Below are 62,013 nucleotides of genomic sequence, written 5' to 3'. Positions count from 1 at the left end.
ATGGTGCATTTTGGCCTTATCACCACAGACACATGCACAAGTACCCTGGAGTGAACATCAATAGTGTTCATCTCCTCCAATAGTTTCTTCACCTTCGTGTAATAACCAGGGATATCCAAAGTTCCTTGCACAAGATCATTGATCTCCTTTTGTAACTGATAGAGTTTACAATCATTAGTTTGGTCATATCTCTCTTCTAATTCATCCCAAAGTTCTTTGGCATTGTTAACATACTGTAAACTGTCGCGCAAATCAGGTGAGAGGGAATTGAGGATCCATGAAGTCACCATATCATCGCATCTCTCCCATTGCGCGAAGGAAAAATCTGTAGAAGCTGGGTTAATAACTTTCCCAGTGATGAATCGAAACCAGTCTTACCTTAACAAATAGGGGCCTGAGAATAGCTCGTCTCCATGATTTGTACCCAGTTCCATCAAAAACAGCTGGTAATAGTGTTGAACCTATGTTCTCAGAAGGATGCAAATAGAGTGGACCACTGAAATCTATTTTAGGAGCAACAACTGGTGCATCACCCATGGATGAAAATTGAAGAGCAATTTGGGGACAATTCGAGATTTGCAAAGTGAGAAACAGAAGAGAGAAAACAAGATCTAAGGAAGCGAGAAAGAAATCACGAAATCCCTAAATCACAGGTCGTGAAATCGAATTAAGAATTGAAAGAAGAAGAAAAAAATTGGATTTGCAATACTCACGAAGTAATGCGGATGCGAAAAACAGAAATCATCCATGTGCTCTGATACCATGACAAAAACAGCAGCATAAGCTGGAAAATATTAAGCTTCTTCCATTAATAGAGGTTTAAGCTTCACGAGAGGAGCATTCAGAGAGAGAGAACTGAAAGAATTTCTATTGAGAATAAACTGAAAAATATAATCAATACAGTATTGTGTATATATACACTATTTCAACTAACTAACTTGATCTGACAGAATAACAACTTAACCAACTAACTTTGTGAACTCTAACTAACTTTGTGAATTCTAATGATAACTGTAAAACTAATGCTAATTGTGTGATTAACTAAATTGTAATCTCATCAAAAATGATTAACAACGATTCAAATCTAAAACAACACGTAACAAAGTTATATTAATATAAATATAAACACACACATCAATTATCAATATATAGCTTCTGGAAATAATACAAACACAAATATATTCAATATCATTATGAATTGAAAAATATCGGGTAATTAAATTAATTATTTGAGCTTAGAGCAGTCAATATTTGGAGTAACCTTGACAAAATAATTGACGTTACAAATTGCAGGGAGTTTAATAGCACGGCCAATTCGAGTTGGTGCAGCGTTTGGACCAACAGTATTTTTGAGGCATCTGCAATAGATTTGACGGTCAACAGTGGTACGTGCAGCTCTCTGGAAAGATCTAATCCCACTGCAGCAATCTGATGGGACGCTTAATCCACCACCTAACACGTACCCAAGACGTGGTTCGAGGCTGCTATACACCAAGTTGCAAGTGATAGTTGCATCCTAATCACCAGCTATAGATGCTGCTGTCGCCACCGCTATGCAGAGAAGAAACAATGACATAGTTGCTTGTTTAGCATTGTGAACATGGCTAGTGATGTACGATTTCCTTATCGAACCAAAGGTGTGGTAGTTGATATATTTTTACACAAATGGAGTCAAACATGTGAAGCGCGAAAGTATTAGCTAGAATGTCCTAATTCTAATAGAATGGGTAGGCTTTCTGAGCGGTCATTTAGGAATTAGGGCCCTTGTTACTGACACATCATTAGGAGAGATCATTTTTTTAAGAGAGTGACAAGCATGTGGTAGATTAGGAAAATAAATGTAAAGGCCTTTTGGAGGTCTTAAGGGCTTTGTTAGTGACCCATCATTCTCCCCTAAGCTGTCAGAGTCTAGCTAGTTTCCTAACTAGTCAAACAAAATAGGACACTGGGAATTACTAGTAAATAGTTCAAAATAGACAAATTTACAACATTATTAATTCACAAATCATAATTATTGCGCCCCCTATAAACAATTCAATTCTACTCATAGAGTTCATTCTTATTAGCATACAAATAATATGCATCGAAGAAAAAGGATTCGTAACCTAGTGACGTGGCCAAAGAGACAAAAAGAGATACACTCCTTGTATAGATTGTTTGCACGTATCAGAAATATTGGCTGACAAAATTCACTAATTATACGTTCACTAGTCTGATCAATACTTTAGGGCTTGCGTGAACCTTTCTTATTGGTTGATACCCTATCGTTGTAACCTATAAATAGTTTATTTCCAATGTTTATAAAGACATTCTGAATTCATAGCAATACAACAACAACACTATTATTCTTGAGCTTTAGGTCTTTTCCATTTTCATCCTTTATGCTACTCTTGACTTACAATCATTACCAAAGCTAAGGATTTATACAACAGTGCTCACAACACTTTGAAGCATGAAGCTTTATACTATTCTTTATCTTACTTGTTTTACTAGCTATTTTACTTATTAATCGCGATATCCATCCAGATATAACAAGTTAAGCTAAGACGTGTTTCTTGACCTCATACAAATTTAATTGTACCATTTTTTCAATAAACGCTGCTGAAATGCGTATTACATGTGATTAGTTGAGTTAGTTAGCTTATTGTTGAGTTAGTTAGCTGATTGATGTATTAGTTTACAAAGTAGTTAGTTAGATTATTAATGACGTACAGTGTATAAATAGCACTTCGTGACTAATGAGAAGTCAAGTCGGTCATTTCAGTTCACTGTTCTATTCATTATCTTCTTCCTCTTCTTCCTCTCAAATGCATCTGTTTTATCTCAGCTAAGAGAATAACTTTCAACATGGTATCAGAGCTAGTGACGATGGAGTTCTAGCTGGTGGTTCGAGTTGTTTGCAAAATAGATCTTTTTCGCACACCTGAGATTTGGAAGAACAGTTGAACACACCAACCTCATTTTTTCTTCACTTCGATCAGAGATCTACTTCATTTTTCTTCTTTTTCGATCAGAGATCTGCAATTATGGTGAAAGCAGTCGATTCATAATCAGATCCAGTTCAGATCGAGAAATTCACCGACATTCATCCTCGCAATCCTCTATATCTACATCCGTCTGACACTCCAGGTAGCATTTTAATCCCTCAACAACTTATTGGCATAGAAAATTACACTGGCTGGAGTAATTCAATGAAATTTGCACTGTTAGCAAAAAACAAAATTGATTTTATTGATGGAACTTGTCGTAAAGCTCACTACAGAGGCGATTTAGCTCATGAATGGGAGAGATGCAATGCCTTAGTATTATCAGGGATTTCCAATTCAATTTCGAAGGAACTCGCTAATGGACTAATGTTTTCTTCTGATGCGCATAGTGTTTGGAAGGATTTAAGAGAGAAAATTGATAAGCGAAATCTGACAAGGATCTATCAGATTCATCGTGAAATTAGCACAATGAGTCAGGGAATTTCCACTGTTTCTAAGTACTATTCTAAGTTGAGAAATCTCTGGAATGAGTATGTGTCTTTAGTGCCTTTACCAGCCTGTGATTGTGACAAATACAAGGTGTATGCAGAACATATGGAGCGCAGAACCTTATGCAGTTTTTAATGGGTTTAAATGATAATTTTGCTCAATCGCGAAGTCAAATACTCCTGATTGTTCCTAGTCCCAGTCTCAATCAGGCATACAACATGATTATGCAAGATGAGAGTTAAAGAGTTCAAACTAGTTTGATTTCTAATTGTGTGTTGCATTTACAGAAAATGGATGTTACTGATCCAACAACATTAGCCTCTTCACACACAAATAGGTTCAGTCAGGCTTCAGGATTATATTGTGATCATTGTCACTTACGCAATAACACTAGGGCCAACTGCCACAGATTGATTGGCTACCCTCCAAATTTTAAGTTCACAAAGAAGAAATGTGTTGATTATAAGAAGAGTAAGGGTCAGTCAGCTGGAACTGATAAATCACAACTTTTTGGTAATAGAAGGCCTCAAGCCAATAATATGAATCATGATCCTCGGGATAATATTGAACCACCACTTTTTGCTCCTGGTCAAACAATGCCCTATTTTACTCCTGATCAATACAACAATTTGTTGAAATTGCTTGACAATGATTCTTTTGCTAAGGAGGCTTTTGCTAACATGGCAGGTATTGTTTCTCCTCTTCCTTCCACGTTTAACACCACTCACACTTGTTCTGATGTAGGTAATGAAATAGTTCCCTGGATTGTTAACACTAAGGTCACACATCATATGGTTTCTAGCTTGGATACTCTACATAATCCTCTTCCTGCTCACTCCTCTTTTAATAATGTCTCTTTACCTAATAGCCAAACTACCTCAGTCACTCACACTGGTTCAACTCATTTTCTAGAAAATAATGGCATCCACAATGCCCTTTATGTCCCTCAATTTACATATAACCTCTTATCTGTTTCTAAACTTACTAAAGAGCTCAACTATTGTGTCTCTTTTTATCCTCATTTCTATCTTTTTCAAGACCTTTGCACTAGCAAGGTGAAAGGGATTGGTAAGGAAGAAGCAGGCCTATACATACTTCTTTCCACTACCAAGCATCCACCTTTTGCCAATGCACTTCATCACACTTCCAGTCCAGCTGTTTCATTCAATTCAACCTGTTCAAACCACCATCCTTCCGATCTCACTACTTGGCATCTAAGGCTTGGTCATGCCCTTGTTGCTATCCTTCACAAGATTGAATCCATCAAATCAGCTCTCCAACACCAAGTTTTTCATCCTTGTCATGTATGTCATCTAGCTAGGCAATTTAGATTTCCCTTTCCTACTAGCACTAAGAAGACTGCATTTCCTTTTGAACTTCTTCACATGAATGTTTGGGGACCTTATAAGCAATGCACTTATAATGGTCATAGATTTTTCCTTACTATTGTTGATGACTATTCTAGAATGACATGGGTTTTTCTACTGCGATATAAAAGTGAAGTTGTCAATTTTATTTCAGCTTTTATTAATCTTGTCAAAACTCAATTTTCAGCTACTATCTAAACCATTCGATTAGAGAATGGTCTTGAGTTTTTTAACAATCAATGTCACACCATTTTTTCTTCTCTTGGTATTGTGCACCAAAGCACTTGTTTGCACACTTCACAACAAAATGGCATTGCTAAAAGGAAGCACAAACATCTTCTTGAGATAGCCAAGGCACTTAGATATCAAGCTAATGTGCCCTTGAAATTCTGGGGTGACTGTATTCTTACTGCTACTTTTTTGATAAACAGACTTCCTTCCACTGTTCTAGCAGGCAAGTCTCCTTCTGAAATTTTTCACAAACATCCTCCTAAACTGCATCATCTCAGGGTCTTTGGGTGCTTATGTTATGCCACCACACCTCTTATCACTGACAAATTTTCTCCTAAAGCTCTTCCCTCTGTTTTCATGGGGTACTCAGATACGTAGAAGGGTTATAAGTTTTACAACATTGTTACTGGCATTTTTTTGTTAGTCGAGATGTCATTTTTAAGGAACACATTTTTCCTTTTCAACATCCTAAACACATTTTCTTATCATCTTTACCACTCTCTCATATTTCAACCTTTCATAATTCTCAATTTGCATTTCCCCATCCATCTGATGATTTTTTTCCTCCTACATCTCATTCTCACATTCCACTCAACCTTGACATCTCCTCTTCTGCTCCTGCATCTTCTGTCCTTCCTTCTGATCCACCATTTCTTCCTTCATTACGTAAATCTTCCAGAGTCATCAAGCCTCTCATTTGGCATACTGACTATGTTACATCTTTCACTGTTGCTTATCTTATCTCTAATTCCATTCAATACTCCAACCTACAGGTCTTACCTTTCCACTATTTCTTCAACTATTTCTGAACCTACTTATTTTGAACAAGCTTCCAAGGATAGTAGTTGGATCCTTGCTATGGACCAAGAAATTCAGGTTTTTAGTACCAACAAGACATGGGATATTGTTGACTTACCTCCTGGAAAATTTCCCATAGGCTGTAAGTGGGTCTACAAAATCAAGTTCAAGGCTGATGACAGTGTTGAAAAATACAAAGAACGACTTGTTGCTAAGGGGTTCACACAGCAGGAAAGTATTGACTATCATGACACATTTTCTCTTGTGGTCAAAATGGTCACTGTGAGGTGTGTTATGGCTTTGGCTGCTCAATCAGGGTGGTGCCTTTTCCAAATGGATGTCTACAACGCCTTTCTTCAGGGTGATTTGTTTGAGGAAGTCTACATGTCCTTACCTCCGGGATTTGGCAGCCAGGGGGAGAACAAAGTGTGTAGACTGCTCAAATCCTTATATGGTATGAAGAAGGCCAGCAAACAGTGGAATCAGAAGCTTACCAATGCACTCATACAGTTAGGCTTTACACAAAGCAAGCTGGACTACTCACTATTTACCAAGACAAATAGTGCTGGTGATATTGTAATAATTTTGATATATGTGGATGACCTCTTAATCACTGGCAGTAGTGATAGACTAATTCAAGAAGCAAAGGTACTTTACATCACAACTTCAAGATGAAGGATTTAGGGGAATTGAGGTATTTTCTTGGCATTGAATTTGCAAGATCAAAAGATGGGATATTAATGAATCAAAGAAGGTATGCTTTGGAGTTGGTTTCAGAATGTGGTTTAGCTGGATCAAAGCCAACCAGTACACCACTTGAGCAGAATCAGAAGCTCACAAGTATGGACTATGACAGACAATTCAATATTACTGATGATGATGAGTTGGAGGACATGAGAATTTATCAAAGGTTGATCGGAAGATTATTATATTTAGCCATAACAAGACCAGATATTTCATTTGTTGTGCAACACTTGAGCCAATTCATGCATGCTCCTAAGAAGTCACATTACAATGCAGCAGTTCATGTAGTGAGGTACATTAAGGGACAACCTGGCTTAGGACTATTGATGAGTAGCAAGAAGTCAGGAAGAATTAGTGCATTTTGTGCTGCAGATTGGGCTTCATATACATTATCAAGGAAGTCTGTAACAGGTTTTGGTATAAAGTTTGGTGAGACACTTATTTCATGGAAATCAAAGAAACAAAATACAATATCAAGGAGCTCAGCTGAAACTAAGTATAGAAGCATGGCTACTACTATAGCAGAATTGGTATGGTTACAAGGTTTATTGAAGGAACTTGGCATACAAGTTGAATTACCCATGGAGCTTTATTGTGACAGCAAAGCAGCAACACAGATTGCTTCAAATCCTATGTATCATGAACGAACTAAACACATAGAAATAAACTGCCACTTTATTAGAGAAAGATTGCAAGAAGGGCTGATTAAAACTGCACACATAGCCAGCAAAGAGCAAATGGCAGATGTTTTCACTAAGGCACTGGGAAAGCAACTACACAATGATATGTTATTCAAGTTGGGAATGTAAGACATATTCCAACACCTAACTTAGGGGGAGTGTTGAAATGCATATTGTATTAGTTTACAAAGTAGTTAGTTAGCTTATTAATGACGTACAATGTATAAATAGCACTTGGTGACTAATGAGAAGTCAAGTCGGTCATTTCAGTTCACTATTCTATTCATTCTCTTCTTCCTCTCAAATGCATCTGCTCTATCTCAGCTAAGGGTGGCAAACGGACCGGTTTTTGTCCGATCCGGTTTGGTTCCCGGTCCGGTAAGACCGGTACCGGTTGAACCGGTAAGGAACCGGTCTTATAGGTACCGGAACCGGTACCGAAACGAAACCCGAATTTTTATCTGGTTGATCCGGTCCGGTAAGAACCGGTTCCGGTCCGGTTCAACAGTTAATTTGATTATTTTTTTATTATTTTTTTTTAAAAAAAAATGTGAACGTTAAGGAGTCGTTGGGCCCTTTTAGCCGTTGGGCTGGGGCCCAAAACGGCTCCAAACAGCCCCCCCACCCCTCTCTACCCCTTAACACTATAAATATATCATATTTTTTCATTTAAATTACAAATTCACAAACTATTTCATTAATATCTTATAAAATCTCTTAATTTTCAATCTCTCATAAATTCATAATTATTATTTTGTGATATTGACTTGGAGTTCGAATTTCGGAGATTTATTTGAAGTAAATCGAAAGCTTCAATTGGCATCTCTCAATTCCGGCTTTGGTTATACGTCTACTTTTACGTAGACGTTCGGTACATTCGTTCCAACTTTAATTTTTTATTTGTTTATTAATTAAGTTATTTTATTTTTTTGTTATATTATCTTTGCTTGTTTTTCATAATATTAATTATTTTAAACTTGAACATGAATTTTGAAAAATATAGTGGTAAAAGACCAATGTCGGAAAGAAAAAATAATAGGAAAGGAGGAAGTAGTTCTAATTCTAAAAATTTGCCACCTCCTAGATTTAGAATTAATACTAATGATTATACTCATGTTGATGAAACTTCTTTTACACGAGACTCACGACCTATTGAATTTAATTCCGAAAATCAAGTAGATCATGAAACTTTAAATAGATGTTTTACTAATTTTGAGGAAGAATTAGATGAGGAAGTAGAAATAAATGAGGAAGATGATGAGACCCCTACCCCTACTAGTCCGGCTACCGAATTACCGGAACAAGATGAAGTCTCCTCTTTACCTACTTTTTCAAAGACTGTTGTACGTGTTAAAAGATCTTTAGTATGGAAATTTTTGGTACAAAATGAGGAAAAAACTACTGTTACTTGCACGAAATGTAAATTGATCATGAAACATGTAACTACGGGTACACAAGGGGGAATGGGACGACTAAGAACACATTTGAGAAAATGTAATAAAGAATTTGCTCGCCTAGATGATATAGAAAGGGCTAATAGAAATGGAATACCTCAACCTGAAAATTCTATGGGAGCTGGAGGTTCTAATATGGTTCAAAGTGTATTAAATATGACTAACTCGGCTAGCCGAAGCACACACCGCACATATAGTAAAGAAAAAGATCGTAGAGAATTAGCTAAAATGGTTGCTGTTTGTGGTTTGCCTTTTTCATTTCCTTTACATCCTGGTTTTATTCAGTATATTCGGGAATTGTATAACCCAGATTATGAAGGTATTCCAAGAAGTACAATTAAAAGTGATCTTTTTAAATATCAAAAAGAATATTGTCATTTTCTTCGTTGTTTATTTGTTTATTATGATGGTAGATGATCTATTACTTTTGATATGGGACGTAGTCCTAATGGTAATGATTATTTTACAATTACTGTCCATTGGATTGACCATGAATGGAACATGCAAAAACGAATATTAGGATATAAATATGTTGAAGAAACTAAAACTAGTGCTTATATAGCAACAAAAATAGGTCTTGTTTTACAATTTTATGAAATATGTGATAAAATAATGAGTGTCACTTTAGATAATGCTTCTAATAATTTGAAAGCAATTGATTATTTAAAATGTAGACTTTGTCCAATTGATAATGATTCTTTTCATATTAAGTGTGCCGCACATGTGTATAATTTGATAGTAAAAGATGGTATTTCTCAATTTGGAATTTCTTGTGAAAAAATTAGACTTGCTTGTAATTGAATTTTTAAAGCTAAAATAAAAGCTAGAATTACAGAATTTAAAAATCGTTGTAAAGAATATGGACTTGAATATAGAAAAGTTCCAAAAGAAGTATGCACTAGATGAAATTCTTTATTTGAAATGCTTCAAGTTGCTTATATTTTCAAGAGCCGGTACAATTAGTTTTTAATGTTCATAATGCGGACCCGAATTTGAGAATTGGCTATGAAGATTGGGAAAATACAAAAGAACTTATTGAATTTTTAAATGTTTTTTATAAAGCAACAAATGTTGCTTCTGGTCAATATTATCCAACTATTTCTTCTGTTTTAGTAAATATTTGTGCTATTTCATCTGAATTTGCAAAATATAAAGGAAAAGATCGATTTGAAATTTCCCTTGCTTTTATGATTGAAAAATTCAAAAAATATTTTTTTCCTATTCCTCAAATCTATTTGACTGCTACTACTTTCAACCCAAATTACAAATTAAAAGGTGTTGAAAGAATGGTTGAAAAGATTTATGCAAATTTAGAAATTAGAGATGATGAAACTCCTAGTATTGAAGATTGTAAAAGTAGCATATATATAAAAGCTAGAGAGTTATATAATACATATAAATCTATGGAAAAAAATATTCCAATAGTTGAACCTCCATCTTGTAAACCTAGAAGCGATGATACGGATGATTGGATGGATGATTATCTTGAACTTGAATCATCTACTAATAATGATTTTGATTTATATTTCAATCAGGCACGGGAAAAGATTAGGCATGAAGAAGGACAACTTCAAGCTCCAATATTAGTATGGTAGAAGAATCGTGAAAATCAATTTCCGACCCTTGCTAGGATTGTTCGAGATGTTCTAGCGATTCAAGCATCATCGGTCGCTTCGGAGCAAGCCTTTAGTGCGGCGAGATTTATGATTGGAGATCATCGATATTCATTAGCAAAGGATAGTTTGGAAATATCGGTGTTGTTTCGAGATTGGTCAATGCCGAAAGAAGAAATACCGGACTACCACAATTAAATAGCCAAATAGAAGACGAAATAGATGAAATATTTGGTGATAATAGTGATGATGGTATGGAAGCAATGGAAGAAGAACGACAAATACAAGTTCCAAAAAATGTTTCTTTTGAAATGATACAAAAGTTACGAAAAGATTTTAAAAAGAGTTTCAATTGTTAGTACAATAATTAATATTCAATACCTAGATTATGTACTCTTTGTCTCTTTCTAATATTTGTATTGTACAATTTATTTATTTGAATAAATATACGGCTATTCGCCTTGATTTTCTTTTAAAATAGTCTCTTATATTTAATCCAAGTCATTTTAGAAATTTAATTTTCAACTATTTTAATATTAGTTTAAAGTTTAAACTTTAATATAAAATTGAATTTTAAGATTTAAACTTTAAATTCAATATAAACTTTAAACTTTAAACTTTAAAGTCAATTTTAAACTTTAAATTCAATATAAAGTTATAAACTTTAAAATTTAAAGTCAATTTTAAACTTTAAAGTTTAAAGTTTAAACTTAAATTCAATTGAAACTTTAAAGTAACTTTAAAGTTTAAAGTTTTAAATTGAAGTTTTTTAATAATATAATTTTATTAATTAATAATATAATATTATATAATAATTAAAGTTAATAAATAAAAAAAAAATTACCGGTACAAAATGATCCGGTAAGAACCGGTTCCAGTCCGGTCCAAACCGGTTCCAATCCGGTTCCAATCCGGTAACTAAGGGACCGGATGGAACCTTTGGAAAATTCCGGTAAAACCGGTTCCGGTAAGACCCGGTTCCGGTAACAAAATCCGGTAACGAGGACCGATTCCAATAAAACCGGTCCTGTTGATCCGGTCCTGTCCGTTTGCCAGCCTTAATCTCAACTAGGAGAATATCTTTCAACAAATGCGCTACTATTAATTAAGTGACTCCTATTTATATTCCCCAAGAAGTGAAAATAAAATTAAATGGAAAACTAGTGCTTTATATATAAGATACAATATTGTATATGTCACTGAGAAGAACCTTATGCTTTATTCATCAATGAAGAAATTGGGGATTATCCATCAACCATTACCAACAAATTAAAGTCTATATAACTGTTATATAGCTACTCAACTAGATGGACCATGGCCCATTCGCCCAACATCAAAGGATCGTGATATCTGAGAAAAAGCCAAAAATTGAAATTGAACAATAAAATGCATTCTTCCCCTTTCAAAGTCATATGATGACATCTCAATGAAGAAGTTGATTGTATATATGTGAGAAACCAAAAGCCTTGAGAATTTTTTGAAAATATATGTTTAAATGGCAGTTTTTTTCGATCAAGGGTTAGTTATATTAAAATATCAAGAGTTGTCAGTAGCAATAGGTTCCCCGTCCATTGACATAGAAGGTCCATTATTAATAGTTTGGGTCACATCCCAACCTGAAAAATGCCAAAAGGTTTGTTCCTAATTCTAGCATAGGCCGTTCCTATTACATCTGCTGCATTCACTTGCTGATCAAAAGCTGCATTCTTTACTCCTTCCTTTGAGTCTGTCGGCTACTCTGTTTTGTTCACGGAAAACATGCTCCATCCTCGTGCCTTGCAGCTTTGCCATCAAGTGCCTGCACTCAACAATCAAGTCATCATGTCTCATTAAGAAACATAACGGGTATTGCAAGTTGCATAAAAGGAGTTGATATCGTTAAACCACACCAAAAGCTCAATCATCTCTGCTTGTTCAAGAACCTGTAAGGCCATAATTCACATCAATACAAAATTATTAGATTCTTTCCTATTTTAAATTAGGAGATCAAGTTGTTTGAAAGAGTATAATTCAAAATATCTCATCTTTGCAATGGCTTTTCTTTCCGCTCAAAGTAAATGCAAATGTCCGCATCGGTACTGAAATTAACAAATTGAAATACTTTCTTATAGCAGAAGCTTAGAGTTCTCACAAACATACAACATTGGACCTACAAATTAAGTTGCACAACAGAGGTGCTAATTAATTAACATGCTCAGGTTGTAATTGCAACTTGAGCAAATGAATTTTCTTATGAGCTTCACACAGATCTTACACCTTCAACAATTCATCTTGTTAACGTAATCACGCCTGAAATATTTTCAGTTTTACCACCACAAAAGTCATACAAAAAGATTTGAGGAGGAAATTGTACAAAATTTTAGCTATAAACTTGTTTTACACTTCTTTAAGGCGTATTGTCAAATACGTTAGTTGCGTCAAAAACACTTCTTGTAGGCGTATTTTCAAATACGTTAGTTGCATCAAATTCTTCCCATTTCAATACATTAGTTTTAGATGACTTCAGAAAAGAAAACAATAAAGAAATATTATTCAAGCTCACCGTAAACTGTAGAACGCCAACAGATTAATCAACCCCTCAAGCGAGCTCGAGAGACATCCTGGTAGAGAATATTAATCCATCATTAGAGCTTCAATATTCTGTAAAAGAAGAAGAAGTTGAATACAGAGAAGAAATGAATCCACATAAAAAGGTACTATATCAAGTTGGAGCTCCATGGAATAATAAATCAAGATCAATTGAACATGATAGTACTGTGAAACTCAACTGGAAAAATTAATTAACGACCAATTAATAAAACATATGAGTCAAAAGGCAATGAAACTGATGAAAGCAAGAGTCTAAAGATATATTTGACAAGATGAAATAAAAAGAGAGAAAAAAGAGTTGGAGGTGCCAGTCAAGTGACACATAGTTGCACAAGCAGATCTAAAGCCAAAAAATGACACGTATGTATATTACTACCCTTGTTCATTCCATTCTTGTCATACAACTTTCATTGCATTTGGTACAATTTATGTAGCTATGTTAGTACACCACAAGTCTCATTTCTAAATAAGAAAGAGTAATAAAATGTTCACAAATCAATCAATTTTATTTCCATCCAACATAATATTCATGGTCGATCTTAAAAAGAAAACAAAAGAAAAATGGTGTTACACGTTAGGTATATTGAGAATATAATTAAATAATTAAAGTGTACACACTTTAATATGATATATATCAGAGGTCTTCATATCGAATCTCGCCGTCACCATATCAAATATTTTTTTTCATATACTTAACAATGAAAAAGAATAATCAGGCACAAAACTTGACATATTCATGAGATGAACTCAAATCAAGATTCAACTCATGACTAGAATTCTTATGTTATGAATCATGCATAATTTTTTTTTAATGAAATAGTAAAAAATGACAAATAGAAAAGTCTGTAATTAAGTACTCACTTATGTACTCCTTTAACCCCCAATGCATGTCTCTGAATATGCAACTGAATAAGGTTAGGTCTCTCAAAAGTTGAGTCATGTTATTAGTTAGTGAAAACTTACAAGATAATAAAAATACAAGATTACAATTGAAAATAAAAATGAAGAAATAAATCTCTTCAAGTTGAGGCGCGGATATCTCGCGCGCTCTCTTTAAGGAGATTCAAGTCCACTGCAGCAAATGTTTTCACCGGTCCAGCAGTAGTCCTTCTTGACTTGTCCCCTCCAGGATACAACAGCATAATCACAAAATATAACTCAACAACTCTGGACAAGAGTTGAGTCCAAAGCTCCACAAAAAGAACACCTTCCTTCAACTAATAAGAACTCTCTTTTTGACTAACTCTTTCACTCTATATTTTTCTTATATGTTGTGTGTAACAAACCAAATGAAGACCACCACTATTTATACTACAAGAAGTCTTCCTAGCAATGAATAGGAAGATAATGGGATAGTAAATAGTGAAGATAATGGTCTTAGGAGTTACATAGGTTACAAAGAATAATGGGAAATAAAGTGTGAAATAAAGAGAGTGCATCCAATGGCACTAACGGGCAGAATGTAGAGTTGCACAATGGCACAATAATGTGCACCAAATGAAAATGCAGAAACGGCACAATCAATGTAATTAAGCCTCCTAATACATTATTCCAAGGATAATACAAAAGAGACTAACGTTCTAGAAATGGAATGTGCATCTTAACTATAATTGTATAATATTAAAATGCTCCAAAAACCAACATTAGTTGATAGAAATATTATTACTTGAGGGGCCTATAATAAATTAACTAATGAAAATACTTGGCAGCAAGACTTATGGGAAAATAAAATTTTGAGGTGGACAATTTTTTGTCATTTTTTCTTCTTTCTCGGAAGAAAATTTTGATATCCTCCCATAAGAAAGAGAGAAACATCAAAAGCAGAGGGTTTGGCCAATGAGAGTGACATTTACAGCTAGAAATGCATGTATTTTCCACCGATGAATTTTATGAGAAAACTTGTTCGTCAAAAATTATTTTTGATGTATAATTACACGTTGAATCAATATTTTTTTACTGTCAGGCGACTGAATTTTATTGTACTTAATTATATGTACATTTGGGTTGTATCCCTTTTTTCTCTCTCCCTTTTGCCCTCTTTTTTAATTCTTGTTAGGGTGGGTATAAATATCAAAAAATCAGAACATCAAATCGGATCAAATTTTTTTGATTTTTGCTTTTTGGATTCATTATTGGTTCATATTTTTTGTTACTTTGATTTTTTGGTTTGGTTTTCAGTAACACAATTTTTGTATTTCGATTTTTCGGTTTAACCGAAAAATTTATGCATTACTATTTTAGATATTATTTAATTATTAATATTATATTACTATATATTTTCTTTTCTACCCTTAGCATCCCTCATGTTTTCATTTTTGACTTTGTTGTTTTACTTTTCATTCCAAATTTCAATCTAGTGTCCATCCAGCCGCCGCACCTCCTCTTCCAACTCCAAGTTGTAGGCGCAGCGTCCGTTTCAATTTTTTATTTCTCATTTTAATTTTTTTGTTTTCACTTTTTTCGTTCAAAATCTTAGGCTCCAGCAATTTGCAGTGTTCGTCCGTCGGCTAGTGTTGTCTGCCTATCACAAAACGGCGTCCACCTAACGCAATATAACACAGGCGAACTATAGTACTACATCATTCAAAACTGAATTTAATAAGTCGAATCGAACCGAATCGTATTAGAAAAAATCAAACTGAACCGAATTAATTCGATTTGGTGTTTGATACAACAAACTCAATAACCGAAAATCAAAAAAATTGAAGAAAAAGAAATCGAAACCGAATCGAACTATCGAATGCCCACCCCTAATTCTTGTATTTCCACCTCTCTTTGTATTTTTATATTTTTATGAGGTGTCAGGAGACTCTATTTATTGGATTTATATATGCATTTTTCTCTTTTGTTTTTCCATCTCTGTCTCCCTATATTTTTTAAGGACTGAGGTGTCATATGATTGTATTTGTTATATTCATACTTGCATTTTGCCTATATACTCTGTCACCTCCCTCCTCTATCTCTTTTTCTATTTTGTATTTTTATCTTTCTATGTCAATATTTTTTTGAGGTGTCAGGCGATCGCGGAGTTAAAACAATCTCCTTTTCATAATTTTTTTAAAAAAACAAAGCAAGCAAGAAAGAAGGTATTGAAATGTTGTAAAATAAAAAAAGAAAAACTACATAAATGGGTCATAAAACTCAAAATAATTACATGTTCATACCCAATCCAAAGTAATTCAAAAAATACTCATTCTCTCAAAAAAAAAAATTACAGCTCATACACCACCATTCATTAAGATTGATAATTTTCGCTTAACAGATACTAAATTAGTATCATATACAGTATTGGTATTATTGAAGCTGATAATTTCGCTTTACTGATACTAAATCAGTATATATGTACTGTATTAGTACCATTAAGGTTTCTTGTTCAGAAATTACTCATTAATCAATGATAATACAAGAGTATATATGTATATTGTTGTGGTATCATTAAAGTTTCTTGTTCAGAAATTACTCATTTATCAATGATATTGTAAGAGTAGGGGTGTGCATCAGTCGGTTCGGTTTTATATATTATCGGTTCGGTTTACCGGTTTTCAATTTTTAAACACGCTAAACCAATAATCAAACCAATAAGATATTTTTTATCGATTTTCAATTTATTGATTTTGGTCCTTAACGGTTTGGTTTTCGGTTTAACCAATAAGAAAAGTGTAAATTTCATATATGACATATATTATATTAATATTTTCGAGTTATAGCAGTAGATTTAGACTTTAAAGTTATAACATTAAAAATTTCAGGTTATAACAAATTATTAAAAAAAATGTTTTTAATAATTGAAAAAAGTTGTTTAAAAAAAAATAAAAAAATAAAAAAAGAATTTAAAAAAAAAAAAGGGAATTGATGGTAAAAAGGTAAAAAAATTGAAATTGTGGTGTTAATTTAATTTGAATTTAGTGTAGATAATTAATAATTGGCACGAAATAAGGGATCCAACCTAATTAAGATTATTTAGTATCCTTAATTCACTCAAACTAGTTAAAATCAAATAAAAATCAGATTTTATCTCTTTTTTTTCAACATTTCTCTCTCTTCATTGTTTCTTCATTGTTCTGCCAGAAAAAATTTCCAGTATCGAGTAATTGAAGTTTTTTTTTATATTTGAAAAAATTTAATTTTGTTGTGATGGACAACAACGTATCAATATAAATTAAATATGGTGGAAGATGGGATCCTTCAGGTTAGTATTTATTATTGTTTATTGTTTGTTTTTAAATTACAGTGAAATGAAAAAAAAATGATAAAACTATAAATCGTCAATATATTTAAGGTGATATCACTTTTTGTTAACTGTTGTGAAATATATAGTATTAGTGATTTTTTTGTTTTTGTGATTGTTTTGAATACTGTTTTTTTTTTCTTAAAGTATAAATTAAATGTATATTTGAATTTGATAGAATAAATGGAAAGAAATTTGTATGAAAGTGTGTTCAGTAATCTATTAAAAAAGTTATTTAGAATTTTGACGTATTGTAGGAAAAGTGACTTAAGTTGATAATGAATTTGATAGAATAAATGAATTGAAATTTATATGAAAGTGTGTTCAGTAATCTGTAAAAAAAGTTATTTGGAAGTTTGACGAATTATATGACAAGTGTTTTAAGTTGGTATTAAATTTGTAATTTTAGTGTTTATATTAGTTTTGTCATTTCTGTATAAAGTTGTTTGATAGTAATGAAGTATTTGGTACGAGCAAAATGTATATATTTAGAATGAATGATGATTGTTGTATGAAATTTGTATTAAGTGAGTATGAAATGTGTATTAAGTGAGTATGAAATGTGTATTAAGTGAGTTTGAAATGTGTATTTAGTGAGTAGGAAAAGTGTTTTGTAATGTACTGTCTGAATGATATTTGTATGAAAAAATAAAGACAAGTGGGTATAATTTTGTTGTTATTATAATGATTTTTATATATGAACTTATCCCTTGCGAGAGTCCAAAGAAAACGGTAGGAAGACCGCAACTTGAACACTGGAAGGGGTTTGCTGAGTGAAATTCAAAAGGTCTAAAGTTACCTGCAGTAAATGTCGTCAAGTTGGCCACAACAGGAAGACATGTTCAAATTATCTTGTGCAAAACTAATGACTGTTTATTTTGTTAGTTATATTAATGTTTTGTTTTGATATGAAACATAATTGGTTTGAACTGCATTATTGCTTAGTGTTTAATATACTGTTCATTCTTTATACACTGTTCATTCAGTAATCATACATAATTGCATATTGTTACAAATTAAATTAGTTTAAAGATATTGTATATATTAGTTATAATTATAAGAAGGTAATTATGGAGTTCATTTGGTATCCCGAGTATTTAATGTAAGTTATCATGAATATTAATTTGATTTCCAACTAGTGTCATATTATAAATAAAATTATAACAAACTACATGTCAATTGTATTCATGTTTCATTCCAACTCTAGCTTAAGTTATGGTCATACACATATTAATCAAATTTAATTCAGTTTTCATTCAAACAACATGTGTAGAATAGAAAATAATCAAATGTGAAAACACAATTCATAACATTTGTATATAAAAAGCATATCGCGATTCATACAATATTCAAGATTTAATATTAAAGTCATAGTCATATTCATATAAATTAGATTTCATACACGTTTCATCCAATGAGTGTACAACTTAGAAACACACTGATACTTTAAAATAATGTATCCGAAATGTACGAGGTCTGTATAATACTGGTTACACTATGTATATAAAAGATTGAAAGTTTCGAAAATCTCACCTGAAAGAGAAGTCACTTGCTCTAGGTCGATCCCGTTGAAAAAATATCTCGCCTCCTTTACTTTCTTCTTTCTTTTGCAGATTATTTACTACTCTAACTATTTACAGACTAATTATAAAAGTGTAAAAGTGACCCACTATTAATTTTAATACTATCTTCTATAACCACCAACTAAGTATATTATTAAAACTACCCCACTAATTTCATAATTGTAGTTATCAATAGTTCAAAATATCCATTTAGAATTTATCGGAAAGTATTTTTTGAAATAAAAAGCTCTAGTACTCAAAATGACCAAATGGGTCATTACAATGTGACATTTTTAGAAAAAATCACTAGTTTGACAATTGATTCATTTTCATACCAATTTAATCATTCATACCATATGAAGATTCAAAAGAAAATCAGACAAATGTGAAAACACAATTCATAATATTTGTATATAAAAATCATATCACGATTCATACAATACCCAACCCCTTATATTAAAATCATAGTCATATACGTATAAATCAATTTTCATACACGTTTCATCCAATGAGTTTACTACTTAGAAACACAATGATACTTTAAAATGGTGAATCCAATTTGTATGAAGTCTGTATAGTACTAGTGTTCTGAAATTATAATAGCCAAATATTAATTCATGTGTAGATGGTATCTGAATAGAAGATAACATATGGTATTATATATCATCAAATACTTAAACAGAAAAAAATTATCCAAAAGTTTTAAAAAAATAATATGTAATTCTTAAAAAGTAGAAGTTGCAATGAACTATTTCAAATTTCTTGTTGGTGGTCTTGGTGTAGGATAATTGGTGGTATCCGAAACATGTTTTTTTACTATGCGAGGTCCACCAAATTTGCTAGCAACCGTACCAGTAGTGATCGCGCCATCCTCATTCTTTGTTTTTCCATAATACCATAGGATTGTGGCATACCTTTCACGATGATATTTTGCATCGATTTCAACAGCTCCCATGTCAAAAACACCATTGCTGATAATTCATATGTTTATACACAATTAAGATACAATAACATTAATGTTAATACATAATTCATACCATTTTATAGTCAAATCCATAAACATTTTTTTTCATAATTCATACAAAATACATCACCCAAATTTTATAGTCAAATTCATAAACATTTTTTTCAGATTTGGAACAAATTTCACAGAAACAACTGTTTTGAAAACAATAATAATAATAATGTGATATAAAAAAATAACTATTTTGAGTAATGTGAAAATAAATCAAATAAAGTACTTACCCTTACAATTTTTTGGGGGGTTTTTGTATTTTGGTAATTCCGTTTCCTTCTTCTTTGTTTTTCTTCTTGTAGATGGTTTTGATGTTTGAGCAACTTCAACATTTGTTGATTTTTTTCTTTTTTGTTTGACTAACAAAATCCAAATCGGAATCGGAATCAGAATCAGGAGGGGTTTCAACAAGTGTTTTTCCCTTCCTCTTTTTTCCCTTTTGATTTGCCGGAATCACACTTTCCTTTGCTTCATTATTTTTATCTTTTTTATTCTTCGATCGAGAGGAACCACCGGTCGCTGGAATTTCAACAGTTTTAGGCAGGGTGTTTGGGATAATATATTGAACGATGGAACATGAACATCATCAATTGAAGTTCCATCAAATCTGGGACTCTTTCGAGGAGTTTCAATGAGTTTCTTAAACATGATGATGAATAATCGTGGGGGAGGGGGGTAGACTATTTTGAAGTTAGACTTGATGAGAAACAATGGTGAAAGCGGGATAGTGGGTTGTGGCATCTAGGAGTGAATAAGCGTGGGGGAGGGGGTGGGATTGACTAATGGGGATGGTAACGGTAAACAAGGAAAGAAAACGTGTATGGAGGAAATCCCTAAAATTGGGTAACTGGAAATTTTAGTTCTAAAAAAAGGAAGTAAAATCAAATTAATTACCTATTATTAATTAATAATAAAAACCTTTAAATAGATTAATAATTTATTAAATAAATATAATTTAATTTTTAAATAAAATTAAATTTAATTGATATGTCATAACCCGTAAATAATCTGTTATAAGCAAGAATTTTTTAAAAGTAGATTTAAAACCCGTAATATTTACTCTTAAATGTGTATATGGGGTGATTTTTCCATAAGAAAATGCTTATAAATAAATATTACTTATCTAATAAATTTGACACGACAAGACAATAATGTAAATTTACAAATGCTCATAAAATAGAAGCAATAATAACAAACATGAAGAACTATACATGTGTAACACAAAGAGAAATTAAGAGGAATAGGGTTTTTACTTTAGGTTTTGACGGTTTGTATAATGTAAAGTTGTGAACTCAAAGTCACAGTGAAGTATGAATTGAAAGCTAAATGACAAAGACATAACTAGTAAGATATTGAGATTAATATATAATATTTATGTATAAGTAAAAGTAGTAAATTACTATAGTCTTAATGGGTTATTGGGTAAGGTTATCGGTTTACCCAATAACCCAATATTGAAAACCAATACCAAACCGATAACCCAATAATTTTTTTTATAAAATCATTACAAAATCGTTAACCCAATAACCAGTAACAATAAACTAGTTACAGTTTTTTCGATTCGGCTTATCGGTCAGTTCGATTTTTGCACACCCCTATATAAGAGTGTGTATATATATTTGGTATCATTAAGGTTTCTTGTTCAGAAATTACTCATTAGTTAATAATACTATAAGAGTATATATATATATATATATATATATATATATATATATATACTTTTATAGTATTATTAACTAATGAGTAATTTCTGAACAAGAAACCTTAATGATCTCAATACAGTATATATATATATATTGATTTAGTATCAATTAAGCGAAATTATCAGTCTTAATGATACCAATACTGTAACACCCCAGAAAATTTTTGAACTAAGACTCGAACCGTTCTTCGTAGTGAGTAAGATTTTACCAAGGAGTTTAAAATTTCTTAAGTGTTAAGGTCACTAGATGTAGCACCTTGAGTTTCAAAAAGAATTAAATTGGAAATAGCAAAATCTGAAATTTTGCAAGTTATGCTTAAGTATGAGTTTTGGGTCGACTTCAAACTACCATAACTCCTAGCTCAGGATGAATTAGGTGTGCTACCAGATACCGTGGCTAAGATCTTTGAATTATCTTTCCAACGCCGCAAAGTTTGCTATGTTTCGAGGTCGGATGAGTGAGATATGGTCTTTTGAAGATAGGCTGTCCAGTTAAGGAAGGTTAGCCGAAAATAGAGAAGGGTATTTTGGTCTTTTCCTTACCCAATCAGATTTAATTCGATTTTAGTAATATTTTAAGGGTATAATCCTATTAGGTTCAGTTTTATAATCCTAAAATTAGCCTAGGGTTTTAGTTGAGAGTTCAAGAAGAGAAAAGAAGAGAGAAGAGGAGAAAAGAGGAGAGGATCAAGCGTTCGTCGAGATTCTTGCGTGTTGTAGCGGATTTTCGCCATGGGTTTGATCCCTAAGAGGTATGTAAGCTTCCATAGTGTTGGGTTCTTTCACCCACACGCCAATCATGATTTATTCAGCGTAATTTCGTTCTTGAAATTTATGGATTTAAGTTCTTGATGAGTTCTTGATAAGTGTTCTTGAAGTTTATTAAGTTTTGAAGTAAGATTCTGCTTAGGTCAACTTTAAACGACCATATCTCTTAGAATATTAAGAGTTACGTGAGCCATAACCTATCCAATTAAAGGTAATTGAATCTACTTTCCAACCCCACTAATTTCACGTCAATCCAATATCTGAGTAAAAAGTTATGACTATTTTAGTAACCTATACAGTGCTGTTACGAATTAGCCGACGGGAAAATATTGAAAATAATCGGTTTTTGTCTTTTTACCTCCAAGAAAACCATCAACGAATTTCTTGACTAATAAAAAGCTCAAAACAATAAGATTTTCATCTTCACTCATGAAAATCATAATTTTTGGCTATAGAGATTTTAACAAACTAACTCGAGAATCTCAAGAAAGGGCTTCTTGATTGTTTACCTTCAAGCTAGGGTTTCAAGGCTTCTAATCAAGTTCTTCTTCAAGATTTTTCAAGATTCTTCAAGATTCTTAAAGATTCTTCAAGATTCTTCAAGAATCTTGTTCTTCTAGGTATGTAAGGCTATCATAGTGTTGGACTAGTTCGTCCTCACACCCTACATCTACTTTCAGATCAGTAAAAGAGTAATCTAGGAAACTTTCCCTAGATTTGAGTATTCTTGAGATAAGTTGATTTTGAGTTCTTGAATTCACGTTTCTTTTAAAAGTTATATTCCTAATTATCGAATAGCTATATTGTTATTGAGATCCTTCATATCATGAATCATAACTCTTGAATTGATAATTCATAATTCATAATTCATAATTCATAATTCATAATTCATAATTCATAATTCAAATTCAAGAGAGAGTTAAGAGTAGAGTTCAAGAAAGCCTTTGAGTTCAATTGTGAATCCTTTGAGATCAACTATCGATTTGAACTAAGTTTTGAGGAAGTAAGTCAGAGAATGAGAAGAGTCAAATACACGAGTTTCATAATGTTATGTAGACCTACGAGTCAAGTCGTTCATGCCCATAAATTCCGCATGAACTCCAGAAGTTGAGTATCTTTGAGAGGAGTAGTATCTTCAAGTTCTAAGTCTTGAGTTCCTAATCCCCTTTGAGATTATATTTCTAAGCATGGGACTATTACATGTAACCCATAAAGTCTTTGAGTTGAATTGTTCATGCCCATAATTTCGCATGAATCCTATAAGTCGAGCAGTCTTGAGAAGAGAAGTATCTTTGAGTCCTTGAGTTGAGTCGTTCATGGTCATAATTCCGCATGAACCCTCTGAGTTGAGCATTCTTGAAATGAGTAGTATTATTGAAGTTCTTGAGTTCCAAGTATTTGAGTTCTATCTGTCGTTATTGAAAACCTTGCATTGAGTCGTTCATGTCCATCATTCGACACGAACCACATTTCAAGAAGTCTTTTACAAATGTTTTACCTTTGTTTTAAGACTTAAGTTTTGAGTTCAGTAAAGAGTGAAGAGTAAAGTTTGAAGTCCTTTTCTTCAATAGTATATGGGGACTAAGTATTCCCAAAGAGTTTATAAATGTTTTCACATTTAAATAAGAACGGAAACTGAGATTTCCAAAGGGCCTTCGGGCTAGTTTTCAGAAAAGAGTAATAACTTTCTAAATGAAGCAAGTAGGGAAACTGAGATTTCCAAGATAGCCTTTGAGCTAAGTTTTTGAGCAATTATCTCAAATCAGCAGAAAGAAGTATGTTTTTTTAAAACATAAGAGCTAGTATATTTTTGGGAATAGTATTGAGCACCGATATGGGGGAGAGTTCAGACAACTCACAGCCTCCATAAACCATGTAGCCACCATGGGTAGAAAAGGGTCATACTTTTTAGATGAACCTTTTTCGAAATAGACTAGTGGATCCATTAGTAGTTCAGGTTCTATACCTTTGGCCGGGTATAAGATGCGCTGGCAGCGTGAGGTAGATCGCTGTATCATCACTATAGCTCTTATGTGATGGTTGTCGGTTAGAGAAACTCCCACAGAAGTTATTGTATTTTTATATACATCAGTTTATTGTATTTTTATATACATTTCAGAGTTATGTTGTATGCTTGCATACACACAGATTTGACAGCATGTTTTTAAATAGTTTGTTTCTTTATATTGCAATTGTTTATATTGAAATGAGTTCAGTCATATTTAGTTGAGTATTCAAAGTTGAGTATCCAGAGTTGAGTATCCAGAGTCGAATATCATATCTTTGAGTCGAATATCATATCCTTGAGTTGAGTATCTAATCTCTGAGTTGAGTATCTTATCCTTGAGTACTTCTGAGTTGAGTATCTTAATCCTTGAGTACTTCTGAGTTGAGTAAGTTTGAGTAGTTTGGAGTATTCCTTGAGTTGAGTAAGATTGAAAACAGGCAAGTATGTTTCCTTTTTATCAAGTTTCAAGCTTATGTTTATGTTTTAGAATTCCCCTTACATGCTCGTACATTCCACGTACTGAGCCATTTGGCCTGCATCTTTTCATGATGCAGACACAGGTATTCAGGATCATCAACAGGAGCTTCGTTGATACATCCGAGAGTTCGAGTTAGCTATGGTGAGCCTCCTTGCTTTCGGAGGATTTCATTTACCTTTCAGTTATATCAGTTGTTAGGATGTCGTGGGTCTTGTCCCGACTTCCATCTTTATCAGTTAGAGGCTTCATAGATAGTCAGTATAGTTGAGAAGTCTGTATCATTTATTTTATTAAATGTTTTAAAGACTAAAGTTGCCTTTTTTAGGCGAGTTGTATATATTTTATTATACAGAGTTTTCTTTGGACTTAAAGTTTGTATTTAAGTTTTATGAACTTTTATTTCAGTTTTTAAGCTTTGTATGCTTGAATCAGTTTTCCGCTTGTAGTCAGCCAGGATGAGGGTTCGCTTGGGGACCAGCAATGGTCCTCGAGTGCCGGCCACGTCCAGGGTGTAGGCTCGGGTCGTGACAAATACAATATATGATACTGATTTAGTATCAGTTAAGCGAAATTAGTTGGGAGTATATAGTGTAATTATTATTAATGGGTATGAATGTAAAGGAGTATATATTTGTAATTATTTTGATTTTATAGAATATTTGCTTAGTTTCCCCAAAAAAGAAAAGGGTCAATCTTTTTTAAACAGACTAAAGAAAGGATAAATTATTTAACTACACTCCTTTACTTACCTTAATATCCATTTATCCCTACTTATTTTAAAATTTTCAAAAATCCCTTATGTACCTATGTATCCCGTGCACAACGCTATGTATCCCGCTATGTGAAATGTATCCAATGCTATGTATCCCGTGCACAATGCTATGTATCCCGCTATGTGGAATGTATCAAACCTAATGTATCCCGTGCACAACGCTATGTATCCCGCAAACATCATTTTTAGGGGATTTTTGGTAAATAGAAAATTAGAAGGAATAGTATGTTATTTAGTACTTATAATATGTGATTCCTATAATTTATACCTAAAAAAATGAGATCATTCTGTTTTAACAAATAGTACACTTCATATTCTAACAGATAGCCCAATACAGACATATATAGAACTATTAAAAAATGAATAACAAAAAGATTAACAATGATTGAAACCTCATTTTGCTACAATAGATATGTTTGAAAAAAAATCTTTTCATCTCAAAGTAACAAAAACAAAAAGACACAGATTATTTATTCAAATGCCAAATATTTGACTAATTTCTAAAACAACAACGCTTACAAAATGTGAAACTATATATGATCCCACACTCACTAACACAAACATATTCAATCTCACAAAAAAAAGTCTCTTATTTGACCTTAGAGCAATCAACATGTGGACTAATCTTAAAAAGAACATTGGCTCTACATATTCCAGTGAGTTTAGCAGCACGGCTAACTTGAGCTTCAGTAGCGTCTGACCCAGCGCTTTTTATGCATCTACAAAAACTCTGACGGTCAGCTATGGTACGCGCAGATCTATGAAGAGATTTAATTCCACTGCAACACTCTGATGGGACGCTTAATCCACCACCTAACACGTAACCAAGACATGGTTCGAGGCTACTATACACCATGTTGCACGTGAGAGTTACATCCTCAGCAGTGGCCACGGCCACCGCAATGCAAATGAGAAGCAAAGAAAATAATTGTTTGTTTAGCATTGTGAAAATGACTAGTGATGTGTGATTTCCTTATCAAATTATGTGTATAAAAAGAGATATATATACAAAAGGTTAGCAAGTCGAGTTGGCCGATATATATCAAATACACCAATTAAAGGTTTTTGGCCCAACACCACAAATAGAGTCAAACATGTGAAGCACAAAAGTAGTTGATCTATAGTAGGTTTCATATTATTAAATGAGAAGTTCTTGTAAATCAAAACTTTTTTTTTATTTCAAGGTACCAGACTTTGATTATGTAAAATGTGAGATACATGTGTTCTATGCTATAATTGAGACAATTGACTGTCTGGAAAACGATTAGTTTAAGTGGCATTTTGAAAAATTAAATTTCAAAATAAATTGCATTTTTTAAAATGTAATTTGTAATTTTATCCGATTATAGAATTTTTTTATAATTAATTAACTTTCTATTTTACAGCCAAGATTTGTTAGCTAGGATCACTATAACAAAGTATTAAAATTTAAACGAATTGGGAAACTATACAGCAGATGAAGATGACTACTATACTCCTATTGCTATTAAAATTAAAGCCTAACTTGTATCATTAATAACCCAAAAGAGTCGGTTAGGATTTTTTTTATCCAATTCATATTTTATTCATATTTTTATAGGCAAATTGGAAATCCAATCTATTTTAGGTCAATTTATTTTTAATACTTATCAAATAATAGAAAATAAGAAAAAATTCACTTATTTTTTCTAAAAACACATTTTCTTTCATACCGAACACGACCATAGTATAAGAATTTTTACCTATAGATTGTAGACAAATAATTTATGAAATCCTATTGACTATTCAGGATTGTAGAACTATATGACTTTCACGTAAATACATAAATATAGTTTTATTCAAGAAAAATTATAGAAAATTAAAGACATAAGTACCCCTCTAAATTATGAATGAAATTTTAGGAACACTCTCTATTTTTGTTGGGTTCTATTATCCCTCTAAATTATTTTAAAATGTAATAAATACATCCTTCAGTGAGGTGACACTTAGAATGTGTTCATTCTCTTGGAAGCAGGTGAATGGTTATCAATATGGACACACTTTATTTTAGTTGGACACTTTACAATTAATTTGTATTGGTGCAACATGAATGAATTGAATGCTTGTCTGTAGAGTCTTGTGTGATAAAAAAGTGCCATCAAAATTTAAAGATATATTCTGTAAAGTGGTGATTAGACTGACATTGTTGTATGGGAAAAAGTTGATCATGTGAAGCGGTCGAAGATGTGTAGATGTCCAGTGAGGAGGTGTGAGAGGTTGGATGTAATAGGCATGAGAAGAGGTAAATGTAGGCCAAAAAAATTTGAAAAGAGGCGATTAGACAGAACATCTCGTAAGGAACCACTCCCTAATTAATAGGATTTTTTTCTCCTTACTAGAACTAGAATTTAAAATCTTTAATTCTATCATCTCATAAAGATTATCTTTAATTTGTTAGTATCTATACATTTTCTTGTGAGCACTATGTAGAAATTATGACTCAAATATGAAATGCACCTCGGCTTGTTCCAGACATTGAGATGATAAAATCTGTTAAAATTTGTTGTTAATATCATCTCTAATATTTTCTAAAACACCTTTGATCTCTCTTAATTTTTGTTAACATGTTTTTCTTAATGTTACCATCTTTAATAGTGGGTCGATCAAATATGAATGCGTCAAAATGAATAAAATATTTATTTTGCTCATATTTAATACGAATATAATAAAAGAATTAAGTGACCAAATGTGAAATTATATATTCTAGTTTATATATATACTAGTTAGGAGGAGCCCGTGATGTGCAGGGGATCAACATCGACCTTAAGTTAATATTTTATAATAATTAGAAATGAATTTTGTTATTCTCGAAATTATTATGTCTTTTATTGGAGCTTTAGATAAAGAATGAAGAATTACTCCCCTATTTTAATTCGTTTGGTTTACTCTCCTTTTAGTATGTTAAAAAGGAAATGTCTCTTTTTCTTTTTGATAACTTCTTAATTCTAATTTTCTACATAACATGTTTAAGAATACAAAATTAAAGATTATTTTGATATATTCTACATATTATTAGTTAAAGATTAGAAGATACAAAAATATTTTTTATTTTCTTAAATTCTTTATCAAGTTAAAATCAGACAAACAAATTAAAATAAAAGGAATATTAGTCCTCTAATAACATGAAAAGTTACGATTTTGAATAAATACTTCCCTTTGCCCGACTAATAACATGAAAAGTTAAGATTTTGAATAAATACTTCCCTTTGTCCATACTATATGTCTAGTATTGACTTTGCATAGACCTTAATAAAATAATAAATAAAATGACAGTTTACTATATCATTCTTTGAATGTAATAAATTTAATATTTTAAAAAATAACTATTAATAAAAATAAATTAAGAATAAACTAATAAATTATCTTTTAAATTTTAAAACTGGACAAATAAAATGAATATCATTCCCTCAAATATAGGACAATTTGAATTTAAATAGTTAGTAATATGGTCAAACACATATGCAGACTTTTAAACTTGTCCTCAAATTTCATTTTGACACTCCAACTCAACCTTGTTCCATTTTAACCCTTCAACTCCAATTTTTATGTTCCATTTTGACACTTCTTTCCAAAGAATCAACAAAGTGGGATGTGTGTACTTCACATGTCATGCCATGACACAAAAATCAATTAAAAACACATACACAATTCCTCTAACTTGCCCCCATTTTTCATTTTGTCATGCTAACTTAGTCTTGTTCCATTTTAATCCTTCAACTCAATTTTATATTGTATCATTTAAACACAAAATACTGAATTTATGATTTATTTATTTTTATTTATGTTCTTCATTTCCGCTTTTTCATTTTAAAAATCAATGACATATCTTTTTTTTGAAAAAAATAAAATAATAATGGATGAACATCATTTTTTTAAAAAAAATAATTTTTTAGAGTTTCTGTATATTATTGTGTGAAAAAATAATCGACGAAAGTGTGTTGGTTTTCTTTTTTAAATTAATTAATTAAATTAAATAACACCACATATTTTTATTTTTTTTCATATCTAGTCTATTTGGACTAACTCAAATATCAACTTTCTAATTTTTCATTCAACTAAATACGAGGAAAAAAAAACTCATGTTCATTGCTAATTAATAACACTATAAAAAAATGTTGATACTTGATAGACTTCGTTGGGTTATCATTGATTTTCTTAAGAAAGAAAATTGGCGCACTTTCGTCGGTTATTTTTCACGCAAAAATATAGGAAAACTCTTAAAAAGAAATTGTTACTTTCTTTCATAACAAAAAAATCAATGATCATCCGTCAATTTTAATTTTTTACAATAACTAACGAATGACGCCGATTTTTAAAATGCAAAATTGCAGTTGAATAACATATATAGAAATAAAGAAATCATAAAATTAGTATTTTGTGTTACATAAAAGAAATAGAGTTAAAGGGCAATCTTTTATTATTTTTTTAAAGAAATTATTTTTATTTGTCTTTCACTCTCTTAGAGAAAGTGTAATGCACACACTCTGCCACATCACTTAGAAGTGCCAAAATGGAACATAAAAATTAAAGTTGAAGGGTTAAAATGGAACAAGATTGAGTTAGAGTGCCAAAATGAAATTTAAGGACAAATTTAAAGGTCTGCATATGTGTTTGGCCTTGTAATATTGTAAGTTTCTATGGAACCCACATGGTGATGATAACATAAGCATCAAAGACTGCTAGTCTACTCCGTGCGTATATATTAGATCTGCATGAGCTAGACCATTCAATTCGGGCTAATTTATACGGATTTTGAAATTTAACAGATTCGTTGGGCTGATTTTTTTTGGGTCAGAAAACAGTCAGTCCAATCCATAAGTATGTGGATTACGGGTTATGTTGAGCTAATTCCTTTTTTAAAAAAAGTATATTTTGATAGTTTTTTAAATCAAATTATAATTTAAAAATATTATTATAAATATAGACAAGACAATATTATATGGTGTTAGTATAACTACTTGTTAATTAAATCCACAAATAAAATTATCTTTATAATATTTATTAAGTTTGATTTCAAGCAAAAGTATAAATAGCTAAATAGAAATATTAACCTAATTTCTAATGATCATAATAAAACACAAAAAATATGATACGGCCTACGTAGTGATTCCCTAGAATTTTAGGGAATTTTTATTTTATGTTGTATATATTTTATAAACATAATTTGTATTTAAATTTTAATAATTAAAACTTTAAATAAATTTTGAGTTTGGACTCTTGTTATTTTTAATACTATATTTCATTTTTTATTTCTTACTTAATTTTGTTTGGCCCACGGATCGGACCTATCCATATTTCCAAGTTTAACAAATCAACAGACTTATTCAAATCGGGATAAAAATGATTTCTTAAATGGGCTCAAAATATCTTAGCACATCCCTATTAAATCACAAACTAGGTCAGATCGGCCCAACAAACATAGCCCATATTGACGGTTCTAGTATATATGTTGACACTTGCCAATAAAGTCTGAAATAAATGAATGTGGACCCGACGTAAAAAAAGAAAAAGAAGAAATAAACTACGAATATAATATTTTTTCATTCATAAGGAAAAAAGGCACACAAATTATAAAGTTATAAAATGAAAAGCCTTAATTAACATATATACCCTCTAATTCAACTAACAATTCCAATAAGCACACATGTTGATCATGAGGTGTGTGCTTATCGTCACTTATATATATATATATATATATATATATATATATAAATTGAATTCTTACTCTCACTAACACAAACATGCATATTCAATCTCATTATGCACTAAAAAAAGGTGTTTTATTTGATCTTAGAGCAGTCAGCATTTGGACAAATTTTGAAAGGAACATTGGCCATACACATTCCAGGGAGTTTAGCAAGACGACTGATTGGAACTGTAATAGAGCTTGAAGCAATACTCTTTATGCATTTGCAAAGGTTCTGACGGTCAGCTGTTGTACGTGTAGCGTTGAGGACAAATTTAATTCCACTACAACACTTTGATGGCACAGTACTTAGTCCACCACCTAATACGTAGCCAAGACATGATTTGAGGCTACTATATACCAAGTTGCACATGACAGCTGTAGTAGATGCTGCTGTCGTGGTGGCTGTAGCCACCACGACGCAGATGAGAAGCAAAGGAAATAATTGTTTGTTTAGCATTGTGGATATGGTAAGCGATGTGTGATATATCCTTATCAAATGTATATAAATATAGATATAGCTATATATGAATCAAAGGTTGACAAAGTCAAGTTGGCCCCCATATCAAGACACCAATTAAAGGTTTTTGGCCCACCAACACAAATGGAGTCAAAAATGTGAAGCACAAAAGTAGTTGATATAGTAGGTTTCATCATAAAAAAAAAAATGGAAGTTTTTGAAAAAAGGTTACTTTAAGGTTTCTCTTTTCTGAAAAACATATATTTCCATGACATATGATGATATATCACACAAATAAAAATAGTTTTTAGCGATAATAAATATATATGTACATTAATATAGAGTGCTAAAGTCTTACCAGCATTCGTTAATTGTCATTAATTAAATTCAATGTCGCTAGAATAAGCTTTATTAGTGGAATTTACAAAGAATGCTAAAATGTAATTGTTAATAGTATTTGCCTCTAAAAGAATATATTTAGTGAAAATTAAGCCATTATCGTTCATTAATTACCGCTAAAAATCATTTTTAGTGTAGTGTACGTCGAATTGCTGATTGATGTGTGTGCTACGTGTGTGTGAGGAATTCTTTGAAAATGAATATCGAAATGATAAGTAATCAAATGAATTCTTCTGGAGAAATGAAATTGACTGTTCAAAACACGTAAATACTACATCAAAACTTTTTTTTTTTCCCATTTCGAGGATACCAATCTTTGATTATGTAAAACGCGTATCTAAAATGTGAGATACGTGTGTTCTATGTTATTAATGGAGATAAATTGACAGTTTGGAAAAACGATTATCTTAAGTGGCATTTTAAAAATTAAATTTATAAATAAACTGCATTTTTATAAAAATGGAATTTGTAATTTTAATTTGATTTGATCCGATTATAATATTTCTTATCAGATGAAGATGGTAGGATCACTACAACAAAGTATTAAAACTAAAATAAATTGGGAAACTATCGGCCAGCAGATGAAGATGAGTACTATACAACTATTGACATTAAAATTAAAGCCTAACGTACACCATTAACAACAAAAAAGAGTTAAAAGTGCGTTAGGACCATTTTTGATCCATATCTATATAGATGTATTGGAATCCAATCTATTTTAGGTTATAAATTCATTTTTGATACTTATCAAACACTAAAAAAAAAAAAAAAAATCACTTATTTATTTAAAAATATTTTCTAGAAAAACATTTTCCCTCTCCTACCGAACATGTCCATGGTATAAGGAACTTTACCTATAGGAGATTGTAGACGTAAATAATTTATGAAATCCTATTAACTATTCAAGGTTGTAGAACTATATGACTTTCACGTAAATACGTACATGATAATTTTGATTAAGAAATATATAGGAAAAGGATATAAGAACTCTTCTGAACAATGACTGAAATTTCAGGAACACACTCTATTTTTATTGGGATCATATATTATTACTCAAAGTTAGTTTAAAGTATAATAAATACATCCTTTAATTTGGTGATGAGGTGACAAATGGAATGTGATCATTCTCTTGGAAGCAGGTGAAAGATGAAAAAGAAATTAAAATTCTGATCAATATGGACACGTATCCTATTTTAATTGGACATTTTATAATTAGTTTGTATTGGTGCAACATGGATAAACTGGAGACTAGCCTCTGGAGTCTTGTATCACTAAAACTTAAAGATATGTTCTATAGAGTGGTGATTAGACCAACTTTGTTATACGGGACAGAGTTGGTTTGGACATGCGAAGCGGTCGAAGATGCATAGAATTCTAGTGAGGAGGTGCAAGAGGTTGAATGTAAGTATGAGGAGAGATAAAAGTAGGACGAAAAAATATTGGAGAGCGGTGATTAGACATAACATCCCACAACTTCATATTACTAAGGATATGACCTTATATGAGTGTTTGAAGGTCGCGTATTAGGGTAGAAGATTAGTAAGTAGTGGAGTGTTGTCTTACTTTGTTAGTGTTTGTCGCTGTACTAGTTTTTTTTTTCTTCCAAAAAATGTCTTGCTTATTAATAATATAATAATTACAAGAGAGGGGGACATAAGGCCTAACTGTATTCTCTTAGTTATACTTTTCGATATTTTTCATCATCTGTTTACTAGGTTTTGGCCACTGCACTATTTTGTTGTTGTTTATATATTTTTTCTTTTAAGATTTATACTGTCTCTTTTATAAGTTGTTATGTTTTCATCATTATTTTCTTCTTCTTTATATTTGAAAATGCTACACTTGAACCAAGAGTCTTTCAAAAATACTGCTTTTACCTCCACGAGATAGTGATAAGGTCTACGTAGTCTACCCTCCCAAACTCCACTTGTGAAATTTCACAAGGTAATGTTTTTTTTTTTTTTGTTTTTGTTGTTGTGTACAATTATTAACATTGAAAATTATATATTTTAATTATTTTTATTTCATTCTCTATAAAATATTTATTTTCCTATTTTTAACTTATATATATATATATATATATATATATATATATATATATACGTTTTCTATTTTATTTATTTCTTTTTGTTCCACATTAAATTAATTTTCATATAATCCATAATAATATAAGGGAAAAGTGTGCATTATAACAAACTATTAATTCAAAATAAATGTTATAGCTACAATTTCATTTAATTCCAATTCGTAGCTAACACATTGCCATTCTCGCTTCTCTCCCTTGAATCTTGCTCGCCACTCTCAATTTCTCCCTCGCTTCTCTCACATTTATACAAACACAAATGTATAAATTGTTTTTGTATTTGTATAAAGCGAGAGTCCGAGAGATATTGTATATACAAATACCAAATACATATTTCTCTGTCATATACACTTATAATTATACTAATACAAGCATTTTCCTGCCCAGTTTTCTTTTGTTTTTTTTTCTCTCTCTCTTGCTTCATACAAACACAAATTGTACAAATGCAATGTACAATTTGAGTTTGTATAAAGCGAGAGAGAGATTTGATATACAAATACAAATGTTTTAACTAGATTCAATTGTATATTAACTCGATTCAATTGTATACAAATTCAAATTTTATGCAGATATACAAACACAATCATTGATACATATACATAGTTGTTACATATATATAATTATCTAATTGATATACATATACAATTCGCCTCTCTCCCTCACCTCTCTCCTAATCTCTCTTGCCACTCTAGTCTAACACAAAGAACATATACATATACAAACACAATTTTCATAGTCACAAATGCCCGATTTATACAAATCACTGCGATTTATACAAATCAGGTGGTTTGCTATGAAGCTCAAATAGCAAAATTGTACTTGTAGAGCGCTAATATGATTTTTATGTGCTATTCCTAAAATTTACTCATAATATAATACCATGTTTAAGAGCAACCATAAAAAGATACATTTAATTAATTAGCATATAGTCCAGAATAATAGGGTTTATATCAATCTTTTTTCTTGTTCATCAATGGCAAATGGAAATTCTACTCGAAAGAGGTCTATTCAAAGTTACCACCTAACCAACATCATTTGATTTTTGTATTTCTCTAGAACACGACAATGAATCCATTAAATTTCAACAATTGACTGAAGAATTACTTGAAAGGAAAAAAAATTCAAAGTTAGATACAAAAAATACATTTATAAAAAAAGGTAAATGTATGATCGAAGGTGATTCAAACAAGAAGGTAACTCTTTCATTGTTAAATACACTTTAAAGTTTGTGTATAAATTACGAAATCATGATACATGTTACATGTATACTGTTATCAATTTTTTTCTTCGAATAATGTATGATGCATCACTATAGAAATAACACTGATATATGTATATGCATGTGTTTATACTCTATGCACAATAATTATGTATTGCAAACCTATCATGTGTATCATTTGTTTCTTAGATCAAATTCTATTATCAATTATATATATATATATATATCAATAAATTAAGAAAGAAAAGATTAACAATAATCCAAACCTCATTCAAGTTTATATATTATATAATATATATAGAATCTTGGAAATAAAGGGACATCAATGATCCCACACTCACTAACACAAACATATTCAATATATCTCATTATACATTGAAAAATAACATGATAAATAAAATGGCTAAAAAAAAATTTAAAAAAAAAAATTCTTATATGGTCTTAGAGCAGTCAACATCTGGACTAATCTTGAAAGAAATATTAGCCTTACATAATCCAGGGAGTTGAGCAGCACGGCTAATTGGAATTGCGGTAGAGGTTGAACCAACACTCTTTATGCAAGTACAAGTTCTCTCGCGGTCAGCTCTTGTACGTTCAGCGTTGAGGATAGATTTAATTCCACTACAACACTCTGGTGATACAGTTAACTCACCACCTAACACGTAGCCAAGACATGGTTCGAGGCTACTATACACCATGTTGCACGTAAGAATTGCATCCTCAGCAGCTGTATTAGATGCTCCGGTGGTCGTGGACACGGCGACCGCGATGCAGATGAGAAGCAAAGGAAATAGTTGCTTGTTTAGCATTGTGGAAATGGTTGTGATTTCCTACTCAAATGTATATATAGATTTATATATGAACCAAAGGTTGACAAGTCAAACATGTGAAGTATAAAACCAGTTGATATAGTAGGTTTCAAATAAAATGAGAAACATATGTATTTTTCACCGATGAATTTGATCATAAACGTTTTTTCGTCAAAAATATTTTCGATGAATGATTATTATAGATCAAACGTATTTAATTTTATAGTAGAATCAAGAATTGTCGACCAATATTCATGGCTTAATTGTACATATGGTCATTGGTCCTTTTATTTTTTATCAATATCAACCATAAATATTGTTCATCCGACAATAAAAGCTAAGATACAAGAAAATGTTAGATTGAATTGTACTAATCTTTACTTGAGGTTACTATTCATTTTTGTACTTATTATTTTATTTTTTAATTATTTTTTCAATTAAAGAAATAAAAGACGACATTTTAATATGAATGTCTTTAGGGAATTCACATATTTTTAGTACTGACTATAAGAGTTGTGTTTGATTCTTTTGCTTTTATTGTATGGAGTATCCTCTTGAATATTTTATTCGAGAATATAAGTGTAAGATTTTCTAATCTTATTTTGTATTACAAATATAAAATATCTCTATTATTTTCCTAAATTTCATGTTCATTTAAATAATATCATATAAATTGAAATGAAAATGAATATTATATATTGTTATTGAGAGAAAAATATGTAATATTGAGGACAAATTTAATCCCACGAGAACACTCTGATGGCACACTACATCCACCACCAAATCCTTTCACCTCATCACGTATACTACTACTAATTTGTGTATGCATCATAATATTGGAAGAGGAAAAAATTCAATTTTTTGATTAATTTTTCGAAGGACTAGCTAACACATGGATAAATTATTGCTGAATTTAATTTATCTCCTTATTCTTTTATTGAAACCATAAAATTTTGTTTTCTTTCAAAATATGTTCAAATAGATGTGTGGTCCAATTATTTTTAAAAAGAAAAGACAAGTCTCGCTTCTTGCCTCAATTTTGCTCGGCTTTCTCCCTCTTTCTCTTTCCTTCCCCCCCCCCCGCTCCCCTCTTCTATATTTTGTATTTTCACCTCTTTCTCCTTCTGTATTCATTTTTTATTTTTTAAAGTGTCGAGCGATTGTATTTGATATATTCATATGTATATTTAGGTTCATATAGTCTCAGTGTGTATATTTTGTATTTCTATCTTTCTTTATTTGTATTTATATATTTTTTAATGTGTCAAGCGACTGTATTATTGTATTCATACATGCATTTAGATTTTATCCTCTGAATCCATCTCCCTCCTCTCTTTTTGTATTTTGTATTATCACCTCTCTCTGTCTTTTTATATATGGATTTCTATATTTTACATTAGATTTTTTATAGTGACATTTTAAGACGTACTATTTATATTAAATAGATATCCAAGAGGATGGGGTGTTAAAAATATATTTTAGTCAAGTATATACTTCTCAATTATCAATATTCCATTAGTCTGTAGTGGGGTTAGCTAGTACATAGAGGGACTAGCACTAGCTCAATAATTTCCCCTCCAATGTATCTTCTAGTTCATATATTTGACCGGTATTAGGCGGTAACTATATATTGTGATTAATAATATTTTTTAATGTATTTCTTAATATGTACATTTTATCGTAACAAAGAACTTAAGATTTATTATTCGAATTCATATAAACAATTATTAATTTGATCCTCATATCTGAATCTCGTCACATAAAATAGAATCGACGAAGTTATAACTACTGAAAGATGAGAGCTTATGCTATATTTTGTTTTTTCCAAGTTTGAATTCATACCTCCAAATAACAAAATACATAATTGATTGATCTATCGATCATTATTGATCGACGTAACAGTGTGATATCGGTGACACAATACAATTATTAAGGATCAAATTAAAGACAATCACGAAAACGTAGTAGTACTTAATAGATAGATTATGTTCCAATTTTATGATTAGAGACAACATAACTCTTATTCTCATTTATATTGTATGCATAATAATTCGTCCTTCATCTCACCTTTGAGCAATCAACTTTAGGGCTAATCTTGAAGGGAATATTTTTCACCCCACATTTTCCTGGGAGGGCAGCAGCATTCTTGAAATCGATACCACTAACACTTGAGGCAGCCATTTTCAAGCACGAGCAAACACCTTGGCGGTCCGCGTTGTTTTGGCGATACTGTAGAGGGACTTGATCCCTCTACAACAAGTCGGTGGCACCTTGCCACCGTTCACTACGTAGCTAAGGCACGGGATTAGGCCGTTGAACACCGAGCTACATGTGATTGCCGCATCAACGCAAGGTGATGCGACAATTACTATGTAAATTAGGAACAAAAGAGAAAGGGGCTTAACAAGCTTTTTTGAGATAGCCATGAATATACACAAAAATGAGTGGATAAAATTTTAGGTCTCACAAGGAAATTAATGAAACTCTTCGTAGTCTTGTTGAAAGGTGATGGACGATTATATATAGGAGTGAAGATCATTGTTTTGATACCAGATTATTTGTTTTATTATGTGCAAAAAAAATTATTTAATATTAGTAGAGTTTAACTAGTAGTGGCCTAGTGGGTACGTTGACTATGTCCATTCTTTTTTTCTTTTTAAAATTGGGACAGGGAAGGGAAGGGAAAATGGGGAGGAGATTACATAAATCAAACCTTCACCAATAAAGTGAGAGTTCAGATTGTCAACCAACTAAACTATTCTATTCTTTTTAGTCTCCTTTGTTTCATTTTACTTGGCATTGCAAATATTTGAAGCATTGACCAAAATAAGTTATTTTAAAAATCAATTCACCAAATTAATACACTTTTTAAATTTTTTACAAAAGTAGTATAAACGTACTTCATGGTAACGTTTTAGGTTATTTTTATTTTAAAAATTCAACGGACAAAAACTGACGGAGCTGACGACGTTAAATGAATAAACGTTACTGTGAGTAATGTTTTAGGTGTAAAACATTACTCACAATAACGTTTATTGAGAATCCAATCACGTCAACCCTGCAACTGCAGAATCAAATCCTGCAAATTTAAAACGTTACCTAAAACGTTACTATTTTCCTAAGAATCCAATCACAGGTCTTCGACTCTTGCAAATTTAGAATAAATCCTACAAATTTAGCTATAAAATGTTACTCATATTATGTTAAGTTCTTACTATAGCTTTAAAATTATTTTTTTAATTTATTAATATTATTTTAAAATATCTCTTAATAATATGATAAACTTGACTTATTTAATTCATACCTGATGAAGTTTTGTGAATATTATTATAACAATGGACAACACAAGTAAAGTTTTGTTGAATATTGTTGGAATATGCAAAACATTCCTTACAACAACATTTATTTTATAATCATACGTGGTCAGTTTAAAAAATGGAGGAATATGACTTTAACAGAGTGTTGTAACTGACAGACACGTTTTTGAGGTAAAGTAACGTTTTATAGCTAAATTTGCAGGATTTATTCTAAATTTGCAGAAGTCGAAGACCCATGATTGGATTCTTAGTAAAATAGTAACGTTTTAAATTTGCAGGATTTGATTATGCATTTGCAGGGTTGAAGTGATTGGATTCTCAATAAACGTTATCGTGAGTAACGTTTTACACCTAAAACGTTACTCACAGTAACATTGATTCATTTAACGTCGTCAACTTCGTCAGTTTTTGTCCATTGAATTTTTAAAATAAAAATAACCTAAAACGTTACCATGAAGTACGTTTATACTACTTTTGTAAAAAATTTAAAAAGCGTATTAGTTTGGTGAATTGGTTTTTAAAATAGCTTATTTTGGTCAAAACTTCCAAATATTTATTAGAGATCAACATGGGTTGTGGTGCAGTGGTGAGACTGTTCAACTCTTAACCAGAGGTTTTGGGTTCGAGCCCTATGTACGAATAAAATCATGTTGGGAGTTGCAGTGCACAATCCGAATTTAGTCGGGACGGGCTCCGGACAACAAAGGATGGCAATGGGGTGGTGCGGGGCGGGTTGAGCTTAACCCACAAAATTTTTAATCCGCCCCGCATAACAACCTTTTTCATTTTCGCCCCGCATGAACCTGTCCCACATAATTTTTTTAGTATTTTCTTTTTTCTAGTTAAGTTTGATACAAAAAATAAAATTCATAAAAATAAATTCATTTTTTTATCAAGTTGTATTAATGTAATAGATAATGACTTAAAAAATTATTTTTAGAGGTCAATTGAGAAACATGTAAGAAATCGTAGTATTTTTTATTGAACCATTTTCATTTAATATCTTCAATACTTTAGTAGCTTTAAAGATATTATATTACTATAAATAATGTTCTATCACTCTTATAACATGTAAAAAGTTAAAATTAAGTTTGTTTACCCGCATAAAATCACATATACACGCAACCCGCCCCGCCCCACATTAGTTTTTAAAAAAAAACACTTCAACCCGCCCCACACAACCTTAAATTCATCCTGCCCCGCGTAGTCTTAAACCCACTCCGCTCTGCATCCGTCCGCCCCATTGCTATACCTACGGATAATGGGTGAAAAACCAAACGTTTATTAGAAATTTATTTTTTTGAACTAATCTTATTAATTATGTTGTAAAAATATAAATTTGACTATTAATATTTTACATAATTAATTAATGATAAGAATAGTATGAAGTAAATAATAAATCTCTCTTGATCATTTGCTAAAAAATACATAATAAATAAAATAAATGTTGAATTTTAAAGGAGTGCATTTTGAATATAACTAAGCATTATCGCACGGGTGTAATATTTTTCTCCTCCAATAAGAAGTTTCTAAAAGTATTTAATTAACTTAATTTCTTGCACTACTTAGTGCTGCATTTTTTTTTATGGTGGCAGTGGCACTATGCTTTCACCTACCAACTCAGGTTGAAAATCAACACGTCAATCATTTTAATAAACTCAAAATTAGCTTTCAATTCCCAGCTCCCCCAGCTAATTATTCATAATTAAAATCCATACATAGCAATGATGAAATTTTTCTGATAGGATATTGCATAGCTTGCTTTTGATTTTGTCAAATAACTCAATGGTAGAAACTATGACAATTGGCAAGTATCATCGGTGGCGGAGTTAGAACTTTTAATAAGGAAATTCAAAATGTGAAAAAGTAAACTACGAACTAATTAAAGGGGGTTCGAAATCTACTATATATATATAAAAAATAATTTTAATCATGTATAAATAGTATTATTTTCTTGTGAAGAGGTTCCAATGAACCTCTGACAGTATGCTGGTTCCGCCTTACTGCACGGTAGTTTCAACTCTGGGTGGAAATCAACAATTATGTTATGAAAATTAGAGTGTGCAGGTTTCATAAAATATTAATTTTATGTTGTGAAAATTTTATAATTGACATATATGACTGATAATTATAAATTATGATATTATTTTTTTTTTCAAGTTATAACAATAAAAAATTTCAGGTTCTAATATTTTATTAAAATAAAAAAATGATTTAAAATAACAATAAAAATCATTTTGTTTGAAAAATAGATAAGGTAAAAAAGGGATATTTATTAGTAATTAATTTGAATTCATTAATGATAATTAGTATGCGCCATAAAACTAGGAGATTCATAAAAAATGAAATATTTGTTTTCCTTTTTTAATTCAATGCAGTTAAATTTCGTTCAAAACTTTTTTTTTTCTTTTGTTCAAACGGATCTCTCTCTTCTCAATTTTTTCTGTAATTAGTCGTCACTTTCAACTAGTTCCAATTCGTTTTTATTCAATAATTTTTGTTTACTTGTAATGGACGGCTTCTTAATAATATTAATAGAGCATGGTGGTAGATGAGATCCTTCAGGTTAGTGTTCTTTTTGCGATTTTTTATTTATAGTGTTATACTAATCAAACGTAAAAAAATAAATTAATTATAGTGATACTGGAAAGAAAATTTTCAAATTTTGTTTGTGTATAATGTAATTTCATTATGATGTATTTGATTTGAACATTCTTTTTTGGAAATTACATAAAATTTGTTTGAAATTGGTATAGATTTTAATATGAAATTTTTTTAATTTAAGGTTTTTGGTAAAAAGTAAATAAATAAAATTTAATTGTAAATGGTTTACTGGTTATACCATTTTTGTACGATTTTGAAATTATATTGGAATGAATTCCGTATAGTGTTTACCTAATTAATGACAAGTAATTGTTAAACTTTGTATTATTTTTGTATTATATTGGTATGATTCTGCTGTGAAAAAATTATGACTTATGAGGTGAAATAGTTATAATGTTAGCATGAAATATGTATGAAAAGTGTGACTAAAAATGTATGAAATGTGTATACTCCATTCTGGCTTTTTTTTGTAAATGAATAATGTTATATTTTGGTACTCCATTATTATTTGGTATGTTTGATGATGTGTAAGAGATAATTATGGTAGATTCTTTATTTATATCATTTAATAATAAAAATAAAATTATAAAAGACTAATTATTTAATAAAGTAAAAATAAATTGTTTATAAATAAAAAGTGATATGTTATAACCCGTAATTAAACCGTTATAAGCAATAATATTTTAAAAGTAAATTTAAAATCCGTAATATTTTCTCTTAAATATATATGTGGTGTGTTTTTTCCTGCTTAGAATAGCGAATATAAGGAAATAGAGCGAAATCAAAATTTAAAGCTTATGTGCTGTAACTTTTAATATTTTTAAGTTATTCAAATCTAAATTAATTAACGTATACATATTCAATTTTTTAAAAATAAATATAAAATTTAAAATAAATCTACTAAATTCTGTTGAATTCATAATCAACATTCTTAGAATATGAAGGCGAAAGAACAAGAACTATAATAAGTACTAAAAGGGGAGGATAAACTTTGAAGGGTCCAAGAAAATTATTTTCCACTTTGGGTGTATTTGGCACATGGCTCCAATCTTTTCATTTTGGTGGATCAAAATATATTTTTTACAAAATAAAAAAAATGATTTTCTTAAAAAATATAAAATTCATAACTAACATTCTAAATTTATTCCCATCCAACACTCTCAACCCCTTCTCTTTAAACATTCCACACCCAGCCCCATCGATTCTGGAACCTAATGATGGATATGAAAAAAATTAAAAAAGTAACCAAAATAATTTGTCAAAATAAATTTGACAAACTACAAATAGCGCACTAATTTAGTGCGCTATATAAGTTTTAACAATGGATCAGATTTATTTGATTGTTATGGCCAATTGACTTATGTAGTCCATTCAACTAATGTGCTATTGTTAGAAAATAGCATTCACAGCGGAAGCATTCCAGAATCATACATCTTGCATGAGTATAGACAACAATCACAAATACGTATCACATACAAGGTATGCTCAAAATTAACTCAGGATTACCTCTTGAAGCGTGTGCAGATATCTTGAAGCAAATCCAACTCCAGCTCTACAGTCTTCTACAGTGATCCCAAATAACAATTGAACTCTCTCAATACTTGGGTGGGCAAGTATCGTATAGAATACTGAATTTTTTTTTCTAGGTTAGAAGAATCCCTACTTATAGAGATGTCTTCCTAGTCCAAAAAGGAGAAGAAAGTATAAATCCTTATTCTTCAAGAAAACCCCTGAAACTCACGTTTCTTTCTTGGATGAAATATACACGTTACTTTTCCTTCTTCTCCTAGAAAATAGGATTCTGAGTTCTAGTTAAATTGGGCACTGGAGGGACCACATAATTTATTACTAAGGCTTCCTATTATGGAAATAATTCCAAATAATTAATTTGAATTATTCTTACCATAATAAATTACAAATCATTCCACTAAAAATTCGTAATTGCACTCCTCTATATATATTTCGAAATTCACCATTAAACACTTATGTAATTCCCCATGTTAAGATTCCAGATACTAATCAATAAATTAAATTACTGACGAATTTAATTCAATGATTAATTTCCTTTAGAGCAACACTTAACTTATTTCATGTGCCAGATTCATAAATCTACCGGCCGGGTTTACACATGAAAACTTATAAGTTTCTCATAAAAGGTGTATCATCAATCTCTATACTGAGACATGGATTCCATCAACTAACTAATTATTTCACCAATATATATTATTATCATCCAATCTACCAGGCATATTGACCCATCTCAGAATCTCACCTTTTAATAAATCAAAACAATAATTAATATATACAGATCATAATCGTTATATCAAGATTAAGAATATAAGTACATTTAACAGTTTAGAGAATATGTTTTTATCAGTCAGTCTAAAACATCTATCTCTGCTTGGTCCCGTTCAATACATACAAAATGCACTAGCACGAGAAGTTAGAACTATACCATTCTCATAATCAAGATAAATTACATTTAATCTCGTGCTACAATCTTTCTGATGGTTTTGTCCAAAATTTCCATCTACGATTGTGAACTATAACTTTTAACTTATAAGAACCGATGATTTAATCTTCTGTGTATAAGCTTAAACTCTATACACCAAATCATCTACTATATAAGTTAAGGACACATATATGACAATTGATCTATTTAATGTAACACTTTATTGAATTGAATAAATGAATAAACAATTGTTCAATAATAATACTATATCAAAACGCATGGTTAATAGTATATCCTAACAGCTATATGGAAAAAATATTAGTCCTTCAGGTTTAAATTTTACTGATAGTTATGGTCAATTGACTGATGTAGCGGATTAAATTAGTGAGTGGAGAAAATATTTGTCCTTGAATTGAAACGAGAATGGAGGGACATCCAAGTTGTAACACGTAGCTAATTTCTAAGAACAAGACAGACCAATGCTTCATTTAAAGTGTCGCACGGAGTCTTAGTGAAAGTTTAAGTCCGTGACATCTTGGTGGCTATTCTTAATTCTACGCGATCCAATATGGTTTCTACATATTAATGATAATTGTGACCATCTGTCACGCCCCGAGCCTACACCCTGGGCGGGACCGGCACCCGGAGACCATTTCTGGCCCCAAGCGAACCCTTGGTCTGGCTTTCTTAACTCAGCGGAAATCTAACCCAACAGAATAACTCAATGCAATGCAATATTACAAAACAACTTAACTTATAAAATATGGCCATAAAGGCAACTTGAATCTCAAAATAGAATGTTTACATATAAACATAGATGAGAGACTCAAAACTAACTGACTGACTGTCTGTCTATGAAGCCTCTAAAATACTGAGATGGATGTTGGGACAGACCCCGTAACATCCTAATAAAACAAAAACTAAGAACACAAAATAATGGAGTCCTCCGGAATGCAAGGAGGCTCACCACTGACTCTGGAGTGCTCAGTTGGATCAACGACGTGCAGGATGCTGATCCAGGGTACATGTATCTGCATCATAAGACGATGTAGGCTAACTGGCATCAGTACATGGAATGTACGAGTATGCGAGCTGAAAAACTAAGCAACATAGGCTAGAAGGAAATTTGGAAGAAACCGAAAAGTTTACCTTGCTCAACTCAACTCAACCTGACTGACTTCTTTCAATGTAAGGCAATTTAAAACAAGTGCGATATAAAAAAAAAAGACTGTTTAAAATATGTTATAAACTCTGTGTGTATACAAGGATACAATAAGCCTGAGATGTATATAGAAATACAATTGAACTTATGTATATAAAATACAATAATTTCTGTGTATAAAAATACAATAACTGTTGTGGGAGCTTCTCTAACCGACAACCATCACATAAGAGCTACAGTGATGATACAGCGATCGACCTCACGCTGCCAGAGCATCTTATACCCGGCCAAAGGTATAAGACCTGAACTGCCTAATGGATCCACTAGTCTAATATGAAAAGGATTCATCTAAAAAGTATGATCCTTTTCTACCCATGGTGGCTAACATGGTTCTATGGGGGCTGTGGGTTCTTTGAACGCTCCCCCAATTCGGTGCTCGATACTACTCCAAAAAATGTACTGGCTCTTATGTTTTTAAAACATATGTCTTCTTGCTGATTGAGATAATTACTCAAAAAAAAACTATCTCGAAGGCTCTTTGGAAATCTCAGTTTCCAACCTTGTTTAAATGTAAAGACATTTCTTTAAAACTTCTTTGGGAATACATAGTTCCCTAATAACTTTGAGAAATGAACTCAACTTTAAACTCTTTACTCAACTTGAAACTTGAGACTCTTTACTTAGCTTGAAACTCTAAGCTATTTGCTTGACTTGACACTTGAGTCTAAAAATGAAGTTAAAACGTTCAATAAAGATTCTTGAACAACTTTACAACTTGCTTGACTTGCTTAACTTCTAACTTCACTTGACTTCTAACTAACTCTCCTTGAATTGGAATTTTGGATTCAAGGTGTTTGATCACATGTTACAGATGAGTTCTTGACTTTTAGAAGTACCTTGGAGTGTTGGAAACAACTAGGAAACATAGGTATAATACCTAGGAACATGTATGAAAAAGTGGGGAATGAAGGTAACGGGAAGGATTGGCATCCTTGGCGCTCTAAGAGGCGTGGGGCGCCAGCCCTCAACTTCAAAGGGGATTGCTGGGCACTCTGCTAGGCACTAGCCCTCAACTTCAAAGGGGACTGCTGGGCACTCTGCACTCTGCTAGGCGCCAGCCCTCAACTTCAAAGATTTCAGCCCCAATCACTTAGAAACATAAAACCCCTCAACATACAATAGATTCAACTCAAGAACATAACCGGACACATATCCCTCATCAACAAGAACTTCAACAACACAACCAACAACTTCAACAACCAAAATAAATCTTTTCTTGGAATTAAAAACGAGTTGGTGTGTGGGGGTATGAACCAACCAACACTAAGGATCATAAAATCCCTCAACATACAAGAGATTCAACTCAAAAACACAACCAAATCATGTCCCAAATCAACAAGGGACTTCAACAACACAATTAACAATATCAACAACACAACCAACAACTCCAAACAACACAACCAACAACTCCAAACAACACAACCAATCTTTTCTCAATAATAAAACGAGTTTGGTGTGTGGGGGAAAGAATCAACCCATCACTATGAACTCACATACCTATTAGGGATCACCCCTGACGATTTCCACGACGATCTTTGACGGAAACTCCTTGATCTCCTCTTCTTCTTCTCTTCTTTCTCTCTTCTTCTCTTCTTCACTCAAGAACCCTAACTCTTACTCTTTTAAAATGGAACAAAAATGATCCACAATCAGCCTAACACAACAATATAACCTCAAAAGAAATGATTTGTGAAAAGACCAAAATGCCCTTAAATTTCCGGACGGACTCCCTGCCAACTGCCCAACTTTCAAAGGGCATAACTCGCTCATACGAACTCGAAATCGAGCAAACTTGGTGGCGTTAGAAAGATCATTCCAAGGGATTTCCAAACATAACTGGAACTACTCCTGGCTCATCCTGAGCTAGGAGTTATGACAGCTCAAAGTTGGCCAAAAACTCACTAATTTCCACACTTAGCCAAATTTCCAGATTTGAATTTAGCCAAATTTCCAGATTCTGAACTTAGCCAAATTTCCAAATTCTGAATTTTTTTCCAAAAGTGACTACTTCCAATTTCAAGCTTCTTCATATTCATTTTAAATTTACACCATCAAACATATTGATTTAGTACTCTAGATTCTTGAATATTCCAAAAATATCCCAAGGGGAAAAATATAAAATGCTATGAGGTGGTAATTCTATCACTTGAGTTTTATCTATGGAGTATAAAAATGTGTGTGTAGGATGTTTATGTGCATTTGGAGTTATACAAGAGATTGGGGTGGATCCTTTGTTGGGGTGTTAATGTCTATGTTGCTCAAACTCTCCAAAAATATTGTTGCACTCATGTGAAATCCTCCACTACTTTGGAAGGATCCGACACACACTCATATTCCGTTGACATTTATGAAGAGTCCAAGCAACAAATTAACGTTGGAAGTTGAACATTTCCCTTTTTGCGAGGATTGCTTGACAATATGTATATTTGGGGTTAAGGCAAGTCTCCCCTTTTGTTGTGCTTTTGCATGATTTATAAATACATCGCCGGGATCACAATTCTAGAAATTTATAAATTGTTTGGTCTTGTAAGACGATACATGATGTGGAAACAAATAGGGTAATCAAAACTTTACCCTAGTATTTGAGTTGGAGAATTGAATTGGATGGCCTAAGACCAAAACCTCAAAGATGAATTGGCTTCCCTGAGTCTTAAGTGAAATGTTTAAATTATGATTAACGATGATCAACTTGGTTCCAGTTGCACGTCAAGGTTGACGTAAGTTCAGTACACCGAAAATGATTTTTAGTGACAATTAATTGACAACAATAACTTAATTGCCATTAAATATATTTTTTCAAGGCAATTAACACTCTTTGTAAGTGTTGCTGATTCCTAAAGCCTATAGCAACCTTCAATTGAATTATTCCTAAGTACTTATAATGTTATTAGGTAAAGGTTGGTAGGGAAATAAAGTGGAATCAGAGCAAAAATGGCCATTACTTTTCCAAGCAAAATTGCATAAAGGGACGCTCTTTTTCCCAGATAACCAAAACTGACAAGTCGGTGGGCTATGAGCGACTTACCCAAATATATGAGCCAATCATCTTCACAGGTCAGTATCAAACAAATTAAACGAGGAGTTATTCTCCATTTTGAATAATCAATTAATTCTCACATGTTCAGATAACTAGAGTGACATAAAGAGATCAAATCCATCAAGAAGTGGTACTATATATATTCATCAAAATAGATAGAACTCCAATACATTCATTGCCACTTCAACCAAATTATTCAATCATAAACATAAAAGTAGCTAGTGCTCTTCAGGACTAGAGAACTGAGAGCACATATTACATAAAATTTACTGGACTTGAGAGCAGTCAATGTCGGGGCTAATCTTGTAAGGAACAGTGACACCACATTTGCTAAGAAGTGTAGCAGCCTTGCTAGTATCAATACTGTTGCCAAGACTTGCTGCCCCTGATTTCAGGCACGAACATACCCCCTGTCGGTCCGTAGTGGTGCTGGCTGCTGTGTAGAGGGACTGAATCCCGCTGCAGCAGCCAGCTGGGGCCGCTGCCTTGTTGCTACCTCCCATGAGGTAGCTGAGGCAGGGCATTAACTTAGAGTACACTGTGTTGCATGAGATTGCAGCTTCTGCTTGGGGTGAAATGATCACTATGCATAGGAGGAAACAAAATGCTGAAATTTTTTGCATTTGGGAGAAAGCCATTTGTATTTTGATAATTAAATGATGATTTTTTCTACACTGGATTGGATTTGGGATGCTTAAGCAATGTTCTAAAAAGTGATTATATAGACAATGTTTTAGTGGAGTGGGTGAGTCCATTTTGTATTTGTGAAGTGGGAAAACTATATGTTTTAGTCATCAAAAATTAAAAATAACTTGACATTCTCAACTATGTATTGGTAAAATTGACAGTCTGCTAATTAATTTCACTTCTGTTTTTAGTAGTTTATCACCATTTTTTTCTTCCTTTGAGACTGCGCAAATGCGATAACTTCTTTACAAAATGTATTTTGAATTAAATACTTCTACAAATTGTTATACTTACACAAGCACTTCAATTTAAGTTTGATACGGTTTGAGTTTCCACAAGTATTCAATTTCATACTCAGGGCTCAAACACAAAATTCCTAATTAAATCCTACCACAATCCCTATTGCACTCTTGAGTTGTGTAAAGGATTGACTAGCTGAAATGCATCATGATGGTGCCTCACTTACTAGGCATCCATTATTTACAATATCCCTCCACTAATTTAGTGGACTGTATTGAGGTGTCACTCATATATTTACCCAAACCAATTGTGCAATTTAGGAAAAAGGATTGAGTTGATTTATGGAGCTTCAACCAAAGCTTATAGCACCACCTGGGCATTTTTGAGTTGAATAGAAGGTGGTGAATAATTCTTGTTGGAGATCTAATGGGAGAGGTAGGTAAACCAATATTTATATTGGTTTGATGAACTCTAAGCTTCATTTTTTTAAATTAAAATCCAACTAATTTGGATTTACACCGCATAAGATCTATTTGGGAAAAACACTTTCTATCAAGGATCTTTTCATATTCAGGACTCAAAACTGAGACCTCTCATTAAGGGTGGCATTGGTGATCTTGAGCTGAACTCGTCAATGTCCGTGACCCCTTTAATATAACACTACAACAACTAAAGAATTTTGCGTCAATGTTCGTGACCACATAATCACATTTCAAGTAAAGGGATATGTACTGCGAGACTCGAGCATAGTTAAGCATATCAGGATCAATCATACACAGAATTCTTTCAACCAGACTCCTCTTTAATAGTTCCCATGCTTCTGCAACTACCTTTCTGCTCCCAGCATCTGTAGATTGCCCTTTACTACTCAAAGCTTTATTAACAGTTCAAGCTTCTGAGCATCCTGAAAAGAAAAAAAAAGGAACCTTCTTCCCTGGATAGTAGAAAGCTTTCTGAGCTATTGTTGGAAGGATCCAAGGGACTAATCTCTAAATCAAATATGCTCTGTTAACAAAGCTTATTTAACTTATGGTTTAAAGAGTTACCTCCCATCATCTGAGCAATGACAAGAAGAAATTCAGAACAATCGCTATCTTAATGTTTCTAGTCTCATATATTAATTAGTGGATCTTACAATAGATGCATTCATCATACTATCAAGCACAATAAATAAAAGAAGTGAAGGAAAACTGTTATTCACGTTGCAATTTTTTGCCGAAAGACATCACTTAACCAGTTAATGATGTGCGACTTCCATAGTCTTAATAGATTTAGATATATAGCACTGCAAGAGTTACAAGTTGGATGTTCAATTAATATAGTAGCTAAGAGTATGTTGGTTTTGCAATTAGGATTAGAAGCCTTAAGTAATCTTCAAAGTACATAAAGTAAACTTGTGAAGCAGAATCATAAGTTGCTTATTTTCATATACTTTCAACATATAAACAAATTTAACAGAAAACAAGAACTAATGACTGCTAATACAGTAATTCCTCTACCAAAATGCAATGTAGGGCCTCGCAACCTTCCCATATCCAATGGCCTTCTTGTAAACTGGTTTGCGCATCATGCCACATTCTGCTTCAGACTGTTGCTTAAATCCATACTAGTTTGCCTGCTGTTCTCTCTCTATAGGAGCAGAATCCTTGATTCATCTATCTCTCCTTGTCGATTTCCCTTCACCCTTGCTTCTACTGGACTTCTTTTTTTCAGTCTGAATCACCTTCGACTTCTTCTGTTTTCTGAATTTACTCTCAAAAGCATTGGCATCACTTTCACCCAATTCATTACCTAAATAGTCTTGTTCCCTCGATTTTCTTTTCTTTACCGAAACTTCCCTTCTGTTATGTGCTTTTAAGTCAACCGAACCCTTAGAACAGCGAATCGAATCTCCTTGTATAATGAAGGAGCAACTGGTGGCTTATCCCCAGAAGTTGTCAGTTCTGGGCAGTTTGCCTTATCAGAATCAGTGTGTAAATCACTACTCTTTAGGGGAGCAGTATTACCAGAAGAACGAAACTTAATCCTAATCCTAATGGGTTTGTGAGAAATAATAGGAAGGGAGTTTTTGAGATATGTGTGGTTGAATTACAAGTTGATCAATGGGCAAAAACGAACCATAAACACCAAATTTTGGCCCCAAATTCTCAGCAGAAACAGCTCCTTCAAAATCTTTGATATAATCGCCCAAAACAGTTTGAATCTTAGCATCAATGTCTATATGAGAATCATCATATATTTCTCCTCCTTCAACTTCGTCTTCTTCCTCCATACTTCCTTTGCTCACAAAATATCCCAACTGATTTTACCCCTACATTAATGTGCCATACTGAGAAAGTCCTCCAAGTAAGTAAAGCTAGAGATATGTGTCATGTTTTGTGCCTGCCCTTGTTAGGTGGACTAGACATACAAATACTCTATAGTGACAATAAGCACAAGAAGTAATGGAAATGAAGGAAAGCAGTAGACGCTAGATAGAATTATAAAGGTGTAACAACAGAATAAGATGCTAAATACTACATTTAATGTAAACCTTCAAAAGGTCAGGTCCCAAATAGCGGTGCTGATGACTGGAGAGCCCTGAAAAGTTTCCATTTCCACATTAGAATGACAAACAAGTACTTGAGATTTGTGTGCTTCAAGACAAACAAGTTTCGACATTAGCTTACCTGTGATTAGAGTTATCAAGCACAACTGTAACCACTCCAGAACAGAATTTCTGGAACAATACCTGCAATAGAGGGGTGAAAATATTGAATCCTGGTGGAACATTTTATAAATAGGAACAAAACTACATATTCCCAGTTACACTGCAATACTCGGATACTGTTTTGGTTATATTCACTGAATTTGGGTTTGCCGCTACTAGTTACAAACCATGGATAGCGGCAGAGTCTGGTTGACAGTTTCGACTACAATTGTTTATATTGCACATCGTTCATTCACATTTTGTTCTAAAAGTATTCATGAAACTACAATACAACTTTAACTGCATAACCTGGAAAAGAACAATTGATGCCCATGCGACGACTGAATTTGTTATTTCAGTTCTCCTTACAACTCAGATTCACTAATGAAACGGAACAATTCGAAACTCAAAACCAATATCCACACAAACCAAGGTGCAACAAGAGAGATACAGAATACTGATTTCTTTATCTAGGAAAGCAAAAGGAATTTAAAGTTAGCATCGTGAAGAATAACAAAATACGATCCATCGCTCACATTAACCAAATAATAAGTCATTTTGTACTCCTTGTGATCTATTTTAATGAAGTTCTGAAATTGTTTGTTAGATAATGATAAATGAATTTGTGGCTCGACATCCAACCCTTAGCACCTGAAATAGATTTATATAAATAGCATTGCAAGAATTACAAGTTCGATATTCAATTAATATAGTAGCTCGATCTTAGCTTCTTTTATGTAATCTTCAAGTACGTAATACATAAAGTAAACTTGTGAAACGGAATCAATTGCTTATTTTCATAAACTTTCACCATATAAAAGAGTAGGGGAAATTTACCTAGTAAAATTATAAAATTGAAGATACATGAGATATACGTTCGGTAGATCCATGGGACTCATGCCACCGTGTCTTAAGACTTACTCCCCGCCCTTTACTGCATAAAATGTCTTGCCTCACATCCCTGCCTTTTAAAAACAGTCTCAATCATTATCTTCATTCAACTCCTAGTTACACTTCAAAAGATGACAACCTTCTAGCCTACCTCTTGGTTGTTATCGTTCAACTAACTCTGGACACGTGCGCTGCACGTATATCCATATTATGATATAGACATATATTATTCAAAAGTAGTAAATTATTAATCTTTCTTGACCATAACTTTTTAAAAACTTTTATAAAAATTTATAAATGTGCTGAAAAAATTTTAATCGCCCAATATTTCTAGCATCTCTATGAAAGAAATCGTTTTGCCTAACTTTATCTCTAATATATTCTCCGACTATTCACACCATTGATAAACAAAACCGCATGTCCATTAGCATTACTTCTCAATTTATATTACAGGTGTTTGATTAGATACATAAACTAAGAGAAAAAAAAATTGAGTTGAAATCATCTCAGAAAGGGGTAAATGAATGATTATATTAGTAAAATGTTATTAATATAAGATATAAATTTGATTATGCTACTACTAACTCCAACATCATATTTATCATTATGAGTTGTTATTTATATTCTACTTCTTCCTTCTTTTTTATTGGTTTGATCATTATTGAAATTCATGTTTTGTTGTAAAAGTAAGTATTTGAGATTTTGCCAACAACGCCAAGCACAAGAAATAATGGAAGTGAAGGGAGAAGTTGTTCATGATTTGTGGCTTCCGTAGTCTTAATCTTGTCTAGAGCTGCTATGAGAAGAGTCAGAAACAAATCTAATTCTCTATTTAACAATTTCTTTAGGATTGGTTTCCAGTGATCATATGCAGTATGAATGTCAAGGTCAGAGCATTCCCTGAGTCCCCTGGCAAATTTGAGGAATCGATCATCTGCACAAAAATGATCCTAGAACAGACATGAGAAGGACCGGATGCAAACAAATTGAAAATAGGAAGAACATGAATGAACAACCTAGTGGCTGAAAGGGAGGGTCACAATATCAGGCCTAAAACCAGGTCCAGACCTTCAAGTCAATGAAGGTTCTTCAGGCAGTAAAATCGGAAGAAATTGGGAACAATACAGTATGATCTACTTCTGGAAAAACAGATTCAAGTGATCCACAAACAAGTACATGAGATTGTGTGCTTCAAGACAACAAGTTTCGACATTATAGCTTACCTGTGATTCAAATTGTCAATGAGAACCATAACCACTCCAGAGCAGAATTTCTAGAATCATACTCACATAGTCACATTGCTATACTTGGATACAGGTTTGATCATCTTCACTGAATTTTGGTACAAATCAGTTACAGAGTCTGATTGGCAATTTCTATTACAAGTGTTTATGTTGCAAATCTTATATTCACATTTTGTTATAAAAGTATTCATGCCACTATAGCTGAATAACCTTGAAAAACAGATATCTATAAGACTACAACTAGTCTGAATTCTTCACTAATGAAACAGAACAATTCAATACTCAAAACCAATATCCACATAAAAATTGTCTTCTTATCATCAGTGGAAGCTGCAACAAGATGGATACAACATACTGATTTCTTTAAGCAGGGGAATGTAAAGTTAGCATCGAAAAAGAGTAACAAAATAAGATCCATCCCTCACATTAACCATATAAGTCATTTTCACTCCTCATGATCTATTTTAATGAAGCTCCGAAATTGTTTGTTAGATTATTACAAATTACAAAGGAATTTGTGGCTTGAGATCCAACCCTTAACACCAAAATAGATTTAGATAAATAGCATTGGAAGACTTAGAAGTTGGATATTTAATTAAATATATGCAATTGGGATTAGAAGCCTTAAGTAATCTTCAAAGTACATAAAGTAAACTTGTGAAGCAGAATCATTAGTTGCTTATTTTTATATACTTTCAACATATAAACAAATTTAACAGAAAACAAGAACTAATGACTGCTAATACAGTAATTCCTCTACCAAAATGCAATGTAGGGCCTCGCAACCTTCCCATATCCAATGGCCTTCTTGTAAACTGGTTTGCGCATCATGCCACATTCTGCTTCAGACTGTTGCTTTACTCCATACTTGTTCGCCTGCTGTTCTCTCTCTATAGGAGCAGAATCCTTGATTCCTGTATCTCTCCTTGTCGATTTCCCTTCACCCTTGCTTCTACTGGACTTCTTTTTTTCAGTCTGAATCACCTTCGACTTCTTCTGTTTCCTGAATTTACCCTCAAAAGCATTGGCATCACTTTCACCCAATTCATTACCTAAATAGTCTTGTTCCCTCGATTTTCTTTTCTTTACAGAAACTTCCCTCCCGTTATGTGCTTTTACATCAATTGAAGTACCCTTAGCACCACGATTTTGAAAGTTACTTTGGATGAGAGATTGGTAGAGGGCATGTAGAGCATTTGTGGTATCGTCCTCACTAATGTCACAACAGTTCATGCCAGGAAGCCAGTCTAACATAGTGCAGACCCAACTCTGAGACAGTTTTGTACCATACGGGAGAAGCCTCCGCTTCCGACATGTAGAACATCGAATCCAATCTCCTTGTATAATGAAAGGAGCAACTGGTGACTCATTTCCAGAAGTCGTCAGTTCCGGGCAGTGTGTCTTATCAGAACCAGTGTGTAAATCACTACTTTTCAGGGCAGTAGCAGTATTATCAGAAGAACGAAGCTTAATCCTAATCCTAATGGGTTTGTGAGAAGAAGGAGGGAGTTTTTGAGAGATGTGTGGTTGAATTACAAGTTGATCAATCGGCAAAAACGAACCATAAACACCATATTTTGGCCCCAAATTCTCAGCAGAAACAGCTCCTTCAAAATCTTTCATATAATCGCCCAAAGCAGTTTGAATGTTAGCATCAATGTCTATATGAGAATCATCATATATTTCAACTTCGTCTTCTTCCTTTGGAATTTTCAGATCACTATAACTGTAAACTAAATCATCATATATTTCTCCTTCTTCAATTTCGTGTTCTTCCGCCATCGTATTTTCCTACTCCTATCCTCACAGTTTCTAAATTTCTTTGCAAAGTTCACAAACAAAGCTAATCAATATAGGAAAAACCTCCTGATTAATTTGGTAACTTATTATAACTAACTAATAAAATAGACAGTTTCTAAATTTCTTTTCAAAGTTCACAAACAAAACTAATCAATATAGGAAAAACCTCCTGATTAATTTGGTAACTTATTATGACTAACTAATAAAATAGACTGTTTCTAAATTTCTTTGCAAAGTTAATAAAAAAAAATCCGTTTGATTATAACTAATAAGGATTAGTAGTCCTAAGCCGAATCAATATAGGAAAAACCTCCTGATTAATTTGGTAACTTATTTAATAAAGTAGACACGTTAATTTTGTAATTAAAAATCAATTTGTTAACTTATTACCGACTAACTAAATAACTAATAAAATAGACACGTTAATTAAAAATTAATTTGATAACTTATTACCGACTAACTAAATAACTAATTCATTGGGCATCATATTTAGTTCTTCTCATATTATTACTAGGGAATTTGACCTCACTTCGCGCGGTCTTTGAAATAATTATTAAAGAACTATTTTATTCAATCAATTATACACGTTCTCTCTATGCACAAACGTAATATCATTACTTTATTTTTTAATTATATATTAATTATGAAGATCGTTTTGAGATGACAATTGAAATGAAACTTAACAAATTTAACATCTATAATTTATTAAATGGGGGATTTACATTCTTAATCAATATGTCAAGATATATTTTGTTAGTAATTTTTTTGTTTGGTTTATATTGCACTGAACAGGTATTTAACAATAGATTTTGATGTCACTTTGTACATTTTATTGGAATATCAATGAATTTGAATCTTTATATTACAACATATACTTCGGTGTACCTTTTTTTGGCCAAATGTCTCCCTAATCTATATTCGAATTTCCAACTACACACTTTAAGTTCATGGGGTCCTATCACCCCCGTAAACTGTTTAAAATTGAAATTATTACCTCCCTAAACGCTTACCTGGCAAAGTGAGTGTATATCACTCTCTTTGAGAGAGTGGAGTCAAAAATAAATATTAGATTTTTATTTTTAATGTTTCTTTTCATAATTTTTAGTTTTTCCTCTTTTTTCTTAATTATTCTTATCTCACTGATAATTTGTTTTCTTCTTCCCAGCAACTGGCCGCCATTAAATTTCATCACCCTTCACCATCTTGAAACAATTATCTTCACTCTTAACTATGTCAATTGATGCACCACAAATCGTATATAGCAATTTCATCCATCACTCTCCACAATCAACAACTATGCACCAAAAATTTCCAAATCAAAGCAAAATTCAAGCTTGAATATGCTTAATATAGTGGCACTCAACTAATTTTCTTTAATAAATTGTAATACTAAGGAAATTTCTAATCCTATATTTAATACCCAACAAATCTATGGAATAAAATTTCAACTGATTTTAACAACAGATCAAATTCCTGCAAATCTGAAAATGCAGTGCCATTTCTTCATCTTCTTCATCCCATTGCTTTGAATAATTGATGCAAAGTCATCTTAAAACTTTTTTAAATCACATTAAATTTTAGATATAAGCTTTTCTCGATGTTTCAGTTTTTTTGATATATTACCCATTCAAAATCATACTCGTTTGTGGCAAATCGAATTTGAACCCAAGCCTTTTGAACCAACTTCAATGGAGGTTTCAAGGTGATGGTTCACATTTTAAACCCATGAGCTTCAGTTTTTTGCCATATGAAACTCTTCAAAACATTAGCGAAAGTTGCTCCCAATCCAGAAAATAGATCTAAAAAATTCATATGAAGCACTTTGGTGTTCATGGAGTTCCAAAGCTCAAATCTAAATATTGTAGCCATGAACTTAGTCAAACACTCAAACTTAGTGTTTTTAGCTTGAAAAATTAGCACCCAACCATGTCAGCAACTAATTTCAAATTTGAAGATCCAAAATACATTCATATACTTTGATGTTATAACCTTCAACTAGAATTAAAACAATAAATAAAAAAGGAGAAAGATTTTATTTTAAAAAAAGTTTTTAATAATATTGGCCAAAATCATTTGTAGCCCCTCAAAGTTGTCCCCATTATTCATTTAGACACCTCAACTACACCTAGTACCTATTGAACACCTCTACCACCCCAGATTTGAACCATCTAAGCATTTTTTTTTATCACTTTTCATAAACTGTGTGGCGCGTGTATTTAAGCTCCCCACGTGTATCCGACGTGTATAGAATTACCATTTAACAACTACCACGTGTATCTGACGTGTATTTGTAAATGTCTTAATTGGGGAAGATTCCTAAATCGTTAAAATTGACAGAACACTTCTCTCTCTCTCTCTCTTCGCGATTTTTTCCAAATTGAAGCTCTCCATCTTCGCGATTTCCTCCAGATTGAAGTTGGATTCGTCTTGTTCGTGTTACAATCTTGAAGATTTCCTTGTGTAAGTTAGGATTGTTAATGATTTTTACATGCTTTGTTAAATGAATTCCAAAAAGCTAGGGTTTTGTAAAAATATAGGGTTTGTGATTTGTGCGAATATTTTGTCCCTACTTTACTATTACCCAGAAAATATGCTTTAAAACTTTGTTTTTTAGTTGTTGTATGGGTTATATGAGTATATTCCGTTATCTTAAGCTAGGGTTTGTTTGATATTTTGTAGGGCTAACAATTGACCATGGAGGAAAGCCTTATATTTACAAAGATTTACCAAGGTGGAATCTTATCCGAGATATTTGTCCCTACTTATGTTGGAAACTGTGTGTCTGCACTCAGGTATATTATTAAGGACCACTTTTCCATTTTGGAACTACTGTATTATACTAAAGAATTAGGGTATGAAACTGTTGGAGGCTTTTATGTGAAGGATTTATTGAATAAAAAATGGGTCCTAATTACAACTGACCAACATCTCCTACACCTAATTAAAGACTTAAAACATGAGGACACTTTTGAAGTATTTGTCTATCATGTATTAGATGAACCCTTACTTGACACTGAGGGACCTAAAGGCTATCTAACTAATGTTTGTGGTAAAGGTGTTGATGTTGACCTTGGTGAAAAGGGTGAGGTTGTTAACTTAGGTGGAGAAGGTGAGGCTATTGACCTAAATGGAGAAGGTGAGGCTGTTAACCTTGGTGGTGAGGGTGTTGATGTTAACATTGGTGAAGAGGGTATGGATGATAACCTAGGTAAAGATGGTGTGGATGATAACCTAGGTGGAGAAGGTGAATCTGATTTCTTGAGTAGTGATTCAAATCTAGATATACCTTCAGAAGATGGTTCAGATATTGATGATGAGTTGAGAGATTTTAGACAAGAAAGAAGAAACAAAAAACAGAGAAAAAAGGCTATTGAATTTGAAGAAATACCAGTTCGAGAGGCAGGTGGTATAGATAGAGGCTTTGAGGATATTGAAAAAATTAAAACTGACAAATATGCAGGAAAATTAGGTGGAGATGAGGATTATATTGATAGCTCTGACTGTTGGAGTGATGATAGTGATGAACAACTAGATGTGGATGCTGTTAGGGGAGTAGATATACCTACTAGAAGGAGAAGCAAAAAACTTAGGTATGATGAAGATTGTGAAGTTTCAATATTTGAGCTTGGAATGGTCTTTGAGAGTGCAAATCAGTTCAGGAAAGCAGTGGCAGATTATGCTGTAGAGTACATGAGGCAGATAAAGTTAAGACCTAATGAAAAACATAGAGTGAGGGAGAAGTGCAAAAATGCTAACTGTAAGTGGTTGTTATATGCTTCCATTGACAGGGACTCAGGTGATTTCATTGTGAAGAACTATCATCCTGTTCACAAGTGTATTCCATTAAACAGGAACAAGTTGTGTTATTCAAAGTTAATTGCTAGAAAGTTTAAGGACAGAATTGTATCTCAACCATACATAAGGATTTAGGAAATTCAAGATTTGGTTAGAAAGACATTGAGTCTTTATGTTGGTAAGACTCTTTGTTACAGGGCTAAACAGAGGATTATGAAGGAAAACATGGGTGATTGGAAAGTGGAATTTGCCAGATTATGTGACTATGCAGATATGATCAAACAAACCAATCCTGGAAGCTCTTGTAGGGTAAAGATTGATAAGGAAACTGAACCAGGAAATAACCTTTTTGTGTATTTTTATGTGTGCTTTCATGCATTTAAGCAAGGATGGTTGGAGGGGTGTAGGAATATAATTGGATTTGATGGTTGTTTTCTTAAGGGAGCTTGTAAAGGTGAACTATTAGTTGTTGTTGGAAAGAATGGGAACAATCAAATGTATCCCATTGCCTGGGCAGTTGTGGATACAGAAACAAAACATAGTTGGAGCTGGTTCATAAGGTATTTAATTGCTGATCTAAACTTGGGAACTGGTGAAGGTTTGACTGTAATGTCAGATATGCAAAAGGTATTGATTATACAATTTTTTATATTTTAGTTTTAGTTTGATCTTTACTTCTTCAATTACTTATTTTGTACATATTTTTTGTCAGGGACTTATTCCAGTCTTGTCAGAGTTGTTACCAAATACTGAGAAAAGGATGTGTGCTAGACATATATGGAGTAACTGGCATGTGAACTGGAAAGGAGAAGAAAGAAGGAAACAGTTTTGGAGATGCTCAAAGGCCTCCTTTGAAGTCAAGTTTGGAGAAGAAGTTCATGCAATGTCCAAGCTAGGTAAGAAGGAAATAACAGAGGACTTGCTACATTATGATCCCAGAAATTGGTCTAGGGCCTTTTTCCAAACTCACTCCAAGTGTGATGTTGTAGAAAATAACATGTGTGAGACTTTCAATTCCTGGATCTTAGCTGCTAGACATAAATCAATTATTACCATGTTAGAGGATATTAGGCATAAAATGATGAACAGACATATAGACATGATCAAATTTGCTGAAACATGGATATCAGACATTGCACCTATGGCAAGGGCAATACTAGAAAGAAACAAGGAGTATTCAAATAATTGTAATGTTCAATGGAATGAGTTGAATGGTTTTGAGATTAGTGAGAGGGAATATTCATTTGTTGTAGACTTGGAGAAGAAACATTGTGACTGTAGGTTGTGGATGTTGAGAGGTATTCCTTGCCCTCATGCTATTTGTGCTTATTATTACTTGAATCAAGATCCTGATCAACATGTAGAGCACTGGTATAAGAAGGAAATATTTCTCAAGGCTTACATCCATTTTATCCAACCTATTCCCAATATGAGGATGTGGCCTGAAACTACAAATCCATCAATAGAGCCTCCAAAACCAAGAAAAATTCCAGGTAAACCTGGCAAGAAAAGAAGAAAGAGTAAGGATGAGCCAAAAAAATGGGGGAAACTTTCAAGAAAAGGAGTAAAGATGACATGTACCATATGCAAGAAAACTGGTCATAACAAAGCTGTGTGTGCAAGAGTAAGTAATACTTCATATTCACATTTGTAAATTACTTAAAGTTTATATATATTATAATCATATATTTCATTTTGTGGTGACATAGTATACGAGGGGGAGCACTTCTCAACCTACAAGTCAAGGAAATTCAAGCCAACAAAGTTATTCTCAAATAAGAGTAAGATTTGATTTACATATTCATTTGCATTAATTTTCATTGTATAAGTTATTCATATCTCCTTATTTTTGTTCAATAGGTTAGAACACAATCAA

At 32.3% G+C, this 62,013-nt stretch overlaps 4 protein-coding genes across 4 annotated transcripts; all 4 read right to left on the bottom strand.

The window, feature by feature from the left end:
* Positions 1 to 12,110: 12,110 nt before the first annotated feature.
* Positions 12,111 to 26,428, bottom strand: LOC125838634 (non-specific lipid-transfer protein 1-like). Its single transcript, XM_049517680.1, has 3 exons — positions 26,084 to 26,428; positions 12,253 to 12,285; positions 12,111 to 12,161 (listed from the first exon to the last, which is right to left on the bottom strand). The coding sequence occupies exons 1-3, from the start codon at positions 26,426 to 26,428 to the stop codon at positions 12,111 to 12,113; spliced, it is 429 nt and encodes a 142-aa protein (XP_049373637.1).
* Positions 26,429 to 31,283: 4,855 nt separating this feature from the next.
* On the bottom strand, positions 31,284 to 31,649 carry LOC125838633 (non-specific lipid-transfer protein 1-like). The gene has a single exon (XM_049517679.1). The coding sequence runs from the start codon at positions 31,647 to 31,649 to the stop codon at positions 31,284 to 31,286; it is 366 nt and encodes a 121-aa protein (XP_049373636.1).
* A 4,132-nt stretch (positions 31,650 to 35,781) lies between these two features.
* On the bottom strand, positions 35,782 to 38,340 carry LOC125838631 (non-specific lipid-transfer protein 1-like). Its single transcript, XM_049517678.1, has 2 exons — positions 38,227 to 38,340; positions 35,782 to 36,180 (listed from the first exon to the last, which is right to left on the bottom strand). Exons 1-2 carry the CDS (start codon positions 38,338 to 38,340, stop codon positions 35,782 to 35,784), a joined length of 513 nt encoding a protein of 170 aa, XP_049373635.1.
* A 10,717-nt stretch (positions 38,341 to 49,057) lies between these two features.
* Positions 49,058 to 49,429, bottom strand: LOC125838630 (non-specific lipid-transfer protein 1-like). The gene has a single exon (XM_049517677.1). It carries the CDS (start codon positions 49,427 to 49,429, stop codon positions 49,058 to 49,060), a length of 372 nt encoding a protein of 123 aa, XP_049373634.1.
* Positions 49,430 to 62,013: the final 12,584 nt, after the last annotated feature.

The sequence above is a fragment of the Solanum verrucosum genome, unplaced genomic scaffold, assembly GCF_900185275.1.
Source record: "Solanum verrucosum unplaced genomic scaffold, falcon-dt-bn FXZP01000182.1, whole genome shotgun sequence".
NCBI classification, from domain to species: domain Eukaryota; kingdom Viridiplantae; phylum Streptophyta; class Magnoliopsida; order Solanales; family Solanaceae; genus Solanum; species Solanum verrucosum.
This window is presented reverse-complemented; position numbering and strand designations above follow the sequence as displayed.

Coding starts and splice junctions, on each gene's coding strand:
- LOC125838634 (XM_049517680.1), bottom strand. CDS start 26,428: ATGCTAAACAAACAATTATTTTCTTTGCTTCTCATTTGCATTGCGGTG. Junction 12,286..26,083: donor CACATGTTGATTGCTCTAAG/GTCAAATAAGAG, acceptor ATGGCCTTACAG/GTTCTTGAACAAGCAGAGAT. Junction 12,162..12,252: donor CAGAGATGATTGAGCTTTTG/GTGTGGTTTAAC, acceptor TGTTGAGTGCAG/GCACTTGATGGCAAAGCTGC.
- LOC125838633 (XM_049517679.1), bottom strand. CDS start 31,649: ATGCTAAACAAACAATTATTTCCTTTGCTTCTCATCTGCGTCGTGGTG.
- LOC125838631 (XM_049517678.1), bottom strand. CDS start 38,340: ATGGCTGCCTCAAGTGTTAGTGGTATCGATTTCAAGAATGCTGCTGCC. Junction 36,181..38,226: donor CTAAAGTTGATTGCTCAAAG/GTGAGATGAAGG, acceptor ACATTTGAGTAG/GAAATCACAACCATTTCCAC.
- LOC125838630 (XM_049517677.1), bottom strand. CDS start 49,429: ATGGCTTTCTCCCAAATGCAAAAAATTTCAGCATTTTGTTTCCTCCTA.